This window comes from Leiobunum rupestre, chromosome 8 (assembly GCF_980474605.1).
Source record: "Leiobunum rupestre chromosome 8, qqLeiRupe1.1.hap1, whole genome shotgun sequence".
NCBI lineage: Eukaryota > Metazoa > Arthropoda > Arachnida > Opiliones > Sclerosomatidae > Leiobunum > Leiobunum rupestre.
The window spans coordinates 60,214,604-60,286,692 of NC_143391.1; the positions used below are offsets into that span (position 1 = coordinate 60,214,604).

The following is a 72,089-nucleotide window of genomic DNA, read 5'->3' on the forward strand; positions in this document are numbered from 1 at the left end:
TAATTAAATTTTAATTGGGGGGGGGCAACTTCATAACTAGCCCCCTAAATCTCACTAATTTCAAAAACTAATTAGTGCATTAGATTCGTCTTATTTTGCTCCATCATACAACCCTACAATTAAATTTTGCTCTAGAAATAGGTTTTGAAATAATTTAATTTTAATTGGGGGGCCAACTTCATAACTAGCCCCCCTAAATCTCACTAATTTCAAAAACTAATTAGTGCATTAGATTCGTCTCATTTTGCTCCATCATACAACCCTACAATTAAATTTTGCTCTACAATAGTTTTTGATGTAATTAAATTTTAATTGGGGGGGGCAACTTCATAACTAGCCCCCTAAATCTCACTAATTTCAAAAACTAATTAGTGCATTAGATTCGTCTTATTTTGCTCCGTCATACAACCCTACAATTAAATTTTGCTCTAGAAATAGGTTTTGAAATAATTTAATTTTAATTGGGGGGCCAACTTCATAACTAGCCCCCCTAAATCTCTCATTTCAAAAACTAATTAGTGCATTAGATTCGTCTCATTTTGCTCCATCATACAACCCTACAATTAAATTTTGCTCTAGAAATAGGTTTTGAAATAATTTAATTTTAATTTATGGGGCCAACTTCATAACTAGCCCCCTAAATCTCACTAATTTCAAAATCTAATTAGTGCATTAGATTCGTCTTATTTTGCTCCAATATGTTCCTTCAAAATGGGGCGTATCTTTCATTGGAAACAGTATGACGCGCCATCTATTAGGAAATATGGTATTGTATAGGCTATGATATTAGCCCATGAGAGGTGACTAATTTCAACACTGGAATTTGCTTAACCTTCTGTAATATGGGAGGAGCTTAAAAAGTATGTTCCTTTCTACGTCATTATTAGGTTTGGCCATGAAACGATCTCGAGCATTAACTTTTGATTTTCACGGGCAAGTGCAAATGGCACATACCAGAACTTTTCTAATTATGCTACGTCTCGTAACGTAAACAGAAAAATTTCAACAAGTGGGCTAAGACCACTTTTTTTATAAAATCTACTATTTTTTGTTATTTTTATGGGTTTTATTTCGAATATGGGAGCGGTTACGATAGGAGAACTTGATAACGGGCCGATGATGTAAACTTGTTCGTTTTCAGTAAAACGTAAATCAATTCTTATTTCCACCCAAAAGGCAAAAACATTAAAGCATGAAAGAATAGAAAACTTAGGAAACTGCTACACTTAAAAATATTTTCTTTAGGACCGCGGTCCTTCGTGAGCCGACACATCAAAGACTACTACTAAATATTTCTTAAATTTCACTTCACAAATTATTTATGAAATTTAGACAAATACTACCCTTGTGGTTTTTTATTCCTACTACACTTTAAAGATTTTTTAAATTATGTTTAAGCTCCCATTGTCTAAATTTATTTGCCCCTTATTTTAATATATACTGCTTCTTTGAAACACCGTTTATACCACGCTGTTTTTAGAGATTATAAAACTGCGATAGAGTAAAAGAGCATGTAAATAAAAACCTCTTTATTTTCCGAGCATTCGTACCCTTTATCTTTCTTGTCATTAAATGTGAACCACCGTTGTCCTGGTCGGACAGAATAACAAACGTAATTACCAGCTTCTATTCCCACAGCCCCACCGAAATAGAAGGTCTGATTGAAAGTTAAGGTTTGGGGTATAGATTTTAATTTCGTCATTTTTCTATGCTCATCATCTGCGGTAAGTTCGGTAACACCTTTAATTTTAATGAAAAATCCTATTTCGCAGTCATACGCATTCTGCGATATTTCCCTAGTACCAGAGCAATTTAATTCACTGCATGAAATCTTGCAATGTATTGATCCATGAAATTTTGTAATTGGGATATTTTGTCCGTTGGAAAATCCACTACGATGACAGAATGGTTTATTGTCATGTAAGGAGTCGGAAGGCAGGCAATGCTGCCAGATTTCGATAAACCGAAAACGGCCAACTCTCTCAAAGGTTTTCGTTTTCAAACCGAAAATTTTGCGGCGTAGCTATCGACTAAAGGCTGGTTTTCACTAAGGCAAAAACGCCACGACGGTGAATTTCGACGCGAAAAATTCCCGTTATGCCTAATTAAATATTTTAGTATTTTAATGTAAAATTTGATCGCGATCAGGAATTGAACTCGGGTCGCATTGTTACAATGCGAATAGTTCACCGCCGAGCCATTGACTTCCTTAGGGAAAATGTTCAAGTAAAGGAACAATTATGATAAGGCGGGTTTTTTTACTAAACGGATTAATACAATCACTGTATATATTGTTTCTTGAATGATAATTATTCAAAATTCCCGCGGAAACTATATATAGCGACACTATCAATCAAACGGGTAAAAAATATAATCTCTTCAATTTTTCGAACTTTAGTCAAATCTTGACGGGTCTAAAAAACGCCAAATAAACGTATATAAAGCCGTTGCCGTCAAAATGGAAGATTTAGTCTTTCTTAGTTCTTGGCTGTCAGACGAACTACTACAGGACGGGGTCCTGGTGTCGGTCAAAAGTTATGAGGTAACTTTGCGGTTTTAATTAGTATTTTCGGTCTTCGGTCAAGGAAAGAGTTAATTTGTGTTTCGCGTTTGGAACGTGAGCGAATGGACTTGAGTGTATGAACAGTGCGTGTTTAAGACTGAAAGTGTTAAAGTAAATGTGAACTAACTCAAGTCAGCTGTAAGATAAAATTGATTGTTTTTATTTTTTGAATTGGAATAACCTAATTATACCCTTGAAATTATCAACTCAACCTGTGAGGCTAATTAAGTAGATTGGAAGTAATTAGTAGCGAACAGCTCTCATCTGTTAATTAAGACAAGAGTTTATAGTAATGTAGTTTGAATTTAGTTAAAATTACTCAGTATAATTTATGATATTTACTTAAGTGTAAGTATGTTTTGGTTTATTTTTCAATCACGATGAACTAAGACAAATCTAGTCTTAGACACTTGAGTACCAGTTCTGTACAATTACGTAGGAGGGATATATATTGTTGGGTTATTGATGAAAGTTAAATCTAGAACGTTCCATAGACTGTTCTGAATAAAAATAAACATTTATAATTTTGCATAATTCTGGTTGCCATTTAATTTTCTAATCACTCGCCCACAACATTAAAGTTGTGGCAATCTCGAATCAACTAAATTGTCGATATAACGGCGACGGGAAATAATTCTCGTAAATTTATCGCGCGGCCTTATTGAATATTCTTTTAACAAAATTTCGATAAACTATCGTTTAATTAAAATCAGCCCGATTCCGTTAAAATCATAAACCAAAAAGCGAACGGTCGTTATAATACCCTCTGTAGATATATCTTTCATTAAAATTTGCTTTGTATTATATTCAACTGACAAACTTGTACCGTAAATAGGGTTAAATTCAATTGTGCATTGTTATAGTACGTCTAACTCACTGTTGTAACTACTTAACTTATGATATTCTGAATAAATTAAAATTGGTCGTTTCGTCTCCATTATTTTAATTATAATTAAAATTTTATACCGGGCGGGATAGAACTGGGATAACATTTTTAACAAGTAACTCTAAATTGCGGAGATATATCTTTGAGGGTTATCTCGAGAAATTAAAAGCACTAGGGACAATTCTTCCGAGGAGAGGTATATTTTGGCTTGCCAACTTGTCTTATTGTAAGATAAATATATAGATAGCTTTCTTATAGCAAGAATAAATTTTGTAACATTGCTAAAGGGCTGATTTTTAACATTGTATAACTCGTATTCCATATTTGTTAAATTAAAATTATCATTATATAATTTGGTTAAAAACATTTGGGTAAATTTACGAGTAAAAAACATGTGGTCTAACGTTCTGTTCTCACAAAAGGGGCAGGTCAATTTTGGAGTTATTACGTTGCTATACATTAGGCGCCATAAAATGTTATTTTCATGGTAATTAAACGAACTATTACAAATAACTTTGCAATTTTTATGGCCCCTTCGAAATTGACTATAGCATCATAGAACATTTTTACTGGTCTTAGTCTATAACTAGGGGACACTGGATTGAGGTATCCTTTTAATTCAAATTTTTCCGTCTTATTACTGTCCATTTTAAGTTCTAGGTGAAGATTTACTCTCAGATTTTCACTTTCTTCGTCTCCGTTGAATAAATTTAGCGGGAATTCCTTTTACAGGGCGGATTGTATCATTGTGAACTGACGTGTGATCGCCCTATTTGTTACCGTCCGCAGGATATATAAATCTTTGGTCTCTTTGGTCGAAAAAGTCACGAAAATAATTGAAACCTTCCGCTTTCCACTTCGGGTGGAAAAGTGTTAAGTCTAAAAATGGACATTTCCATATTGGAAAGGTCATCAAACTAGGGAGATTCGACGGTTTTTTTAATTGAATGAGTAACGATTTCCAAAAATAGAACAGGACCTTATAGAACTTCGGTAAAGATCCGACCGAAAGGACGAAATCGCGGTAACTCAGAATGACGAAATCGAAATTCATACTATTTATTAGTTTCAAGTAGTTCGATACTATGACCTTGACCCTCTATCGTTTTTTTTTTATTTGGCAAAAGCGAACTCTTGCCATTGAGTTAAAGGGTTTGAAGGCCGAGACCTCAGTCACTAGATTTTTGCGTCGTATCTTTAATTGAACACCAATGCTTATTGTCGCCAATCCAAATGACTTCTGTACATTTGTTAATAATTTCAGACGATATTTTTCCCGGCTAATCTCTATGTGGTAGCACGTACTAAATTCTGCCTACAATTGAGTTACATAATTGAGCACGACCTCTGTAAGATAGATTTAACGCTAAAGGTTTTGTATTTTCAAGAGACGTAAGTAATGTCCTGGGTAATTTTGGTTTTTGCTTGTTCCTCCCACTAGTTTTCGTTGGGAGTAAAGGTAACCCCTAGAATTTTAATTTCCTTTTAGTTCCAGAAGATACCCAAAGGGGCGTCTACTCTTTCCTTCCAGGGTCCAAGCCAGAGCCCGCTGCTTTTTTCAAGATTAAAGCAAGCGTTACTGGCCTTACCGTAACGGATACATTCGGTTTTTATAGCTGAAAAACCTTCGTTCAAGGTGACAAAACTATTCAAGTCGTCCGCAAACGACGAAACTGATAAAGGTCTAGAGAGGAATGGTAGGTTTATAGAATAGCTTTTCAATTTTTCTCTCTAGTGGCAGAGTAATGGCTCCGTGGACAAGTTGAAAAGGTATGATAACAACACTGTTAAAAACAATTGTTCTAATTTGAACAAATCGCCGTTCAGAAGGTTGTCCCTGTAACAGAACGCCATTTGGTTCTAATATGAACAAAACATATTCGTTCGATAAAGAACGATGGTTGATGATTCAATATTGAACTTAGATGTTCTATATTGAACAAACCTTCTTTGTTCAAATTAGAACGTTTTGTCGTTCGCCGTGGATCATTTTCTCGTTCGCCGCAGAACGCTTTGTCGTTCGCTGTGTATCATTTTCTCGTTCGACTTGGAATGCTTTATTGTTATCCAATACAAAGAGTACCTAAAGTTATTGCTTTCAAAATTATAGTAGCTCATGTCTCCTGCCGGCGGTTCATCTTGCTAAATTAATAAAAGTTACCTAACCTAACCAATTGCCCGCCGAAAAGGAAAACCAGGCCTAAATCTAGATTATTTGAATTTAGTTCCAACCTCAACTACAACCATCTTATTAAGCTTAAAATATCTACCACGAAAGTGATATGCGCAAAAGATATTATATTCTCTTCTCTTCTCTTCTCAACCGAGAGGCCGAGAACTAGTAACATACGATTTTATAATTTATTTCTATGCTGAAAACGTCAAACCAAATTGCAGTATATTACGAAATATTTTCTGTAAATTTTAATTCTGGAACTTGGGCAATTACATTTCCGAACGAATTTCGTTTACCTTGCCACTCAAATAAAATTATACTTAAAAACAAATGGTCCGTGTCCTATAAATTCGGACCTTTCACGACCCTTTTTCGTTTTCCCATTCGTTAGGACACGGAGGTTATTTATATCGTTATTAGTGTGAAGTTTCTTTTCAATAGGTGGGGTAGTTTCTGAGAAACAGCGTTACAGACCTAACGCCCTATGAGTCGCTAGTGAAGAACAATTAAATTGAATCTTCGTTATATTTCCAAATACACTGTACATACAACTACAAAAACAACTTCATTACAACATGTTCTAATTCACCCTGCAAATAAATTACTACGACTAATAGTTTAATCAACCAGTACACTAACTTAAACAACATATTAATGTACGAAAAAACTACCTATAACAAAGCGCACTCTAAACCACTCATTTATTACTTTATGGATGTTAATCTTGTTTGTTACTTTTGGCCATACGAAGTTTTCCCGCAAAATAGTGTCACACTTATTTGTTACTTTTGGTCATACGTTGAAAGTGTCACACTTATATGTTAGTACATGTACAACAAACCAATACAACGAAATCCATATAGGATTGTGTGTAAAACCTGTTCTAAGGGGAACGATCTCTTAGCTATTGGAACGAATCTATTCCATTGTGTAGTTTACAAGCCTTTCTCCAGAGGGCGAAAGAGTATTCGTTCTTTTTTGAACTAAATAAAATATCTTGAACACACCGTTGGCCTAAATTAAAGGGGGACATACAGAAGAAAACCTAGGCCTTTAAGATTTTTATCTTGGCTGTTTGTACGTTGTTCAGCTTCACTCTTGCTTCCGCTGATATGTAGATCATCTTTATAAAGCCCGCGACTGCATCTCCGTCCGACATGATTTAAGATCTTAAATAAATAATTATGGTTTACACGGTCGAAGGCCTTTGTTTGGTCCAACGAGACGATGGCCAATGGTAAATTGTGTTTCGTGATATATTGTATGGTGTCTCGAATTATGGCAATATTTGAGCTGAAAGTACGTCCAGGAATACCTGCCGTTTGGTCATAGCACTAAATAGGTTAGAGTGTGCAATACCTAGTGTCTTAACCAGGGAGTCGGGATCCAGCTCTTGTAACCCATAATGGCGGTCTCGCACTGGGAGATGTAAGCTCTGATTAAATGGCTAACGGAGAGGGTCCGTGCAAACTGGTCGCCTCGGCGGATTGGGTTTTTGAAATGAGTGAGATTTAGGGGGGCTAGTTATGAAGTTGGCCCGCCCCCCAATTAAAATTAAATTATTTCAAAAACTATTGTAGAGCAAAATTTAATTGTAGGGTTGTATGATGGAGCAAAATGAGACGAATCTAATGCACTAATTGGTTTTTGAAATTAGTGAGATTTAGGGGGGCTAGATATGAAGTTGCCCCCCCCAATTAAAATTAAATTATTTCAAAAACTATTGTAGAGCAAAATTTAATTGTAGGGTTGTATGATGGAGCAAAATAAGAAGAATCTAATGCACTAATTATTTTTTGAAATTAGTGAGATTTAGGGGGACTAGTTATGAAGTTGGCCCCCTAAATTAAAATTAATTTATTTCAAAACCTATTTCTAGAGCAAAATTTAATTGTAGGGTTGTATGATGGAGCAAAATAACACGAATCTAATGCACTAATTAGTTTTTGAAATTAGTGAGATTAAGGGGGGCTAGTTATGAAGTTGGCCCCCTAAATTAAAATTAAATTATTTCAAAACCTATTTCTAGAGCAAAATTTAATTGTAGGGTTGTATGATGGAGCAAAATGAGACGAATCTTATGCACTAATTAGTTTTTGAAATTAGTGAGATTTGGGGGGCTAGTTATGAAGTTGGCCCCCAATTAAAATTAAATTATTTCAAAACCTATTTCTAGAGCAAAATTTAATTGTAGGGTTGTATGACGGAGCAAAATAAGACGAATCTAATGCACTAATTAGTTTTTGAAATTAGTGAGATTTAGGGGGCTAGTTATGAAGTTGCCCCCCCCCCAATTAAAATCAAATTATATCAAAAACTATTGTCGAGCAAAATTTAATTGTAGGGTTGTATGATGGAGCAAAATGAGACGAATCTAATGCACTAATTAGTTTTTGAAATTAGTGAGATTTAGGGGGCTAGTTATGAAGTTGGCCCCCCCAATTAAAATTAAATTATTTCAAAACCTATTTCTAGAGCAAAATTTAATTGTAGGGTTGTATGATGGAGCAAAATGAGACGAATCTAATGCACTAATTAGTTTTTGAAATGAGTAAGATTTAGGGGGGCTAGTTATGAAGATGGCCCCCCCCCAATTAAAATTAAATTATTTCAAAACCTATTTCTAGAGCAAAATTTAATTGTAGGGTTGTACGTCTTTCATTTTTATTAATGTAATTGCTTGACTTAAATAAAGCGTGAACATTATTAGTTTCAAAATGATATTTGCAAATCTTATCCACACTAATTTTATTTTATTTTATTTTCATTTTTTGTTGTTTTTGTTTTTATAGTATCTTTCTGACTATATTTGTGTATAAGAATTGTATTTTACCATATTTTAAATATAGGCAAGTTGTTTTTGTCGTATTTTTATACTTATATTTACATATTGGAATTGTATTTTACCAATTAAAAGTAGAAAAAGTGATTTTTTTGCAATATGTTTCCATCTATTTACATATCGGAAATAGATTTGATTGGATTTAAAGTAGAGTAAAGATGTTTCTTGTGTGTAGGCTTAGGTTACTATTCTTGTTTGTACTTCAAAAAATATTTATGAATAAATTATATTTAAATAAACTTTGTCGTCCAAACACAATATTGTGCAATTTTGCGATGTATGTCTCTCTCTTTCTCTCTTTAACTATACGTTGAAAGTAACGTATCCAAAGTTAAGAGGCCTAGTTGGGTTACTGGGTTTCTTCAGGACATTTTGTAATTTTCTCCAATTTGCACGCGCTTCAATGATTGACATAAAGGAGAAAAGGTTGGGGAAGTGCGAGGAGAGTGGTTTCTACTACGGATTACCGCAAATATATTAAGAAAACCTTTCATTGTCCATGGAAAACTAGCGAATACCTGATGGTTTTTCCGCAACAGTAGTTTTACTCTAGGGTATTTAAGTTTCTCCCTATATTTAGTATCTATGGATCGTAAAACACGAAAAATACATAGTGTCATTAGGGTATTTCTTACTACTTAACCTTTGCGAACGTTATTTTTACACCTATAGGCAAAACCCGGCATATCCAATTGTTTTCTTTAAAAGGGGCTCCAGGATGGTCAAAAGTTCACTTTCCGTTCCAACCCCAATAGAAAAATGGTTGTTGGAAGGATTCCATTAACGAGCGAATACTTGGAGGAAGGTATTGATGAGTCGGAGGATTAAATTAAAGACGACGACGTAGACAGTGTCTCGTCAACGGAAACTTTTCCGATTTTACAGGAGGACGACATGTAAGTAATTTATTTATTTGTACTATTATGACATGGAAGTTTCTTGTAAATAACATATTCGTAATTTTAAATAATTAGGGTATTATTAAATGAACCTGAACCTGAACCATATCAACGCAGTTCGTTAATTGAGGAATTCCCCGCGAATATTCTAAATATTGATGGTTTTGGGTAAATATATAAATTATTTAAAATTTATGGGGGAAAAAATATATATATATACATTTTTTTAATTATCAATAATTATATCTAATTAGAATCATGCTGCTAATCAGATCCCTATTAACCCCAAGTCTCCAAGGAACCGAATGTTATGTTAGAGCGATCCTTGATTTAGTTGAGGAAATTATCGCCGTTAACATGATCCCTGTGTACGTATAATTAATATATACATATATTTATACATTTTCTTTAATATATATTACTTTCATATATTAGTCCTTCCCGAAACGCGGATGGCCTCTATGTCCCTCCTCCAGAGGGGTATTTAGAGCTAAACGCCGATGGATTTGCGTATGTATTTATTCTAATAATGTTTATATATATACTTAACTTAACTTAACTTCCCTTAACTAGCGTCCAAACATCTATAACGGCGTTCCTCATCCGGAGGCGGGATGTACGCCATCTTATGACGGAAGGGCGGAGGAACATGCTGGTCACTCTAGATGCATCCGTTTTGCAACATCTAGGTGCATTCATTACAAGGGCCACCTTGGAAAACTTTACAAACGCAATTAGAATTTGATTTTTTTAAATTCTTTAAAATGTTTTTTAATTCTTTTTTTTTAATTTTTAAAATGTTTTTAAAATAAAAAATCAAACTCTTGATCTAAATATAATTTCTTTTTATTCATCTGCTAATTGTTCAGTTACAAGATTGATATTTTTATATAGCCACTCGGAAAAAATTGTACTCTTTTCAAGAGCGCATGAATATTTCCTACTTAAAAAGTTCGTTTTGTGAGGAGTAAGACACGCAAACATGGGTCCGTCTTCGTCTAATTCAGTAACCTTCGGACACCCTACACCATTTAAGTCTATTACTTCGCGGTGTATTAGTTCTAATAAAAATACGCATTTCTCCTCGCCTTTACAAAATACGCGGTCATAGCCGTGAGTAGCCATTCGCATGCATTCTTCCAATTTGTTGTACGGGGTGAAACCATAGTCCCAAGCAAGGCCGTGCACGTTCTTCTCAACCCAGGTGTTCTGTCGTTGAGTGCGGGAATGGAGGTCAGCTCGGGGGTACGGCGGCAGGAAAGTCCACGATGCGACTCGGGGTGTAGTTTCGGCCGAGCAGGCTGACGCTTCTTTTACTATTTTCTCCGGCTTTTCATCTCTGGTCCGCCCGTCAAAAATTTCAAAATCAATGACTATTGATTTCTTATGCCTATAATTAAAAAGTAAATACATTACCCTCCGAGAAAGAGGACTAAATATATATATATATATATATATATATATATATATATAAAGGATTATACTTACATAGTTCTTGTCGGGTTATTCTTCTTGTCTTGAATTTTCGTGTTTGAATGCATATCCACTGATCACTCGAGTTTATATACTTAGCTATTGCGCCAATGTATATCACATCGCCACAGCGGAAAACCCATGGATTTCGCTCCACCGCTATAGCTTTCACCACTCATTCGCCACTTTAATATCGGGGAAATCAGTGGTTCAAATTTAAATCTAAGTTGCATAATAAAATGTTGTTTATTTCTCAATTCGTAGTTTACACGGTCTTCGTACGGTAGAACGTGTATAATAGTATCCGAGAAACGTACGCGTTTCATACAGGCGGTGAAAAAGCGGGGACTGTCAATCAGGATTTAAACCCTTCTTTTCTGTAGAACCTTATCTATACGGAGAAAGGCTGCTGCCTTTTATATGACTTCCATTTTATCGGGGTAAAGTCTGTACCTTTTCATATTCACCACTATCTATAGCTTTACACGTTCCCCGCCCAAGGAAAGCGTGGACTGTCAATCAGGATCATAACCCTTCTTTTCCGGAGGAGGGTAAAGAGATGACCGTCAACCATTAATACTCAAAAGGCTGCTGCCTTTACACGTTCACCACTCAACTGTAGCTTTGGCTGTTCACTGCCGACACCGCTCTGCCTTTGTACGTTCACCACCTAAGTATTGCGTCACTATTTCGTTAAACATAACTTTGCTAGTTCACCCTCCCTTTGGCTGTTCACCACCACTGTACTCGCGGGCGGGACGGGCGGGACGGGTGGCGGCCTTCCACTGTATGTTTTGGGACCGGCTCGAAGACCCTACTAGTACACCATCATATTAGTCAAATATAAAAATTTCAGCGCCGTAGGTATATTCGAACTGTATCCGCATACGAAATAGGACTGAAAAAACCCATTTCCAGCCATGTTCAGAGGGTTATTTCTAAAAAACGGGCAAGTGTCCATGAGAAATTTCGTCTACTAAAATTTTTTGATCTACACGCAAAATTAAAATAAAGCTATTTAAAAACAGTAAAATGACTCTTAAAAACTCCCGCAAAACTAACAAATTTTGGCCTAGAAGTAGTAGAACCGCACAGCTTTATTTTGGATGTACTAGCTGGCATTTATTGGAAAACTACCACACAGTGAGAAAACTCATTTATAGCCAGAAATATTACGAGATAAAGGTTATCGAGAAATAATGTAAATAGAGAGATTAATCAAACGCTCTAGAAGTTCCAACAAAACGTCTAGAGCCACGTTAAAAATTTGTGTCACTTTGATTTATAGTTGTTCTCAGCGGTTAGTTAATATTTAAACCTCAAATATGAACTATACGCTAAAAATAAACGTGAAAGATAAATGTCAAAAATTTTCATGTGGCTCTTGACGTTTGTATGGAATTTCTAGAGCGTTTGCTTAATCTCTCTATTATTAAAAATAAATAATATATTTTACAACCAATTCCGAAGAAAAATATTTTTTATCAAATTAATTTTGTTATATATGTACCTCGTTTAAGAAATCAGCCCGCTTTTGGATTCGCTTCGATTTTATCTTCGAACACCTATTAAATCGCTCTGATTATCACTTTTTAGTTCAATAATTTGATAGGTGTCAGGTTTTTCTTTCCTCGTTATTGTTGGCCTTTCTTCATTATACAGTGTTTTTATTACTTGTAAAGAGTTCTTTTGACAGATGAATAGCGTCAATGAAGGTAGACGATATGTTTCATTTAAAAAGTCTAAATTGCAAGTTATTTTTCAAGATAACAAGACTGTCGATGCCTGTCTCGTTGCAGTTAGGAATTTGTTTGGAAACCGAATATTATCAAAAATGTAATTATGTCCGTTGGTGGAAAGCCGCTGGTAGAAAGAAAGATAGATTTGAAAAACTTCACGGTGTTTGGCTAAAGTCGTCTTTTTTTCTTTCCGGTGATTTTTTGGCAACTTCCGAACCTCCGAACTATTAACTTCCAAACCTTTAACTTCGGAACCTTCATCCTCCAAATGGCCAACTTACAAACATTCAACGTCCAAATCGTCAACTTCCGAAACACCAACTTCTGAACTGACAACCTTCAAAAAAACTACTCCAATTGTCCTAGGAAGACTTCCGATGGAATTTTTTAACGCAAAAGAACGCTGTAAACGTAAACCAATAAATCGATTGGCCAATGATATAGATGGAGAACCTTTGACCACGGAAATGGTTGCAAAAAGACGTGGTCATATAAATTTGGCTGTTGTGTTGCCAGAATTAATTAAAAGTTTGAACCGACCTTCTCTGATTAGGTAAAATATTTCCAGGGAAAAACCAACCACTTGCTCCGAAGAAGAAGCCTTGGCACTAATTATTGATTGCAACTTATCCGTCAACGCGTATAAAATGATTAGACAAACTTCAATATCCCATGGCGCTTACACATATCCATCGTGCATAAGATCATTGAATCTAAAGAACTCTGTAGACCTTTGGCAATCAACGTAACAGAAAGTATGGCGTTCGTGCCATTAAAAAATCTGCTAGACCACACATTAGGAAGAATAGTGAAATGCAAAATGATTGCCTAATCACATACGCCAAGAAAGTAAATTTAAGTACGCTTCCAGTTATATTATCAGCTTCTTGGGGCTTCGATGGAAGCACAGGCCAGTCGCAATAAAAGCAACATTTTGATTATACTTGCGAAGCCATTGACGCAACATTGTTTGTAACAACCGTTATTCCTCTTAATTTGCAATCGGATATTGGCCACACACTTTGGAATAATCTAGCCCCACAGTCAGTTCGTTGCTGTAGGCCATTACGATTGCAATTAGTAAAAGAATCTAAGGAAATATTTTAGGTGAAAAGTCATGGGTGGACAATCAAATAAAAACATTGAAACCATTTACAATGGTTTTTTTCCGAAGTGACGATTTCCGTAACCTATCGTCTCCATTTGACGGTTATTGATGGCAAGGTTCTCAGTATAATTTCTGGAGCATCTTCTCAACAGTGTTGTCCTATACGCGGATCTACACCGACACAGTTTAATGATTTTGCACGACGAAACTTTCAACTAAAAGACGAAAGCACGTTGGAACACGGTGTAAGCCCCTTTTACGCCTGGATACGTTTCCTACCCTAGTAGCACAAAAAAGATGGGCCGACAGCTGTCGGAAGGCTGTTGGCCAACCGTGTTGGGGCGGCATTCCTTTTTTAAGTCTAAATGTCCTACCTGGCCAACACATGGTTTTACTGTTGGGGGGGAAGCGGCAAAAGCAATAAGCTGCGTAACGGCCACCATCAGACCATGCACCCCACCTACAGTATTTCGCTACTTATCCCGATACATACCCAGCATGAAATTAAATGCTTTACCAGCAATCCAGAACTATATGTTAGCCATTACCAGGCCGTATCCTACATTTACCCAGCAATATACTAGCCACTTTACCGGCCCTTATCCGAAATTAACCCAGCATAATATTAGCCACTTTACCGACATTTTGCAGATTACTACCCAGCAGTATATATTAGCTATACTTAATACTTTATTAGATATTTTCCACCAGAATTAAATATACAGGGTCTTTTTTTTTGCTCGGAAAAGTGTTTTTTTTTCAAAAACTATTTATAGTACCGATTTCAAATTTGGAAGGTCAATTCTCTATACCGGGGGACATCAGTTTGAGAAATTTGAGCGTTTTCGGTAATGTTTTTCACCAATTTTGAAAAATTATTTTTCGACCACTAGGTGCGAGATAAAAAATTTCTATTATAAAGTTGTAGGCCGTCATCGAAAACCCTTAAAAATTGTTCACTCGACGAAAAACAACTTATTTATCAGTGAAAATTCGAGCTTGAAAAATTTACAAGTTGGTGAAGCCAAATTACGATTGTTTGAAACGATAATTGAAAAGGGAACAAGTCTAATACAAACGTAGTAGAGTTTTCACACTTGAAAAAATGTACACGTTTGGTTTTTAAATGCAGATATTTTATTCACATAAATTTTTACAAAACATTTTCAATAATATCACCATTGGCTGCAACACAGGTTTGTGCGCGGACAATTAAGTTCTCAAACGCTTTATCTACCATTTCTGGTGTGACGTCTCGGCAAGCACTGATTATTCGTCTAATGAGTTCCTCCCTCATTTCAATGGGCGTGGCGTATACCTTTGCTTTAACGAATCCCCAGAGAAAATAATCCAGCGGTGTTAGGTCAGGTGACCTTGCTGGCCAATGCACTGGACCATTTCTCCCTATCCACCTTTCAGGAAACTCGTTGTTGAGGTGCTCAGTTACTTGCCGGGAAAAATGCGGAGGGGCGCCATCTTGCTGAAACCACAACTGACGTCTTTCAGCCAATGGAAGGTCGTCGATTGCGTCACTCAGTTTGTTCTGTAGAAAATGTAAATACCTTTGGCCGTTGAGGTTCGTCGGCAGGAAAAAGGGACCAATCAAACGGTTTCCAACAAGTCCAACCCAAACATTGACCCGTTCAAATTGAACCTGGTGATGATATTCAAAACCCCAATGTGGGTTGATGTCAGACCAAAGATGGCTGTTTTGATGATTAAAGGGCCCATCTCTAGAAAATGACGCTTCGTCGGAGAACAAAACATGGCGCAAAAATTGTCTATCTTCTTGGACAGCATTTAGTAACCAGTTGCTAAATTCATAACGTCTTTGATGGTCTCCGTCAATTAGTCCTTGGTGGAGCGTAGCTCTGTATGGGTGATAGCGATTCTTACGAAGAATTTTCCACACACGATTTGCAGAACAACCCAAATCAGCAGCGTCGTTAGCGCAACTGTTTGACGAGGATATGCCACAAAGTACGCGAGTACATTGTTCTCGAAGTCTAAATCCGGTTGACCCAATCCGCGAAACCTAGGTTGCAAGTTACCAAATTGATTGAAATCGTGAATTGCTCGTCATACTGTATTTACAGATGGTGCTCCATTTGGATGTCTTTCTGCGAAGATTTCAGTCACTCTTCTAAGGTTTTGCGCTGCTTCTCCATAGTAAATGGCAACTATCTCGGTACGCTCAGCTACTGAATAACGAGGCATTGTTCGAAATATTATCAAACACTGATAATAATCTCCCAAAGTTTACCTTTAAATACCCAATGCATGTTTAGGATTGACCTATAGCCTCGTGTTTTTTAAATCCGGTCGTTTTTTTAACCAAAGTTTCAACTGGATTAGGTAATTCGGTTTCAATTATCGTTTCAAACAATCGTAATTTGGCTTCACCAACTTGTAAATTTTTCAAGCTCGAATTTTCACTGATAAATAAATTGTTTTTCGTCGAGTGAACAATTTTTAAGGGTTTTCGATGACGGCCTACAACTTTATAATAGAAATTTTTTATCTCGCACCTAGTGGTCGAAAAATAATTTTTCAAAATTGGTGAAAAACATTACCGAAAACGCTCAAATTTATCAAACTGATGTCCCCCGGTATAGAGAATTGACCTTCCAAATTTGAAATCGGTACTATAAATAGTTTTTGAAAAAAAAACACTTTTCCGAGCAAAAAAAAAAGACCCTGTATAAAGAACATAAAAAAATTTGAATCAAATACTTAGAAGATTAAAATGATTTATTCAGTAGGTTTGTGCTTATTATTTATTAATTCAGTCAGATTCAGAGTCCGATGTTTGTTGAAAGTCAGTCGTTTGTTGTATGTTAACATTTTTCCCCCGCTTTGACCTTCCACCATTCCTATCCCCAGCACCCCGAATCCAATTTTTAATTGTCTTTTCAATTTCGTCTTCTGTGTTGGAGGAAAACTTCCTTTGTACTGCAGCTGGAATAATGTATTTAATATAATTAGCTACAATAGATAGTGCAATCTTAAGTTACGTAAGAAACATAAGGATGACAATTCCAAAACTCCTAATGCCTTTTTAATGGTAATTAAGTCTGTTTCGCCAATAAAAACGTTTATCACTGCTACTGACGACTTAAAATTTTAAACTATTATTTGACATAATTGCGTTTTTGGTTTGTAGCTAATGCGTAATAAGTAAACCTATCAGTTATTTTGCTAAACCAAAAGGGTAAATTCAGATTACGCATTCACGTCGCGACGAACCATCTTGAACAAAAGCATTTAGTGTCATATTTAAGTTTTTTATGTTAATAAACATTGAGTTATAAATTGAATTCAAAAAGTTCACCTATTATTGCGTCTTTTAATTTAAGCTTTCCAAATGCCTTTTTATCATGGGCCCCTATCCAATTATAGTGAAGGATCAGATCATTGCTCAAGACTTTACTCATAAGTTTTTGACAGCAGCCTTTCATAGATTTTCCGCCGTATAAAGAAACGTTTTTAACCTGAGAAAGCAAAAATTGTTAAGAAATTTCTTAGAGAAATCCATGTGAGAAACTAGTAACAATTGGTAATAACCATTTCAAAGCACTTTCTAGTTGTAGGTGTGTTATAATTAATTTAAAAAATAAACAATACAATTATTTTCCTGATATCTTTGTTTTGAAGAAGTTCTTCGACTATTTCCATATCCTCCATAGAGGTTAGTGGCAAATCAGGAAAACCCTCAACGTCCTCTCTTTCCTGTGAATGAGATCCTTTTGAATTTTCCATCAACCAGTTAATTTTTACATTTAAATCTGTTAGCATGAACAAGACTTGTTTTTGAAAATTATCTGGACTTTGATCTACACAAAAAAAGCGAAATTAGTTTCACGGAGGGAATTTGTAGTGGTAATTTCATATATTTGGAATAATTTATTCATAATTATTCCTGTGTCATAACTTAGGTTCTTTGGTTTTTAACTATTCACAATGAAGTCTCACCTATTCGAGATTGCACTGGGCTATTCCAAGAAGTGTAAATTGAGGTTTTACGAGGATTGAGCTTATTAATTGATCTTTCATCCCTTCCCTCAGACATTTGTGGTGTTTCTGCAAATTTAAATCAAACATTGTCTAAGTATTCTATGTATATAAAAATACCAGTTTATATTTGATTACCATGTGAAAGGCTTCTTCCATAAGACCCTGTTGGGAAGACTGATGAATAGACTGAGTTTGAAGATTCATTACGGCTTCTTCGGCTCTCCCTACTACGGTTGTTGTCAATAGATCGAATAGTTGTAGAACTTGGAAATTCTTCTGTTCTTGTTGAAATAGAAGTTCTCAAAGGTAGCAGGTCTGGTTGGTTTTTTAATTTTTCAAAAAAAGTCATATTCTCTGGAATGCTCTGGTTTTGTTTTTTATATATTTCTGGACCTTTACGTTTAATAAAGCTATTATTTATTTGTGTGTTTACGGATTTATTAGAGTGGTTTTTAACTTTGGAATTCTTTAATGATTTTTCAGACTGGTTATCTTTTTGATTCTTTGGTGTTTTGTCAGAGCTATTTTTATTTTTGTGATTCATTAATGTTTCGTCACGGTGGTTTTTCTCTAATGGATTGTTTACTGTTTCAAAATCACTATTTACGTTTACTATTGAAGAATCGTTAGTTTTATCTAATAGAATATTACTATGTACGTGTTTGTCTAACATTTGGAAACAACTATCATCAGACACCGTTGCAATCCTTTCGTGGCGAAGATCCAGTTCAGAAGAATTCGGTCTTTCGGTGAAACCACTAATTTCATCTGTAGAATTAATTTTTTTTAGTTTTCCTTCAAATTACACAAAAATTGTTCATACCTGCACTGTTCAATGAAACGATTGGTGGCATTGGCAATGCAATGGCTTTCCTTCCATTGAGTTTTTTTTGACTAGATTTTGAAAAATTTTCTTCTTCTAATTTTTGAAAATATAATATTATAGAAAATACTTAGCTATATTACGGTATAATTTACAAAAATTTACCACTATCACTGCAGGAATATTTTCTTTTTTTTGTTAAAGAAGCCGAGCCCCTCCACGACCAAGTTCAGCCTCGCTAGCTAAATCAGAAGTGAACTGTGATTTTTCAAGATGTGCATGAGCGTTGATATATAATTCTAAAACAAACAATTTTTTTAAACCAATTCCAAACTATATGCGAATTACTATAGACGTTTCAAGCCAGCCGAATATATCGATTTATAAAATAAAGGATAGCTTTTGAGACTACAACAAATTTTCTACATACATTACACCACATAAAACTGGCTTAAAATGTTGAACTATTAAACAATACTACTAACCAGTTCGATATATGATTTTTCCCTTGCATAGTGGCCAAGTTGATTGAGGACTGACATTTGTTTTAATCCATTTAGTTCTTTCCGAACTAGAACGGCATTTTGGCCAATAACAGCCTCGTTCTGTTGGGCACCAAGATAATGGCATGGCCTCAACCGAGTTGTCATTTTCAAAGTGAAAAATTACATACATCTAAAAAGAAAAAAAAGATTACAAAATTCATAAAAAATGCATGCACCCGAAATCAATTAAAAATAAATCTCACTAATATAAAAATATTAAAGAATTATTGAAATGCTTATGAAGTAAAATTAACAATTCACTATAGTTACAGATCTAAAATTTTTAAACTTTAAAGAGACCCACATGCATGCTCCGTGGTTGTCTAAACACAATTATCATTTTAAAAGCAGCCGAGTATCGTTTCTAAAATCAACTCTATACCTCCCCAGGCTTTCTTAAAAGTTAATTTTATTTTTCTAAATCCAAACAATACTTCAGGAATGATGAAGCATGGGTATAACCGTATAAAATGAACATTTTTTAACTGGATTAAGAAAACATTTGCGTTCAAAAGAACTCAATGGATAAGGTTTTACTGTTTTAGAAATTCTCGCCACGAACATACCTAATTGCGAAGAACGTAAGGGATAAGTAAAAATATCATCATGAAATTTACAGACACTCCCTGCCAACATTATCTCCTTTTCTTTGGTTTTATATATATGTCTTATCTTTATAACTTCAGTTGTATTTAACTTTATGCAACTATCCGCGAGGCTTGTAGTTAAGCTATATTGAGGGGTTTGTAACTTTTTGAAAGATGTGACATGTGGTGGTACATTAGGACTTCTATCAACAAATTGCTTTTTAAGAACTATAGCTCTATTAACTTTCCCCTTCATCGAAACCTTTCTATTTTCATTTACTCTTTTTAACAGCTGCTGCAAAGGCTTGTTTGGAGAACGAATTGTTTTTTTTAGTAGCTGCAAACGGTTTTCAAATGGGAAAGCGCTGAAGGAATCTAATGGTCCAAAATTCTGAACATCCCTAGCTAAATGTGTTAAAGCATGAACATTCATTGAAATAAATTCTTTCCCATAAAAGTTTGGGGAAGACGACACAAACAAATTCAGTAATTCTTCGGCGTAATCACGTAATGAAATACTTAAATCTGGTGATGCGAGGATGTATATACCACAGTGCAATAACCGTAGGTGATTTAATACATCATCAGCTACTATACCTTCAGCTAAAACTGGGCCAGTGTAAAGCAAAAACTGCCTGAATTCGGTGGCTTTCCATCGATCAACATGCTTGAGAGACCTTGGCTTTCTAGCAAAGTCATTTGGAATATACTGTACGCAGGTTTTTAGTTTATTTGAAAATTCTTGTATCTGTTGGGCACCAAGTCGAACAACATATGTTCCTTTTTTGACCCAACTTTTCAAAACTCTCTTAACAACACCGAGACAAACTACATGCATATAATCTAATGGGAATTGGGTCACTAAATTCATATTCAATCTCGTTAATGGAGATTGATTTCCAGCTAAATGATATTCTTCGTCATTTTGATTTCGAAAATCGGCATTAGTTCTGAGAATAATTTCCTCCTTTGAATCTTCTTTTAAAAAGGTCATCCGTTTATTGTAATAAAACCCTTCTATAATACATTTGTCGCAACTGCGATACCCAGTATGTCCTTTTGTGTTTTTAACATAAGATTTAGCAGGAGTGTCTAAAATAAATGGACCATCCAGTGCACACTTAATAATTTTACCAGCGTAATTAATTCCATTTTCATTAAGATCAGTTATTTCATTGACGAAGAGGTCTAGATATTCATCTAAACAACCTGGTTTTGACTCCCCACAAAAAACACCAACAGGGAATACATCACCAATTATTCCTTTTTTGAGACTGTAAACACCAACCAAAATTGGCCAAAAAGAGGAGAGAGAGCTCTTGAATAAAGGAATACCATCTATATTAGTAGCAAATCTTATAACCTCATTATAATCAGGATGAGAATCTAAAAATTCAGTTAACCCTGCTTCGAAACCCACGTGCCAATATTCACCACCAGCAACACTTTTAATATCATTAGTGTGTCTGGGTGTTCCCAAAAGTGTCCTCGAATCTTTAGGTAATTCATGATGACCATGTTTCCTTAGAATTTGTAACAGGGCGTTGACTTTAACTGTGTCTACGTTATGTTTGAGTATCCAGATTTGAAGATCCATAATTAAATCATTTACACTTTCAACACTAGAGACTTCAGATAAACTACTAGAAATCGTACTATCACTAGAAAAACTACTCTCTAATGAACTCTCAACTGATGATTGATAACTATCAGAAATGTCCGTACAATTAGCGGAATCAGAAACGCAAGAATTTGCTTTGCTGATATAAACATCAACATTTTCAGTGTCAGACGAGTCATCAACTTCAGTGTAAGCATTAGATAGAAATGAAACACTTTGTTCTACAGTTTTTCTATAACATGACCTTTTTCTACGTAAATGACGTTTACTTAACTTTTCTTTCGCGTAAGTAATTCCCAATCGTTTTGAAATTTTATCACCATTCATTTAAAAAAAGAAATTAGAACATCGTAGTTTTAGGAAAAACTTGCAAGAATTGAGTATTCAAAACAAATAATGGTAATTTTAGCCCACACACGTACATGTATAAAAAACAGTACCTTTGAAATTTAAGAATTTATTCTGAATGATAAATGTCTTGAGATCTGTAAATAAAATATTTAAGATAAGTAATTTGGTCACAAAATACCTAGTCTATAATTAATATGCTATTTTTTAAGTGAAATGGTTATGCGATTTGTATTAAATATAACGGAACCTTAGGTTTTTAAATAAAAATTAATTTCAATTTAATTTAATTAAATTAATATTTACTATAATATAATATTTAAAATTTAATTTAATGAATGAAGTGTATATTTGAAATTAATTTTTATACAATGAAACTTATTTCAATTTATTTTAATTTTAAACAATTTTAATAATGAAAAATAATTTTATTTAAAAGCTTTATTTAAAAATGATTCAAATCTAATGAAATTTTTATTTAAAAATAAAAATATAACGAAATTTTTGAATTTAAAATTAATTTATATTTGAAATGAAAATTTAATGAATTTCTTTTAATGGTACCAATCTATTTTTATAAAAATTTCAAATTAACTTTAATTTAACTAAATTTGGCTCTCAGTGCTACTATTGCTATTGAAATTCCACCTAAAACCATATATAAAACCTCACTCTTTATTATATGCTAAAGAAAACATTGCCGTTATTCTTTCAAAGCCAAGGCTTAAACATAGATTTTAGTGAGCAATTTTTCCTGTCTTTTACGTATTTTAATTTTTAAATATATTTTAGGAATTGGGTTAATACAACTTACCATTAGATATTGAAGTCTTCCGTCTTTTGAAAACCTTAATTGGTGGATAAAGTTGAATTTACAACCGTAAACCTTCTTACCACCAACAAAGAACACGCTGGCCGCGGCTGACTACGTCTTTTGTTTCTTTCTCGCTTTGCTGTGCAGGGTTACCGGCTTTTGAAAAGAATATCGCGCCGAAGTCAAGTGTAAAAACCGCCGAAATTTTGGAAATTCCGCGATTTCATTTCAATAGTTTAGTCTTTTTAAAAATTAAAAAAACATATTAATTAGTTGAGATTATAAATTTATAAAAACACTTCGTAAAAACAACAACTCGCGAGTGAAAATTTTCACAATACAATTGTATACCGCGGAATTCCGAAATAAAATAGCAAAAACACAATGGGGCAGACATACCTATCCCTCGACGATTTAGCAGCGAAATAATATATTTATTTAAAAGGAATTTAGCGCAAGTAAAAATATATTATAAGTTTATAGTGTAATTCAAAACCTTTAAATTTCAAAGTTAAAGAAAAGTAAATAGTAAATTTTAAACTGCAGGTTCAATGCAGTTATGTGGCATTTTGCCGACCTACAAAAAATGTGACGCTGCCCCAACACTAATCCCACAGTCATGTGTCGGCTTCGAGCCGGTATTCGACACTTTTCCAACTCTCGGCAGTTTGCCATATCTGCGCCTCTGACCCAGCTCCGAGCCAACAGGCCTGTGCTACTAGGGTAGAGTTCTGTCTCCATTTGGGTTATCGCAATATAGACGGACTAAGAACGTGGAGAATAAAAGGAGGGGTTAAAAATCCAATTTTTATTCAAGGTTTACTATGGGAGAAATTGGTTTTACGGGTTGATTTCCATAAACAAGTAACGATGGCAATACCGCGAGAAGATCGTTTTCGTTAAAAAATCAGTCTGGTGTTCGCTGAAATTCTTGGCATTGAGAAATGGATAATCGAAGGCCTACACATTATTTTGTGTCTAATTTCTTAAAGTCTGCCAATTGATTCCGAAAAGTTTGGGGTTTACTGCAAGAGTCTAGCCGAAAAATATATCGCTGAATACCATTGGTTTTACTTGCCGGTTACTGTTCATAAAATTATATTTCATGGCCATGAAATTATACGTAAGTCGACTTTACCCATGGGCATGCTGAGTCAGCAAGCGGGTGAGTCTCGGAAATAAAATCTATCGCCGAGATCGAGAAATGCACGCGATGAAATCTTCGAGGACTCACAATTTCACAGACATTTTCTGTAGAGCAATGGATTCCTCAGATCTGATTGTCTCTGACTTTTCGTTAAATAAGAGGTTGGAAAAAAGAAACACTCGTCCTTTACCGAAATCTGCCCTTGGCCTTCTTAACGAGCCGGAAGAACCAACATTTCCAAACAGTTTTGCCCTTTTACAGGAAAATGACGACAATTATAATGATCTTCAATACGACCGAAGAAACACCCGTGAACACCACGAAAACATATTCATATTAAATAATCTATGTTTAGAAGTTATTTCGGAACCAGAAAATTAATATTATTTAAACCAAACTACTTTTGTAACAGCATAACATTAAAATTAGAATTAATTCGAGTTATGATTATACAAAATAATTTTGCCATTTAGTGCAACCCGAATATTTTTCTTCAAGCTTTTAATTGTATTCTACCCCTTTTAGCTATTATTTTTAAATTGTTCATAAGTTTTAAAATCAACTTTTTAAGAATATGAGTGTAGATCAACAAATTTTAGTAATTGGAATTAAAATTAGGGGTTTTTTTCTATGGACTCTCGAAGAAATTGCGGGTTTTTTAGAAATACCCCTCTGAACATGGCCGAAAATGGGCTTTTCAGTCCTATTTCGAGAGAGTTTGAATATACCTACGACGCTGAAAGTTTTATATTTGACTAATTTGATGGTGTACTATCCATTTCCGTTGGCGGTTTTTCGATACTTCTTCACAGAAGCTAGTTCCGCCGCCAGGGGTCGCATTGCTTCGGTTCTTATATTTTATTAAATCGTATAGTGTACTGAACCAGTATATGTAAAAATATTTCCACATTATCTTTGCTGGAATTTATTCCAAAATTTGGGCCCTCTGGAACATTGTGAGTACTTGGAAGAACACTAATTTTATTTCCGACAAAATTATAAACTTTGCTGGTCGTAGAAAAGTTATTGGCGGTGATTTCTATTCTCATCGTACTCTCTGGCGCTCAAGGGACAATTGTCCTAGAGGTGTTACCGGTGTTGACTTTGTTGAGTCCCTGAATCTGGTCGTCTTGAATGATCCTGATTCAGATCCCACCTTTTCTAGCACCAATGGCAATAATTGGATTGATCTAACTATGAAAGTCTTTAATATGGTCACTGATTGGGAGGTGTCTGATGACATCACCAACAGTGACCATAATTGTATATACTTTAATTTATCCGTGCCGAAAGGTATATAAATTTAAAGGATCTGGATCGTTTTCGCGACCAGATTGCTTTGCCTTTGGAGGCTCTTTGTAAGGTAACACTTGGCTCTAGTGATCAGATTGATGATGTTACATCCTCTATTGAGGAAATTTTCAGAGATGCCGGTGAGGCTAGTAGAAAACGTAGTGCCAATGCCAAGTCATAAACCTCGGCTCCCTGGTGGAACGAGGGTCTTGGCAGGAAGCGAAGTTTGGTACGTAAATCGCGAAAACGTACGCAGGTTAATAGGGATCCCCTGGTGAGGGAACGCTACAAACATGAATTCTTGACTCTCCAAAGAGCGTACAACTGCCTCATCAGTTCCTCTAAGTTGGAGTCTTGGCAGGACCTTTGTTCTTCTGTGTCGAAGGAGGATCCTTACTATCTTCCTTAACCCCGATAGAAAACGTTGTAAGTGAGGAAGCAATCATCTTTAGGTCTTTTTACCAACAGATATGCGCTAAACACTGTGACTACAATGTTATAGGTGGAAATTTTCTTTACCCGGGCGACCCTTGGGCAAGGCACCCAGCCTCTCGTATAGAGATATCATGTGGAGACGCTCTTCCCACTAATGCCGGTTTAGATATCTTCTCCGATGGTTCGCTATCGGAGAATGCCGCTTCTGCAGCATTTGTGGTCTTCTTCAATGGTTTGGAACTGGTGTCAAAGACATTTCGTCTAGACATGAGTTATAATCCTAGTATTTTTTATTGAGCTTTACTGAATATTGGAGAGAATTAAGTGGTTCGCTGGGAAGCGTCCCCACGACGAAGAGGTATCTAACTTTAGTGATAGTTTACATGTATCTTCTCTACAAGCCATTGGAAATCCTTCTAACCTTAATGGAATGTGTGCTAACATTAGGGATTTGATTAATAATAATGGCGCTAGAATCACCCTCAACTGGGTTAAAGCACACAGTGGTATTCTAGGCAATGAGGGAGCGGATGCGCTGGCTGACGGCGCATTATTAAATTAGGTGATCCATTCTATAAAACCCGATAAGGGTAGTATTAAAAACATTTTGAGGGGCATTACCAAGAGGCATTGGCAGAGTAGTTGGAGCGACAGCAATAAAGGCAATGTTACGAGGAATTTTATTCCTAACGTGGGCGACAGTGCGATCCATCCTAACCACTTCTGAACTCAAGTTCTTAGTGGTCACGGCAAGTTTCCTAGCTACTTGCATAGTTTAGGACATGTGCTCAGTCCTGCCTGTGTTTGTGGGTCAGACACGGGCTATTCTGAGCATTACTTAGTTAGTTGTCCTCTCACTCTCCATCTGGTCCCTAGAGGCAACCTTGGAGATATGAAGCTTACAGAAAAGAAGGTTGTATTCGAAAGACTCATGCGTTTTATAACCCGCAACTTCGGGGTCATTTGTCCTGGCTGATTGCTGCCGTTTCAATTATTTTTAGACTAGTACAATTTGATAGGGTTTTTTTACATTTTATTTAAAAAATAAAATTGTGGGAAAGTATATATAAGACTTAGTTGTATACCCCCAGTAGTGCCTAGCGGGACTGGGGGTATATAAATATTATAACTACCAGGAGTGAGTGATACGTTCATAGAATGAGCAGGTCGGGCGAAAATTTTCCCAACTCTCTTATCGGCCGCTCTGTGGGTACGGCCTAGGTGTCTTCATTATCCGCCCCCTCTATGTAGGTCATGCTCGCGTTGGTCGTCGAGCTTTCACGACTAATCGAATTATCTATCCTTCTCTTCTCCGCATCAAGAGATAATGCCGCTATATGTTTACAAATACTTATTTGCGTTTTCTGAACGTTTTTTATGGTAATATTTTTAATAAGGTTTATTTTTTAATTACAACCCTTTTGGATAAAACTATTGGAATTGTATTGGAAATCTATTGTGTTTTGGGAAAAGTTACCAATCGTTAGAGGTCGGGGTTTTCTGATCGTTTAATACAGAAAATTTGGTTAACCATGAATAATCGAAAAAATTACAGTTAATTTATCGTAAATCTTATAAATGATTAATTATTTTTGGTTTAAATCGACTCGATGAAAGTTCAATTTTCAAAAGTTTTTTTCGAAAATGTATTTTTAAGAAAAATAATTTAAATTTCTTACCGTTAATAGTGTTCAATAAATTTTTAATTTCTTTTAAAAAATATCAATTAAAGTCAAAATATTAATGACCGGCCTAATGTTTACCAAAAAAACACATTGTGAAAGTGTAAAATATACAGTAACTTTTTGGTTTTAGTTTTATTTATTATACTAAAAAAAAACATCATTGGTTTATCCATAGTGAAAATCACTCGTTCTAAAAACAGACCGTATAATCGGTTAATTATAATTATTTTCTAATTTAAAAAATTAACGTTGCCAATGCAACGGATTTCATAATTACTACTGTGGTTTGAGGTTCCTGACACCCAACAATATTTAAAAATTGTACCATTGGTATGGTAGTTAAATACAGGATTTTCTTTAATAGGCACCGCCTTCGACCACATAAGCAATCTTGCTTGTGCGTGGTCAAGTAACAGGTGGCCGGGTTACAATGCGTAGGAGGGTGGTGGCAAGCCCTTAATGCCACACGAGTCAAGCGTCAGCTCCCTACACTTACTATTACCGTTAGCATCAGCAAGGTTTTATGAGAAGGGGAAACCAAAGAACTTGGGGGGAAAACCCTTATGTTCGGAAAAGTGATTTTTTTCCAAAACTATGTTATCTAGAAAGTTAAAACTTTTCGTGTACGTTATTCATACCGGGGGGGGGGGGGGGGGGCACTCGTGAGCGAATAATCATCGAAATCGTAAAATATTTTAACATTTTTTGAAAATTTAATTTTTCACCGCTAGGTGTTACATGCAAATTGTCAAGCTTAAAGGCCTAGGTTTTATTCTGCCTGTCCCCCTTTAAATTAGGCCAACATGTTCAGCGGTTGGCCTACCACCAGGGTAATTGTGCTTCACTAATTTAATTTAAAAGGGGACAGGCAGAAAAAACCTAGGCCTTTAATATCTTCTTTCGCCATTGTCCCCTCAAATTTCGAATTGAAGAAACGTTTGCGAACTTGCGGCGTTCATAAAGTTATCCTACTTTACTTATGGAAATTGATAGCACTTATTTTAGCTACATGTAGCTCAACTTTCCGCTTTTTCAAGTAGTTTTTTTTCCGTGAAAAATGTTTTTGTTTTCGCGCCAAAGATATTTCTATGTTTTCGATGACGCTCTACAAGTTTCTTGCCGACAATGAAATTTAAAAAAAAAGTTAAAACGTTTAAAGATTTCGTTGTAATTTCGCTAACGAGTGTCCCCAGGTATGGCTAACGTACACTATTATTTTCAACTTTCTGAAAAAAAAAACACTCTGTAACATCTGTTACTTCATGGAATGTAATATGACTTTAAGGCATTCCATGAAATAGCACTTCTTCATATGTACATATAATCACTTATTTTCACGTAAACCATAGAAAGACTCAATGAAGTCATATTTAATGAACATTCCTTTCTATCCAAAGAGTAGAAAATATTTCAAAGTACTCAGAATATAATTGATGTAATAATTTTTTACGACATATCTATATTTAAATCACCAATTTATTTTTTAATAGAACCTATTCAACACCATTAGAAATGTATTTTGAAGGTTTCCTGCGGTACAGGGCAAACGTTACTCGCGGGCTCCTACGATTTTCACCCCCCTTGAGCCCTGAAAACCTTTCCCAAGCTATCATGATTTGCACCTCCCCGCCCCCGATTTCAATGATCGTTCTGATTTCCCTCCCTCCCTTTTGAGTTTTGATGGGTCCCTACAGTCACGGGTCCCTATCAGTCTCTCGTGGGCCCCATTTCTACCCAACCCCAAGGATTTTGCCTCTCCCGCTCCCCTCTGCACGGCCCTGGCAAGATATGCAACAATTGTTAGGTTTTACTCAGAGGCCACGACCTTCACAGTTTACTTTTCGTAGAAGTGCGGAATTCATAGGTAGATTACGATTTTAAAAATAATGCAACACGCGGATCACTTCTGAATGACGATAAGTTATGGTAAAAATATTATATTTCTTGAAAAACCTAAAATAATAAGAAAAATTTACAACATTCAATGCAACTAAAGTAATATTTTTAATTAACTCAACACGTTAATAAACTGCGATTGATAAGTTACTTCCACCAATATTTTAAACACGTCATAGAAGATATTGTTTCAGAGCCTAGGCGTCCTCTTTTCGATGTTACGAGATGAGACCCAGAAGAAAAAATTTGTTCAGCTGGAACAGACGTGGCAGGAATTTCTAAATAATCTTTAGCCATTTTTGACACATTATTAGCCTAAAAACGCATTTTAAAATTTACTTTAAGACCAAAAACAAGTAACTTAGTAAAAGTAACAAACCTTCCACTAATATAAAATGTTCGTTTTTGGTGGTTGGAGGTCATCTTTAGATATTTAAGGAATTCCGATCCTTTAGCTTATTACCCTAAAAGGCCATCGAGATTAGCTAAAATACTATTTACGTCTTCAGTAGTGTTCATATTAGTGGAAGGTACGGTCGAACTATTTTCGTAGAAATTGTTGAATACCGAAAGTACTTTTGCCTTAATTGTTTTTGCATCTGCCTTTGGAAAATGTGCTCGAACGAAATCCATCTTCAATGTTGGGTCAACCACTAAAACATTTTGATAACATTATAAATTTATTTCTAAAAAACATTTAAAAAAAAGAAAACTAAAAGAAAAGATATTCGCAATCAAAAAATAAATTTCTTTACGAAAACAACTTAATAAAATGGCGGGTCCTTTTAAAATAGATCTATGCCTAGCAGCCGTGAGTCTACGGCGCTACGAGCAAGATTCCTTTAAAATGAGTATTTATGGGAAAACTCTCCATTTCCATTGTCCGGTTGAAACACAGGAGAATTGTTTTTACATAAAAAATTAAAGCTATCGATTTTTGAAGTAGGAATTACGTCGTCAAGCTAACCTAGTCATCAGCCTAGCGTTAAAATAACTTCGGTTTCTATATCAGGGGTTCATGTGATCCTCCAGTTGTACAAGCCTTTTCACATGTGCCACCTTTTCAAATCAAAATGCCGAGTCACCAGAAATGTATCAGTGAACCATTTTTTTCTCCTGTACTTTTTTGGTGAATTAAGTCAACGAATTTCTACACACGCGAACCAACTAGATGGGTCAAAGAGTTCACTCGTGTGAAAAGGCCTTTAGGGAAATACTATTGGCAAATTGTATTTATTTTTCCAACTCGGTTAATATTTCCAACTCGGTAAATATTTCCAACTCGGTTAATATTTGCTTACCTATGGCTACGCATACTGCTTCAATACGAGACATATCCATGTACTTAGAAAATAAAAACTTGTTGAGGTTAACGGTAATAGTTAGTGTAGGGAGCTGTTGGCTCGAACGCGTGGCATGCAGGGCTTGCCACCACCCTCCTACGCATTGTAACCCGGCCACCTGAATTAATGGCTTCAAAAGTCGCTTGACGACTTAGGCCTAAGGTGGTGCCTTGGGTATTAGCCTAGCCTAGCCTAGCATCATTTATGACGGTGTCAAGGTGGTCCTTCTCAAGTTTATCCATTAACCAGAAATAGGCTAGCATAACGGCAGAAATAGTAGGATAGTGACTATTTGAAAACATTTTCGTCAAAATCCTAGGTATAATGTTTTTGAGACGTTGCAACACAATTAGAGCCTTTTTTACAGTGGCGTAAATAGCGCCCCCGCAGACCCCTTGGCGCGGGGGGCAGAGAACTATGGAGCCCCCAAAAGTTTATTATTAAGGAAAAAAAGGCCATTGAGTCGTTTTTTGCGCGAGGCCCGGAGTTCTTAGTTACGCCACTGCCTTTTTAAATTAAGTGAGCAAATTGCTTACCTTTAAAAGTGTGAGGATTTTCTCGAGGTTCTCCCATTCACTGTCGGTTAAATATAATTTTCTTAAATTCCCGTCAGATTTCATTATCGACTGTAAAGACTTAGAAAATAGGAAAGGTTATTTTTATTTCCAATTGGTAATATCTCGGCGAGTTAAATTGGTGAACTTAAAAGGTATCAAAGAAAAACAAGTTTTTGATCGTGTTTTGTTTGAATCTGTGGTTAAAGCTATTGCATTTATACATTAAGGCAAACAGACGACGCAATAAAACTAATTTACGTTAGGTGGTCCGTGGATTAATTAACACGGTGATAGTTTTCTCATTTAGGAATTCTATTGCGAACATAAAATACGTTTGTTATAAACTCCACCTTGCAGGAAAAATCAGAACTAGACCTATGGAAGCGGGTAGAATACTACAATTAGCAGAGGAAATTGAATCGTTTTACCCAAAACCGATTCAAATTCGTCTGCTATAATTATAAACGTATTTTCAAAGAAAACTATCCCTTTGTTAATTAAACCATGGGTTGTCTCCCATGGATAGTAAAACTAATTTCATTTAAAAATCCATCAAATGGCAAACATACACGTATTGGTCCTTTTTTACGGTAGTATAGACTTTTGCTAAGTCTATTAGTGTATTACTTTGCGTATTTGACCAATTTATTAAAAAAAAAACACCAGACAGCGTACTTGTTTAAAATATACTGCACGGGACAACATAGCATACGTCGAATTCCATCTTGTCCTGACATCAAGTACAACTTTAAGATCCTCAAACTCAAATGAGTTATTGAGATTGGGCAGCTCTTTCTCTTTTTGATGCGAAAGTCTTATTTTCAATACTACAGCTCTAATCTACAGGAATTAAATAGTTGTTTATACAGAATCATACTATTCAATCTAAACAATAATGTAGAGTGGCAGTCATCTATTTCATTTAGAGAACTAAAAACCAAATCGATTCATTTGATAAATTACCCTTAGAAGTAAAAAATATATGGTTTTTAATCCTAATTTCGTAAATTAATATTAGGATGATTGTTCTTTACCCCAGGTGGATAGAAATTTAAACTCACGTTGGTGCAGACAAGCGGAGGGCGTTCGGTTTTAAACCCATCCCTTTGCCATATATCTTTGACTGTACTAAATTTTGGCCCCTTCACTTTGCCTGTATCATTGTGTTCAGTATAGTTCCTTCCATTCCCTTTAAGCATATCTAGTTACGCTACTAAAATTGTATGTACCTTAGCAACAGACTTTCCAATTGAAATTGTCGGATTTGAAATTTCCGCAGACTCTTCGTAGTCAGATTCATTGTCAAACTGAGGTTCCGATTTTAGATGTTTTAATATCTCTTGAACGGTTAGATTGAGAACATGAGCGAAGCATCGCACACGTGTTTCCGAGCTGAATCTAATTCCAAGTTCAGTACCCATAGTATCTAGTTCCTGGAAGGTGTCATTGTAATAGCCAGAACCTTTTTAAAAACAATTTTTATTTTCAAAATATTTAATTTTGTATTATGATAAGCTGAATCGGAAATTATAGCTTATGAATCAAGTTGACTCTAAGTAATAAGTTGTAAGCAGATATATCGGAAAACAAGACTCATTAAATGAGTATGAAAAAAAACGTCACCTACAATTAAGTAACGCAACCAATTTTGCCCAATTTCTCTCCCCCCTAGGCCAGTGGCCCTCAATTAAAATATACTTAATGGGGACGGGAGATTTAAAAGTCTGGACTGTCGAAATTAAGTCGAGACGCGCTGCTGTGTGGAGAGATTGAAGGAAAATAAAATCCGAGAAACTACACATTACCACTCACCCTACTTTCATTCAACCACCACTGGCCCAAGTCAGCTTGCGACTTTTACTGCCTTATTTTCCGGTGGCCGGGTTATAATGCATAGGAGGGTGGTGGCTAGCCCTTCATGCCACGCGAGCTAGCCGACAGCTCCCTAAACTAACTATTACCGTTAACCTCAGCAAGTTTTGATGGAAAGGGGAAACCGAAGATCTCGGGGGAAAACCCCTTTAACCAGCGGGGAGAGAGTTTGCAAACTCTACGCAGGAGTGGTTCCGAATTTTTATAAACGCTGGAGTACGCCGCCGGTATATTTTGGGTCAAACGCAGCCGCCTCTATATACAAATAATTTCAAAGATCTACGATACTCTAGCTGAAGCCGTTTACCGATACTTTACTAAGACTAGAACCCAACAGAAATTAATATATGGCAGTATATAACTTATCATTTCAATATTTCTTGTAAATATACCTTTGATGTAGTAGTCTGCACCAAGTTCATGAAAGTAGTATATATATTCTTTCCAGTGTGTCGATTAGAAAACGGTAAAAATCCCAAAAGTGTGTTACTTAGTTTCCAGTTATCGTCAATCCAGTGAATGGTAACACCGAGAAATGGAAGTCGATTATTTGAGGTCCAAGCATCTATGGTATATGAAACTTGAGTAAAAACAGCCTGAAATACCGATATCCGTAAACGGTAATTATTAACATGGTTGAAGTCTAATTTTTAATATACAGGGTCTTTTTTTTTGCTCGGAAAAGTGTTTTTTTTTTTCAAAAACTATTTATAGTACCGATTTCAAATTTGGAAGGTCAATTCTCTATACCGGGGGACATCAGTTTGAGAAATTTGAGCGTTTTCGGTAATGTTTTTCACCAATTTTGAAAAATTATTTTTCGACCACTAGGTGCGAGATAAAACATTTCTATTATAAAGTTGTAGGCCGTCATCGAAAACCCTTAAAAATTGTTCACTCGACGAAAAACAATTTATTTATCAGTGAAAATTCGAGCTTGAAAAATTTACAAGTTGGTGAAGCCAAATTACGATTGTTTGAAACGATAATTGAAACCGAATTACCTAATCCAGTTGAAACTTTGGTTAAAAAAACGACCGGATTTAAAAAACACGAGGCTATAGGTCAATCCTAAACATGCATTGGGTATTTAAAGGAAAACTTTGGGAGATTATTATCAGTGTTTGATAATATTTCGAACAATGCCTCGTTATTCAGTAGCTGAGCGTACCGAGATAGTTGCCATTTACTATGGAGAAGCAGCGCAAAACCTTAGAAGAGTGACTGAAATCTTCGCAGAAAGACATCCAAATGGAGCACCATCTGTAAATACAGTAAGACGAGCAATTCACGATTTCAATCAATTTGGTAACTTGCAACCTAGGTTTCGCGGATTGGGTCAACCGGATTTAGACTTCGAGAACAATGTACTCGCGTACTTTGTGGCATATCCTCGTCACAGTTGCGCTTACGCCGCTGCTGGTTTGGGTTGTTCTGCAAATCGTGTGTGGAAAATTCTTCGTAAGAATCGCTATCACCCATACAGAGCTACGCTCCACCAAGGACTAATTGACGGAGACCATCAAAGACGTTATGAATTTAGCAACTGGTTACTAAATGCTGTCCAAGAAGATAGACAATTTTTGCGCCATGTTTTGTTCTCCGACGAAGCGTCTTTTTCTAGAGATGGGCCCTTTAATCATCAAAACAGCCATCTTTGGTCTGACATCAACCCACATTGGGGTTTTGAATATCATCACCAGGTTCAATTTGAACGGGTCAATGTTTGGGTTGGACTTGTTGGAAACCGTTTGATTGGTCCCTTTTTCCTGCCGACGAACCTCAACGGCCAAAGGTATTTACATTTTCTACAGAACGAACTGAGTGACGCAATCGACGACCTTCCATTGGCTGAAAGACGTCAGTTGTGGTTTCAGCAAGATGGCGCCCCTCCGCATTTTTCCCGGCAAGTAACTGAGCACCTCAACAACGAGTTTCCTGAAAGGTGGATAGGGAGAAATGGTCCAGTGCATTGGCCAGCAAGGTCACCTGACCTAACACCGCTGGATTATTTTCTCTGGGGATTCGTTAAAGCAAAGGTATACGCCACGCCCATTGAAACTAGGGAGGAACTCATTAGACGAATAATCAGTGCTTGCCGAGACGTCACACCAGAAATGGTAGAGAAAGCGTTTGAGAACTTAATTGTCCGCGCACAAACCTGTGTTGCAGCCAATGGTGATATTATTGAAAATGTTTTGTAAAAATTTATGTGAATAAAATATCTGCATTTAAAAACCAAACGTGTACATTTTTTCAAGTGTGAAAACTCTACTATGTTTGTATTAGACTTGTTCCCTCTTCAATTATCGTTTCAAACAATCGTAATTTGGCTCCACCAACTTGTAAATTTTTCAAGCTCGAATTTTCACTGATAAATAAGTTGTTTTTCGTCGAGTGAACAATTTTTAAGGGTTTTCGATGACGGCCTACAACTTTATAATAGAAATTTTTTATCTCGCACCTAGTGGTCGAAAAATAATTTTTCAAAATTGGTGAAAAACATTACCGAAAACGCTCAAATTTCTCAAACTGATGTCCCCCAGTATAGAGAATTGACCTTCCAAATTTGAAATCAGTACTATAAATAGTTTTTGAAAAAAAACACTTTTCCGAGCAAAAAAAAAGACCCTGTATACTCGTTAAAGTTAAAACAATTAACGGAAAACATACTTTGCATAATTCAACGACTCTATGAAATTCAGAATCGTAAGACCCCAGTAATTCTTCTCTGATTGTTCTGGCACTTTGCGGAACGTTATTTACAATAGATAAATTTCTTGGGCTCATCGAAATTAACATTTGTCTAAATGAAGGGTGTTCGACTGCTTTAAAAGGTTGGTCGGTTGCTACCACCCATTTTTTAAACATTGCGTTGCGTAGTCAATTTCCAATTTGCTAGCCTGAAATTATTTAAACAGACTATTAAGTATGCTTATTAAATAATTTGATATAGCTTCAGAGAAATGTTGAAACAAGAGCTACGATACGATTGTTTAATTTAGCCCTTTTTAAATTCGGTTTACATAACGGCAAATTACGTTTTCTGCTTAATAATTATGGTCAAAACAACCACACAGCATTATAAATATTTAAGCACCTTTAACAGATTTCCACTGTAAGAAGCGTTGGAGTTGAAAGTTTATTAAGTTTAGACACGAAATTTTCTATATCTACCCTGACGCTAATACCGTAATTTACAAGAGTTGAAAAAAGTATTCTATCGCTTTACAATTGTTATTAGCTTCTATTTCCCCTCAAATGTTGGTTTCTTTTACTTTTTAAGATTATGTAGTATTTATAAATGTTTCGCCATCAATAATAGTATATTTTTAATGAATAAACAATACTATAAATATTTTCTGCTACTATTACTAAGCAGGTTCTAAGATAGGTTATTATTATTATTATTATGATTATAATATTGTTGTCGGTACAGTTTGTGTTACTGAAATATCAACTTGATGGGTTTAAAGCCTAGTGAAAGTGGCACAGAAGAATAAAAAATGTTTAAGGCGGTGCGTTATTTTTGAACATGCTCCGCCCAGTGGCGTAGCCAGAAATTCATCAAGGGGGGGGGGCGTCCAAGTACATGAATATTAAAAGGGGTCAAGAAGGGGACGGAAATTTAGTAGAGTCAAAGGTAGGCCCAGGGGGGGGGGGTGTCTGGACCCGGAAACCCCCCATTGTCTACGCCACTGGCTCCGCCTAAACAGCTGTGGATATAATTACAGCAATTACCGTTGATAAGACATTATCCTCTGAGATTATTTCCGAATGTTTCTTCTCAAGATGGTATCGTAGATGACTTGTCCCTGCGTTCGGTGGTATTGTGTATATCCTATAACAAACTCATATGTCTTTATCCATGCATACACGAAATTTTCAGCAGTAGACTTACTTATTGCAGTGTTTACAATTTGCTGATTCTCCGTTCAAAATGAAATGTTTCCATACAGGTCTCCTTAACTTTCGCACATTTTCAGTAGTTTCATTACAGACCTCCGTATCGTTGTTCCTATTTACACCCGCTTCAGCCATAGTTTACCACAATAGTTGACCGATAAATAATCAGTTTTGATTATTAGAATGGGTTGCGCGTCTTACGGTATTCCCGTTTTACCGTAATCATTTTATTCAGATAAAAATAATCGGGGAATTTTACCAGCCATCTTTCTGTAATAATTTTATTCGGCAAATTTTTTTCCTGCGTTTTCCATGGCTAAAAGTTATCCAATCCCCGATCCCTACCAATCGTATTTCCCATAGAATACCAATAGGTTCTATTCCAATTGTATACCATTAGGCCTAGCACCCAAAGGACACCAATGGGTTCTATTGCATTTGTATAACATTAGACCTATTGGTATAAAATTGGAATTAAACCAATTTAAGCCCTATGGGGAATAGGCCTACTAGTTTTCAATTGGAATAAAACCAATAGACTTATTTCTCAATATGACACTTCTTTATTTTACAACCTAATTTTTTTAATTTCAAATATTTTGTAAGAGGTAGCTTGAGGTGATGCATGAGCTAAATTGCTATGTTGCTTAAGAGAAAATTTACGTGGTGCGTGAGAGGTGGTTTGATATCATGCCAGAGAGGAAGTCGCTATCCCTTTAAGGCATCTCGCCGCTGCAGATATACATAGGCGATATCGCATTGTGCTTAAAGAAATATTTCAAACCATTCCAAATATTGACGATTTGGAAGTGAAATTTATTTAAGTCACTATCCCTTTAAAACCATCTCGCCGACATCATCTTCTCTTGGATAAATCTTACCAACCAAACTTCATAATAAAACTTTCGCAGATAAATTTATTGAAACCTTATCCCTTCAAGGCATCTCGTCGCAGCGCACTAAATATCGTTTTCACTTTGAAATTTTTTATGTGTGCCTCAAGGAATTGTTTCATCGCATATTGTACTTGATTTTACGTTGTTCGGCAGTAAAAGGGGGAAATAGAAAAGTGAAGTGGTTTCGTAACTGATTAAGCGTGTTGCAAGTTTCGTTTAACCATTCGCGACCAAATTTATGATTAAACGTTTCAACTAATTGTTTGTTGAAACAATTTTTTTGCATAATAGAAGTACATCCAACGCGTAGGGGAGCTGATAAGCCAAACTCTCAGTAAAAATTTTCGTCGCCTGAGCCCGATTGTTTTAAAATTTATTAAGACTAGACGCGGTGTTCACGATGGAATTCATTTCGATAATTGTGGTCGTATCAATCCGAAGCACCTTCTAGAGGATTGTTTATAAATAAGCTCTGTTAAATTATTGCATTTACTTCACTATGGGTCGGTGTATTTAATGTGAATGAAGTGGATGAAAGTGACTGGGAATATTTTCGTATTATGTTTTGCTCTAACCAAAAACCCTTGAAGCAGTAAAAAAGTATTTGGTTTGTCTATTGAAACTTGCGTATTATCGGTTGTTGCGGTGGTAGAGTTGGAGTCTCCAAAGACAAACTCAGGAGACGTGCAAGAATTTGGAACTAGGCCGAAATTTCAGAAAATAATCTTTAATAACCTTATAAAATTGTCTGATAAAAATTTTTAAAACACGAATGATATTTTGAGCTTCCTCGAGAGAATTAAAGGGAATATAACCTGCAAAGCAATCTTTATGGAAGACCCCTTCGATTTTTCAAATTTCCCTGTACAGTGGCGCCAAACATTTCTAAAGTCAAAAGCAAAAGAGGCCATAGCTGCAAACGTTGGTGTTCCACACCAAATACCCGAGGTTATATTCCCTTTAATATGGCCGAATTCCTAACTAGGAAGAAGCAGCTCGAAGATTTATTTCGTAAAAAGTACGCGAATCCTGATGCTGGCCACTATCACCTTAGTGACTTTTCATGGAACGCTATACCTAAAAGCATTTTAACGAAGAAGGTGCAAGTTTTTGTAGGGCTATCCGGTATAAGGAAAACTGAGTTTGCATAAGCTCACGGGTCGCATACCTTTACCATAAGACACAAAGACGATTGGAAGAAGCTGAGAGCTGGAGTAGCAGCCACTAAAAATTGGGTCGCTCATGATTTCCTAAAAATCTTAAATTTGGATAGGCCCCAGTAGCATTGTGTTTCCGTTTTTCAGTCGGTATAAATTTGTTTTCTGTTTTTTAATCTTACCTGCTAGACACCCAGTTATTTTTATATATTAATTAAATATCAGGTATAATTAATAATTAAAAATCTGGTATAATTTTGGAATAATTTGTAAGAAGTTATGGAAGGATTTATTAACATTGAAACAGAGGTAAAAGTAAGTCATTTCAAATAGTCCGTCGGACACCAAAATTTTAAATTTTCCAAGATTCAGTCTACTTTATCATACCACAATCAAATTTTAAGGCAAAACTTTTATATTTCTGGGCTGATATATCAGTCTGTTACAGAGAAAGCTAGTATCAAACATATTTTAATGTAAAAACTCCATTTATTTAAATTCTAAATGAAAAAATGGCAAATTTAGATGGTTAAGAATTGTGTATTCAAACAAGTCGAAATATAATTTTGAGGCTAAGTTGATATTTCTGGTATGATTATAACAAAAACATACTAAATACATTAAGATTATTCTAGTTTAAAATAGAGGGAACAATATTTAATTTAATCATTCTAATTCACCCATAAAGTATCGTTTATTTTTAACTTTTATCGCCTTGAAAGAAAATTAGCAATCCTACACAGATTTGAAACTTTATTTGTAGACGCTGTACGTTCTAACCACAAATGTCTTCGTGCAACCGGCAAAGAAATAGAGCAACTGATTAAGGATTGGGTAAAGCACTCTAAGGACAGAAATGGCGGAAGGAAGAAGCGCGCAATGGTCGGCTAATCTCAAATTCGCTGGAAATAAATAAAGAAATTTGTTTTAAATTTGTCAATTTTAAACTTCTATTACAATTTAAAAGTTGGCTTGCGTTTTTCAAAACTTTTTACACACCTTTTAAAGAGTAGTGGGTGAATGTTTCTAGAGTCAGATAGAATATGGTAGGCTTTTAAGCCGCTTTTAGGCAGATAAATAAATGAAAATACTTTTTAAGTAGGCTCGAAGTCTGAAAGTCATTAATAGTCACTAAAGCGTCCGTTTAATCAGTATCCGTTTAAACGTCGGGTCAAAGTCGACCAGACTTCTGAACACTATCTCAACTGACCGCCTTATCAGTGTCCGTTTTAGAGTCGGCCAACAGTCCACCAGTCTTCCTTACCGACTGTCCATCGGCTAGCCGTTTCTTTGGACATCGAGTAAGGCGGGCCGACTTTGCAAAAAAGCAGGCCAGCCGACTCGTTTTTTATCAGTCGGCCCGACTGTTTTTGCTACTAGGGGGGATGCTACCTGTGATGCCAAATTTACAAGTGTTGAATTCTGTGAGGATATTCCTCGATTTATCTGTTGTAAATCGGAGTGAGTCCTTTGGCCCATAGAGATGAAGACCAAAGCTGCGTGTCGCGCCACATACATATTCATCTTCTCACCGAACCCCTTTTTAATGGTGTGAAAGTTAACGCAAGCTCATCTTCTTTGGAAATAAACTAAACTTAAATTAAATAATTTTGGGCGATGATGTACTAAATAACCCTGTTTATCTTTCTAATTCCCGTTATCAAAAATTAAAACTACTATGAATACTTACTGTGCTAGAGTATAAACAGTCCTTTTTCTCAAACGTTTATCAACAATGAAGTTCTTCTGCTTGAACTCGGGCTTGATCAAAATTTACCAAGTCGGCCTTTTCAATAATAAATCGCACTCTCTCAACGGTCACGTCCTGTATTTCTATGAGTCAGTGGTATTTATTAATTATTGGAGCAGCAATACGATAGAAATCGCCTATATTTAGCGCGTGTGCCATCAGTGTTGTAGCAGAAACCAGTTTAAACTTACTTTTGATATGACCATTACGGGCCTTAATTATCTATCTTGTAATTGTAATCAAGCGCGACGCGTTAGCTTCTTCAGTTTCCAGCTGTTTTTCGTGCGGACGCAATAGCGACGGCATTTTGCTTGCGATTCCAAACTCTTCAAGCAAGGCACTCTCATCACGATAGCCTCTATACACAATGAAAAGGTCTTCTTCTTCAAACCAATCTCTAATTGCGGATAGATCCTTTTCAAACTCGTAACGGAGGATCTTCGTGTCATGGTTTTTCGAATTTAAAAAGTACGGCCCTATGATGTCCCAAATGTACCCATCAGGGGCTACAATTAAAACCGGCTTCAGCTAATTACGACCCTTATGAACGCAATAAGATTGCCGTAGAACCCTAAAATTGCTGCTTCTTGGTATATCGCAATACGTCCAATCAATGTAAGCAATGGCTCTAGGAATATCAGGCTGCGGATTGTATAGTTCATTTGTGAAAGGCGTTATGTCTCTGAATATAATCTTCTCTAATGAATGTCCCAAAACCCAGATTATCTGGTACAAATCGTTGCATTAACGACTTCCGTACGTTAGCTACGGCCAAACTGGTATTTTGCATACTAGAATATCTAAATAGATTTCTTAACAATTTCGTTGGAGAGTACTTGCTGCATTTTTCATCTACTACGGCGCCGCAATACTGGAACACATCGCGGAAATCGTTTTTGGATATAGAAAACACAGTCTTAAATTCTTCGTAAGTAAAGGTGTTTTCGTCATCATAGTGCGACGCTGCAGCGTAGTTGGTCGCAGCTCGCAATTTCGTTAACAAAGTTGTAATTGGTCTCCTTTAATCACGTACGGTTTTTAAAAAAATCGCAAACCAGGGAGCAATAGAGGTAAAATATTCCCCTTCTCGTCATGATGGATTGGGCAGCATCTAGTTTTTTCTGGAACGTAGATATATCTTGCAAGGTAAACGTGAATTCTGCTATCAATGGAAAGCTTGGAAATTTTATAAGGCGCATTGCATATTACGCTAGTCTGACGGGCGCTTTGCGTTAAGACATTCATTTTTAAACAGGAAGGTTTTACTTAAACTGCTCTTATTTCTTCAATTATTTATCTATTGCAATTGATGCAAAGACGCGTATGCTCGCTAACTTCAACCTGTGGCAGACCTGCCGCATGACACCTTTCAACCGCAATTTCACGTTTATGATTATTGCCTTCCCCATCAATCCTTGCCATTTGCTACCTCGCCATCATTGATTGACACGTAAAGCACGTGCCTCTATTTTTATTCGGCATTTCTCTCTAGTTTCTCAAAAAGGTTGAGTAAAAAGGTAATTAAGTCCGCCAAGAATGTCCACAATCAATTTCATGTATCAGGTCAGGTAATCAAGTCAGTAAATCACGTCCTTTAATCAGTATCGTTATGCAGTTGCGTTATAAAATTAGGCGGAGAGAGCAGTAAGTTTTAAATTTAGAGTCAGATTGGATAGAGATATAAAACACTAAAGGTCGGCATTATTTGGCCATTATCCACGATATTTAAAATTATTTATAGAAAACCGAAAAATAATTTAACTTAGTATGATTAAATAATACAGTAGAATTTAAAAAATAAACCTATCTTTTAATAGCCAAATTAATAATAAATTTATTCATATAAGTTTGTGTCGTTTATCGTCCGAAATTGGGTCGCTACTGTTAATTAAATTATTAATTGCACTAATATCCCACCCCCATAACTTTAAGGACATCATGGCCTCTTTTAGAAGTAACAAGATCAGTTCCTGCAGAACATTTGTTCAGATGGTAATGAGGTGGCTGGTATGGCTAGGTAATCTTGCGCCATTTTAGCTACTGAAGGATAGTTAATTTCGTTTTCCTGCAATGAGATGGCATACAATTATATTAGTACATTTTTATTGGAGACAAACAATATTTGGTTAGCAATCTCATTAAGTGAATGACATAAGAAAGCATCAAGTACTAACCCTCCACCACTTTTGTACGTCGGTTTTTGGTGGCTGAAGATCGTCCTTGAAATACTTTGAAAGTTCAGATCCACGCGCCATTTTCACTGCGCGCTTTGGGGAAAACGCATAGATTCCTGTACGATCTAAATTGGTGGTATTTAAAGTAGATGTCGCAGGGACTCCAACTCCAGAACAAGAATTATTATCATAAAAGGTGTTGAACATATTTAATACCATGGCCTTTCGTAGTTGGTCCATCTTTAAATAAGGGTCTAAAGCTAGTAAAAATAGTAATTTTAAGTTTTATGAAAAGACAAGGAAGTATAAAACAAAACGGTTAATCGAATATGTACCCCGTGCATATTACGTAACAAAGCAATTAAAAACACCAATGTTACGGAATTTGGACATTATAGGTGAGATTTCCACCGAATGTTATACGTCGATTAACCAAGGAATAAAATTGATATTCCCACTATATTTACCCACTAGCCCAGGATATTCCTAAATAAAATTCGATTATTGATTAATTTTAATGACAGAGCAGTGCTTGAAAGCTCACCAATATATATCAAAAATGATTCGATGAATCTTGGTACGTTTTGAGTTTGTTTCTAGCAATAACGCATGCTTCTTCCAAAAACGGACCCATCGTTGGATTGTTCAAATTATCCAATGATAGGCTGGCATCACCATAGAGAGTGTGATACAGCCCAGAGGAAAAAAGGTTTGTAGCAATATCAAAGTCCTAAAATAATATAAATTTTACGTATATGCGGTTACGAGCTCAATTTCATTTGAAGGTAGTTAAAATAATTTGTATTGAAATTTAAGCCAGTAAGCACGTTCAGTGTCACCAAGGTACTCTGTAAGAAAATAATAACATTGGTATCGTCGTCTCGAGTCGTTATAGCAGTTAGATATTCTACTATCAGATAATTTATGCCGCACACGCAGCAGCCCTTTATAGTGACGTAAAAGTGTGCGAAAGTAGAATTTCGCGCGTTTTTTTTAAGAAATCGAGTATTTGAACGAGTGATGAATATTTAATATATTTAACACGAAGTCAATTTCAAAGTTTTAACATACATTCCCGTATAAATGTACTTTACTACTTCTTAGCTCAACCTCAGGTAAAACAAACTTTTCGGTTCTAGAAAAAAGGTATCCCAGAATTCGGTTTTCCCGCTAACTTATAAATGAAGGAAGCTTGAACAAGCTTGCCACAGTATTGCTAATAACACCTATGAGGACTAAGAGAGTTGAAAACCTACGGTTTCAATTACCCTATTTACATAATATCTTATTGTTGTTACTAACCTTCAGCATATTTAAAAGTGCTTCTAATGCATTCCATTCGGCTTCCGTTAAAACAAATTTTCTTAACTCCTTATCTGTTTGCATCATGTTTTGTAGAGACTAAATGGAAGGAATCAAATATGAATCGTTTTTATTTCAAGTCCTCACCCGATACCGATTATGTCATCTAAAACACCTGTTTTAAATATGAAGCTCGGGAAAGCATTGCGAAAGTGTTATTCCAGCGGGTTTTCACATCCAGAACTAGATCGTTGATTCCAAAAGACAGATTAAGGTTCGATAGATGCTCTTCGCGTAGACCAGATAATCTTATTTAAGTGACAATATTCCGTATCTTAAAATAACCCATATTAGAAGCTGAATCAATTTAAATTACCAGATTGTAGAGTTCAACTCCAAAAAAGTACCAACGATTTTTTAGCATAACAAGTTAACGACTAAAAAGTTAGCTATCACATATATCTTATTTCTAAGAAACTCGTATAATAGTAAAACAACGCTTTTCTGCTGGATACCCTAAGAAAATGAGTGAAAGGAAACTTTGAATAAGAAGTTAAGGCTGGCACGAACCACCGATGGTTTCGCGTCTCGAAGGCCTATCTGGTTTTAACATTTGTTTAATTGTCTTAAAACTCCCGTCTTTCTAAGTATGAACCTCAAAAAACACTATTTTCTAGTCGGAATATCACTGAAAATATGAAGAGTCATGGTTAAAAGGCAGCTAAATGGTTCTTATAACGTCCCTATGAAATTGATTGTTTAATTTAAAGGGCAACAAAAGTGGTGTGTGGAAATGGGCGTGTACTAATTGGGAGAATCTTTCTCTGCCTTTGTATTATATACTTCTACCGTTGTACGGTGGCGTCCCCGGTGGAAGCTATTGAAATAAATCACGCCTCATTTTCTACACGCCACTTTGGTTGCCCTTTAAGTAAAGGGTTGAAAACTCTACAAGAAAATGATATTTTAATTACGACTGAATTCATAGATTTCGAGGTATTTTTTTTTTCATCCAAAAAATATATTTGTGTTTACATTAACCCAAAGGCAAGAATTATCATAAATAATAACCGAAAAGCCAAAAAGGAACATGAAACCTTACATTTATTTAGTAAAAGATCAGATTCACGTTTGAAACTAGTCATAAGGTTTTTTTTTCCAAAACCCTGGCCGATTGAGGCCAATATTAAGCAATGTAATTGTTTCTCAGATTAATAGATTGTAAAGCAAACCGACGCTCTAAGCAATCATTCGCGTGGTCCATGACTTATTTTTGGCTAGGCTAAACATTGATCAAAAACCATTAGATTTAAATAATAAATTTTTTTCCTATTTAATCTTACCTTTTCAGTTTTCAACACGCCTACGATTTCCGGTTGCTTTTTCTCGGTATGATACCTGAGGTGATTTGTTCCTGGACATTTTGATGAATCCTGCATTTTATACTTCTTACTTTGTTTTTATAAATTTAATTTATCCGTGTATTTTGGCAGAACATCATACACTTCATAACGGCGGATTGCTAATCTCCGAATTTTTTTGCAGTTTTAACTATGTTATCATACAAATCGTATAACAAAGGTAAAAAATGTAGTTTGTTCACAATAAAGACAAATTTAAGTTTTTCCCTGATGTATTCTGAAATAAAATATATCGTAGAAATAATTTAGACTTGTCAATAAATTCAATAGCGACATCGTGTGTCTAAGAATTTCACCCCGGTCTGTCTCAATCTTCAGTGCACACGTGCTATTAAAACGAGCCATGAAATTTCAAAAGCAACTTTACACTCTGTCCTATTTTCTGAAATACCCGCGCTTAGATTCAATAACTACAATATACGTCAAAATAATATAGAACAGAGTTCTTACTTCTTGCAGTACTTGCAATGTTAAGTGTTTCCAATTATAGCGTAATGAGCCCTAACTTCACTCCGGAGATAATTTTTCTTCGCGTCGGTTTCACTTCTAATAAAGAATCTCAAATACCGGTATTATCTGTCATTGTCTCTTTAAATATTTTGCAGACCTCAGAGACATGCAATTTGTAACTTTTTTAACCTTAGTTTCAGCTTGAAATATTCGACACGTTAAACTTGCTATCGCACAGCCTGTCAGCTTATGAAAAATAATGTTCTTGGAACTAAAACGTTTAACGATGAAACCACATCTAATGCATTAAAAAAAACCTAGCGTGTTATTCATTATCTATAGCTTTTTTAACGAAATAATAGATTAAAAATGTCTGCAACTAAAAAGAACTTTTAGTTAAATTAAACAGTAAATTAAAATACGTTGTGTTTTAAATAAAACGTCACATCATCGGTTCGTAGAAATTTTTTTTTCGTAATGAAAAGATATCAGAACTGATCAAACAATTTATTTAGTACCTTATGGAATTCTAGTAGTTTTGTTTATTTTTAGTATAATCAAGGGATATACGATTTCACAACGAAACATTATCTATATATGAAGCCTGAAATTCTTCAATCGTGTTTAAAAGTTGACCGAAAGCCGACCTCTAGTTAGGTCGAAAATAATTAATGATAAGTTCAAGTTCGTTTTTCTGTTACACTAGTGGTTTTTGTTAATATAAAATATAATTGTTCGTCGTAATTTTGGTTTTATTTTAAGTTGAACTTAATTGCGTTTCAAAAGCAATAAGCCATTGCTTTAAATTTATATTTTTTATTAAGAAGTCCCAAGAATATAAAGTCTCTAGAAGCTCAACTTATTGAAAAGCAACAAGAACTGGAACAAAATTAATGTAAGCGAATGAAATGCTGAAACAGGCCCTTAAGAATCAGAATTTATCAGAAATAAGCGTAGCCTAATTGATGAAAGAGACTATAACAAAAATTGAGCAGCATGTTCAGCGCAAACAAGTGAAATATCTCACTTAATCAAAACTACCAATAAAAGAAAAACTGACAGACGAAAAAATGCTTATTATTAAGTGTGATAGAATTATTACAGAAGTGTAATAAATTAAAACAAAGTCAGTTAAGAAATACTCCTACTGCGAATTGTTTTTTAAAAATTAAAGATTAAATAAAGATCTAATTTTCATTAAAATGGTCCTCATTTGTTTATTACTTTTAAAAATTTGTTTCCTATTTTACCGTATTTCTAGCCAGAAAAATCCCCCATTTCCCTATTTTTTTAATTTTGGTTGGAGCCCTCCGTTGATATATACAAAACCATTCACAGTAAGTATGAACCAAGCTTCTTAAATTGCTAAAAGAATGTTTTATACTAACCTGGGAAATAGATTGATGACAGCCATGTCAGGGAAAATTAATTTTTGTAGTAAATATTAGGGAAGTCAAGATTCGACTTATTTACTTCCTTTAAAATGTGGGAAGATTCCTTAGGAGTCAGAAGAGCTTAAAAGTAGGATTTGATTGGGGTAGGTGCTTTATCTCATCGCTTCGACATTTAAATGCTATTCGTAATCCAAATTTTTAACCCGGTCATAAGGCGGATGAAGACGAGATTACGTGAGGCACTCTGAAATTTAAGCGGTAAAGAAGAATTCGTAAATAGTGATATAAATGGGATTTCTTAATTTCCACGATAACTAAACATCTTGTTCGCTGTTCGCCTATGGAGTTGGACCAGCAGTTGTGGTTTTCATGGTGTCCATATGTGTCAGTAAACCACCAAATGAACAGTCGAAATGTCCTATTTGACCAGCATCTGGTTTTTGAGTGGTGGTTGAATCTATTATCAAGGGAACTAGCCAATGGTAAAGTACTGGTTTCAGTATCAAACAAACATTTTAAAGAACCAATACTAAAATCTTTATTATCCCAACTTATAAATTATAAAGGTTTCGTTTATAGTGCGTATGAGTTTTATTTCTTTCCAAACTACTGTCAAAGCGGTTGTTCTAATTCCATGTAGAGGCTCTGTCATGAATTGGCAAAAGCTTAAAACGATTTAAACGTTAACTGAAAATTTCTCGGAAACGATCATTTTCCCACACTTGATCCACAACTCTATAAACCCTTTCTTTGAATAACAAGATTACGATATCCACACAGTAATAAAAAAATTAATCAGTCATGGTACTAGAACGGGGGAAAAACTAGGCTTAGGATATTGCACCTAAGTAAGAAGTAGATTAAAGGACAAATAAAGGTTGGAAAATATTGATTAACCTTCGCAATGAAGCTTGAAACTCATTTGATGTTATATAGAAAATTCAGGTATAAAAACCCACGAAAAATATAAAAATACTAGCGAAAAAGGGCCCATATCTACAGAGTTTGCTATAGAGAAGCAATGGCGACCAAAATGGTAGGAATATCATTTCGACTAGTAGAATTTTTTTTCAACTATACACAGAAAAAACAACGCTTAGCTTTTAATCACAATTCTCACATCTAAACATGTGCTTTTCCTAAACGGGAAAAAATTATGTTGAAATCCTAAACGTCTTTGTGTTGTTAAAAGAAACGCCAAAATTCTAAAATCTTCGTACGCGTTGAGGCGTCTTAGGAAGTGTTTATTTCGGAAACGTTTTTCTAAACACACTGCTTAGGTTTTAAACAAAACGTTTAGGCGGAACCGTTTCGTATTTACGCGCCAGCTAAGTCTCGTTAGGCTCCATTTTACTTCAGCCGAGCTTGGCAGTTATAGAAGGGACTGTTGGTGTGGCGAGGCCTTCTTCATTCTGAATGTCTACTTTATAGTAAGTATATTTTTAGTTATTTAATCATATTATAAGATGGTTAATTAACAATTTCCACGAACGTCATAAGTTAAATGTGTAATGAAAGCCAACTCTCCTATAATTGAGAATAAATTCGTAAGCCTTGTCCTTCTGTCATTGTGAGTGAATTTAGTGAAATTAGTACAATATAAAATAATAGAAATTTTAGCTTTCTATTTCTCTCACATGATAATGTTTGAGAGGAGTACAGAGACTGAGTTACTTTTAAATTATATTAAATGGCAACTTCTCATGCATTTGCATATCAGCTGCATAATGCAACTTATTACGTAAAGACATTTAATACCTGGATTACATTACACTGTTATTAAGAAAATTTACTCTTATCAGAGTGTCTAAGATCTTTTAAAATTGACCTAAGAAAACCCTTCCTTATTATTACATTTTGGAGTAGTTTATAAAAAGTCGGGTAAATATTTTAAATTATGTCACAGTAAGGTTTCTCTATGACAGTGGAATATAATCAAGATTGAATATTACAAATTTTTAATAGTCAATATACAAATTTGTCTTCATGAAACAAGTTACATTATGCAGCTGATATGTATATGGATGAGAAGTTAGCAATAAATTTAGTTTAAAAGTAACTCAATCAGTCTATGTACACCTCTCAAACATTATCATGTGAGTGAAATTAGTACAAAATAAGAAAAATGAAAATTTGAGCTTTCAATTTCTCTCACATGGCAAAATTTCACTTTCTGACACATTAAAATATTTATTATAAAATGAAACTAGCTGTTGTACATTACCTTAGCCTTGACCGTCAAATTAATTTATTTAAATCTTAGTTTTAGAGATAAAATAGGGTCGACGGAGATATATAAACTCCTTTCCTTTTCCATTGTCGTTAAAAACCAACTTTCTTGAAAGTATAAGCTGTATTTATACTGAAACAGAAGAACACTAACAAATGTAATACAGGTGCTCCATAAACGTGCCATAGATCTTCCAGGAACATTAAAATTACACCTAGAAACACAGAGTACACATAGGACATCTGTATAATATTTCATATTTAGCGAAGAACACCTAAGTTACGTATAGGGCACATCATTACAACATCCGTAGAAGGTTTATGTGTTCAACAGATATGCTTAGGTGTTCTTAAGATAAACCGTGATATGTCTTAGTTTGTTGTTGGGGGTTTGTTATTGAAATGTAATTTTCTGATTTATATATTTGATTAACACATTTAATTATTTTAAATTTATCATGGGCTTAAGACCGAAATATTATTATTAAAAAATTGCGCTTATTTATCATACTCAATGAAATTAAAAGTTCTATAATAAATATTTATGATCTGAAATATCATTTGGATTTTGTTAAATGAAGTTGGCTAATTGCATTATCTTCTAATTGGAGATACTTATTTTCAGTTTGTTTCAGGGCTTATACAGTTTTCATTGTCCGCTTTAGCGACTAATGTATATAAATATCTGTTTATATTTCAAGTTATTTTCAAGTCCTTGATAGTAATACTCGTACTTTTATTTTATTTTAAAATATTACAAATTTGTAAAACCATTAAGGTGCAAAATTTTCTTCCCTTTCCCATCTCTCATTCCAGTTAAATAAACCAAGCACTCATTAATATTATTTTAGACATGGATCGAGACACTGTGAAAGTTTGCCAGTATTGTGCTTTTTATAGCATATCAGATGATGAGCTATTGAAACATACTGTACGTTACCACAAACATGCTGCCACTATTAACTTTCAAAATTTGTGGGTCAGTATTTAAAAAAGCTGGGTGTTTTCGTAGTCACAAAGTGAGGAAACACCCAGGTTGTGATTTAGCCCCCCTCAATGAACCACATATCCAAATTGAAGCCGTTGACCAAGGTTTTGTTTTAGAAGGTAGTGATGGTGACGATGCTGTAGCAAAACCCTCAAAACAACAATTCATTGAAGCTTCTTATGTTTAGCAATGATGTTATGTCCACTACATCCGATCTCATTCAAATATACAAAGCCAATAATTTAATTAATCAAGAACAAATTCATTTTAAAGGATTAGAGAGTGCCTACATAAGAGATAATTTTTCAAGACTGAAATGAATTACGTATCACCTGTAAAGGTCAAAATGGGGGGGGGGGGGTACGATAAGCCAGCGCTTTCTCAACCTTCAGCAAACAAGAAAAAAAATAAAATGGCTTTTGGTTATTATATTCCATTTCTAACGTCTCTGAAAAATCTACTAGCAATGCCCGAGGTAGAAGAAATTATTGCAGATGGGGGGTTTGAATGTGTAGATTCTGAAAACATGCGTGATATTTTTGATGGTGTTGTTATGAAAAAAAAGTGTCCAGTGAAAGAACAAAATCTCGTTTTAAATTTGCTCTTTGCGTTATATTTAGATGATCTTGAACTTGCAAACCCAATTGGTGCCCATGCTAAAAAGCATAAGTTAACAGTTTTCTACTGGCAGCTTTTAAACATTTCACCTTGTAAACGTTCAAAGTTAACTTCTATCTAACTACTTGCGGTTGCAAAACATGAAGATGTGAAGTCATTTGAATTGTATGCATTGCTTGGGAATATTATTACTGAATTTAAAGAATTAGCTACTGGTTTTAACTATAATATAAATGGAGTAGTAAGAAATATTAAGGGAAAGTTGGCATTTGTCTTAGGAGATACCCAGGCTGCCCAAGAAATAGGAGGGTTTAAAGAAGGCGTTGGATCCGCTTTTAGATTTTGTAGAACATGTGAGATCACAAAACCAGAAATTAATTTGTCGTTAGTAGCGGAAACCTTTCCTTTAAGAGACAATGAGGAACATTCTGATAGATTAGACGCTTTAGAAAGCTGTTCGAAAAAACCAGAGTTTATTAGTGTAAGCAAAATGCTATAAATAAACAAAGTCCTCTGTCAGAAATACCAAACTTATAGTGACGCAAGACCTTTTACATGATCCGATGCATGTGCTAATGGAATGAGTAGTAAAATATGAAACCAAACTTATGCTCTAGCATTTTATATATGAGATGAAACTGTTTAGCCTTGATGACCTAAATAATTCCATTCAATCATTTAAATATAATAAATCAGAAAAAGATGTGATACCCTCTTTGATAGAAAAAGAACATCTTGAGAAAAAAGGGGACCTGAAACAGACTGCCTCGGCAATGAAAACTATGCTTTTTCTGATGCCTTTATATATTAAATAAAAAATGCTTTAATCAAAGCAGTTGGAAGGTTGATTTAAGGGGTAGTTGGGATCTATGAAGGCACAGATATTGGAAATGTTTTAGAATTAAAAAGAGTTATTTTTTGGAATTATTTTAAAAAGCAAAATATATTTCTAAAATAATTTCCATCGATTTTCCTCACTTTTTATAGATTTTAAAACCCATTCCTTAAATTTGAGCCTTGAAACTGTAACAGTAAACTGAGAAAATTTTAAATTGTAAAGGAGTACGCGTGTTTAGTTCAGAATTAAGTATAAGTGGTCGGGATACTTCCAACACGCGTGTCCCCGCCCCTATCGCCACGTATCCCGCCGTGGCGTGGCCGTTACACATATCTCACCCTGATTAATCAGTTACTGTGTGTGTGCTGGTGTCTAAGGCCTATGGTCGACACCGATGTGTTTGAGTCTCAAACAGTGTGAGAATTAAGGCACTATCACAGGCCAATCGCCATTTTAAAAATTAGCGGGGCCAGTTTAAACATTACATGCTTGGGGTGTTAGTAGCCCTGGTGACCACTTATTTAATTCAAAGTTTTTTCCCTTCAAGATTTTAGTTCATTAAATTATGAAAGCCTTATTTTGAAGGTTGAAAATGGTAAGGGGCCAGTGGCCGGTTTTTTAATTAAACTATCTATGCTCTACTGGCCACAGGTCCAGTTTTAAAAAAAATCCTTATTTATCACCCTGGTCTCAAACAAAAAAGCCCTGTATAGACGTCTGCTATGCTGTCGTAACTGGATTCTACTACTCGGAAAATATTATAACTTTAATTAACATGCTGTTTTATATGTTAAATTAAAATTTTGTAAAAATACATAAGAAATTAAACGGTTAAAGGAGTTTGCAACTTTCTATGTAAGCTAATTCTCTTAATGAATTTATAAAACAGCCATGTACTAAATTATATCTATCCAAGTCAGCACTTATTATTTTAAACTTCTGGTTGAAAGTAGAATTATATATCAGTGTATAAATTTGGCATGCATCATGAAAATCTGAAGATCCTCACAAGTCAAGTACCCGCTGGTAGTAAAAAAGAGTAACATTTAGAGTTACATTAAAATGACCACATTTATTTCTAGAAAGGACTGATAAAATGTGTGCAGTTACACTGCAGTAGCCTGTTTGAAATGTTAAAGGGACTTTCAAGAAACACCTAATCGAATTGCAATAAGTCATTCAGTCGTAACTTTGGGTTTACAATGTACGGAAACTGAATTACGAATTTTAAATTGACTAGAGGGTCTCTTGGAAGTCTTTTTAATAAAAGAAAATTCATGACTTATCTTTTCTAAGCTAAAGGACAAGACACATGGCTCTCCTTGCACTTGCATGCTCTCTATAGGAAGAGACTATCATCTGTTGTTCGTGAAAATAGAAGCTATAATTACATCCAAATTTCCTCTGTTAACTTGAACAGTCTTGATTAAATTTATTGCAAATCCCTTTTATCGATGACTTTTTTACTAGTTTAGTTTCTATAATGAGTTTCAGCAATTTAAATGTTGTAATTTTACACGTAATCGTTTACAATTTCAAATTTTCTTAGTTTACTGTTACAGTTTCATGGCTCAAATTTGAGGAAAGGGTTTTAAAATTTATAAAAGGTGAGGAAAATCGATGGAAATTAATTTAGAAATATATTTTGCTTTTTAAAATAATTCCAAAAAATAACTCTTTAATTCTAAAACATTTCCAATATCTGTGCCTTCATAGATCCCAAGTATCCCTTAAATCAACCTTCCAACTGCTTTGATTAAAGCATTTTTTATTTAATATCTGTCTCTTTGCTCTGCCTCAGGGCATATTTTTCCTAAAATTAATAATTTAAAATAAAAGCCATAAGTTTAATTTTGAACAGAAATTTTAATATTATTGAATTTAATTTAATATATTGAATATTATTTTCAATATTTTACTTAACATTGGGAAATAATGATTATAATTGGTTATGTTAAATTGAGTTTTAATTTCCCATTAAGACTTAGATAACAAGATAATAGGTGTATAACTGGTTCTAGTAAGCAAGTGAAATATGCTAATTTTGGTAAAACTTTCAATAAAAAACAGACCTTTGATGAGATAGTGTTTATGGGTAGCAAAGCATGATTTGTGAAGAGCTTTTAATCGTTTATTTTTATCTCAACCATGTATCAAGAGTTTCCAATTCTGCTGGGCTTTCAAATTAAAAACCAACCATGTGTAATTTATATTCACCGAGGCAAAGTGTAATTTATATTCACAAAGGCAAACATTTATCAACAGTACTTGAATGGTGAGTCTCCAGCCCTGTTCTGGCTGTACTTCCTTACAACGGTATGGCTCGTACACTATTGATGATAACTGATCCTCAAATAACAATAATTTCAGTCTACTCACTTGTTAAGCTTCTGAATAATTAAGACGCCTTTACATAGAGGATTAAGTTTGAATGCCCAGAATGCTCATTGTTATGAAAAATTATTCAAATATTTACCATACTTCATTACTGTAATTAAAATTCCCAAAATTATTTACACAATGCTAGATGGATACACCTAAATTAAAATTTAATTATTCATTTTTTTATCAGGTTGTTAAAAAAACTTATGGAAGAGATAAAACAAAATTAACTTTAAACTAAATTTTACTTTCCACAAAATTCTTTCTGGTACTACTAAATTAACTAAATACGTTATTTTTTACCTAGAATATATGATTGGGTAATTCGGGTTCTACGGGCTAATTTTCCCTACGAAGCAAAGGCTTAACGGTTGAATGTTAATTACTATTGCACTGCAATTAAATTAATTACGATAATGATAATTTTAAGTTAAAAAATACTTAATTACGTATAAATAATGAGATTAAAATAAAGTTCCCATAAGAAATGGTTTATTATTTCTTGAGTAAATTGCGATAAACAACGTTAACTCGAAGACGGCCAAAATTAGATTTTTGCATTTTTCGGGGAAACTGGATACGAGTTGATCAGTTGGCCTTCCATGTCAAAAATGATAAATTAACTCATTACAGTACGAAGGTTCTTATCTACAGTCGACTAACTTTCGTTAAATCAACCTTCCAACTGCTTTGATTAAAGCATTTTTTATTTAATATCTGTCTCTTTGCTCTGCCTCAGGGCATATTTTTCCTAAAATTAATAATTTAAAATAAAAGCCATAAGTTTAATTTTGAACAGAAATTTTAATATTATTGAATTTAATTTAATATATTGAATATTATTTTCAATATTTTACTTAACATTGGGAAATAATGATTATAATTGGTTATGTTAAATTGAGTTTTAATTTCCCATTAAGACTTAGATAACAAGATAATAGGTGTATAACTGGTTCTAGTAAGCAAGTGAAATATGCTAATTTTGGTAAAACTTTCAATAAAAAACAGACCTTTGATGAGATAGTGTTTATGGGTAGCAAAGCATGATTTGTGAAGAGCTTTTAATCGTTTATTTTTATCTCAACCATGTATCAAGAGTTTCCAATTCTGCTGGGCTTTCAAATTAAAAACCAACCATGTGTAATTTATATTCACCGAGGCAAAGTGTAATTTATATTCACAAAGGCAAACATTTATCAACAGTACTTGAATGGTGAGTCTCCAGCCCTGTTCTGGCTGTACTTCCTTACAACGGTATGGCTCGTACACTATTGATGATAACTGATCCTCAAATAACAATAATTTCAGTCTACTCACTTGTTAAGCTTCTGAATAATTAAGACGCCTTTACATAGAGGATTAAGTTTGAATGCCCAGAATGCTCATTGTTATGAAAAATTATTCAAATATTTACCATACTTCATTACTGTAATTAAAATTCCCAAAATTATTTACACAATGCTAGATGGATACACCTAAATTAAAATTTAATTATTCATTTTTTTATCAGGTTGTTAAAAAAACTTATGGAAGAGATAAAACAAAATTAACTTTAAACTAAATTTTACTTTCCACAAAATTCTTTCTGGTACTACTAAATTAACTAAATACGTTATTTTTTACCTAGAATATATGATTGGGTAATTCGGGTTCTACGGGCTAATTTTCCCTACGAAGCAAAGGCTTAACGGTTGAATGTTAATTACTATTGCACTGCAATTAAATTAATTACGATAATGATAATTTTAAGTTAAAAAATACTTAATTACGTATAAATAATGAGATTAAAATAAAGTTCCCATAAGAAATGGTTTATTATTTCTTGAGTAAATTGCGATAAACAACGTTAACTCGAAGACGGCCAAAATTAGATTTTTGCATTTTTCGGGGAAACTGGATACGAGTTGATCAGTTGGCCTTCCATGTCAAAAATGATAAATTAACTCATTACAGTACGAAGGTTCTTATCTACAGTCGACTAACTTTCGTTAAATGACGGGATTCTAATACGTTTCTCGCTGATACATTAAAATTAATTGTAGTACTGCCAGACAATAATTGTTGACAGTAAGTATAATCCCGCTAGGGATCCACAATACTGAATCTTGGGCATGAAAATCGCTTAAAATGAAGTCTTAAAATTTTTAGTGACCAGACTATTGATTCTCCTGCGCTTAGCTGTATTAATTTTAGCCAAAGGAAATCGCGCTGACCCCTTAAATAAGAATGGCCTACCGGCCATTCTTTATTGGGTTTGAATTACCAAAAGACAATCCAAATTACACAAATAACGCAGTTGTGCCTATCTTTCTTGACAAACAACAATTACATATTAACCCTTAAACACTTAGTTGCAGAACACAATGAAAACTTCCAACTTCTCTATCCCAACTCTAACGTTACTCCAAAAATGCACTATTTAGTACATTTTCCAGACCAAATAAATAATTTTGGCCCTTTACGATACCACTCATGTATGACATTTGAGAGAAAACATTCGTATTTCAAAAATAAAAGATGGCGCTGTTTTAAAGCCGTCCCTAAAACAAGGGCACTTATGCATCAACGGTGGCTTTGTCTTCAACAAACTGATGGAAGTGGTGGGAAAAATAAATATATTCTTGGTGGTGTTGAGGAAGTTTAAGAAGGCTATGATACTGAGATAGACGTTGAATTAAAACCCTCTTTGAGAATGTTTGATGAAAATGCAGCAGAAACGAATCGCATGCACGTTAGCCAAGCAATAACTGTTTATGGTCATTTGTACGAGAGAGACACAATTTTGGTTAAAGAATTTCCGGAACTTGGTGGCCCGATCTTTATGATCGTTATCCATCCAGTTTGCAATAACCTCGTTTGTTATGTTGTATGCCAGAACACTGAAATTGAGTATTTTGATAACCATTTGAATCGCTACATATTTAAAAGACCCATGTGTGGATCAAGCTTTTTGGTTCCAATTAATAATCTTGTCTATATGTGGCCTCAAGTTAGCCATTTTATCAATGGCAAATTTTATGTAATGTTGTACCATATGCAAAATGTGGAACTTTGTTAATTAATCATAACTACTTGTCATTTAGGTCTATATATACATAAAGGCCGCTATTTATTTTAACTCTTATCCTATTAATGTTTTAACCTGTTCTGTAAATATGTATATAAAATTTTGACTAGTGGGCCTAATCCCTGAAAGTCCATGACAATTGGAAAAATAGTAGAAATTGTTTTGGAAAAAATAATACCGCATTTCTTTAAATATAGCTGTATATAAAAAAGTCATTGTTTTCTCATATTATAAATATTTTCCTGGTTTGCCAATCACCATAAAGAAATTACACTGTCCTTTCAGAATTTTGGCTAGCCGTTTTTTTATAGAAAATGCCTTTCTTCAAGATAATAAATCACACCTGTGAAATTAAGAAAGCTGTACTAGCAGAAAACTATGAAGATTTCATTATACAAGGTACTCCATTTGATTAATATCTTAAAATAATATGCAGTAAAAAATAAATTTTTTACTCAGGGTGTGCCAAATTAAATATTTTTCAAAGCCTCACAGTTAAAGCTGTGTTAGCAGAAGATGGAACTGAAATAGATGAAAGGAGTTTACTTATAATATGTGCTGCTAAGCAAATTATGATATTAGGAGAAAGAGAGTGTTACTCAATCCGTAATACACCGTCCACAAACTTATCAAGTTTACTTGACTGTCAGGTAATTATTTAGTATCTATATTCAGTTTCCCTTTTTGGTTAGAAGTATCTGTAAATAACCTGCATTTTTATTAGGATGGTGAGACTTTATGCAACTAGTTCACGATATTCCAACGAAGAAAATATGTCTTCTGCTTTTAAGCTCATTCACCAAGAGAACTAACGGTATAATTACTTCTTAATTTTTACGAAGAGTATATAAACTATGTAATCTAGAGAAATAATGACAGGCAAATGAAAAGTCCCCTATTTACCGTTAGGACGTCATCTGCGCCACGTCGTTACCTATATAAATGTATCTTATTCAGCGTTGACGAGTGGCACAGATGGAAAAAATTTCGTATTTTGCGCCTTTTCGGCGATATTTGTACCATCTGTGCCACTCGTCAACGCTGAATAAGAAACTTTTATATATAAACGGCGTGGTGCAGATGACGACCTAACCTAAATTAGGGATTAAGATGATTATAAGAGACAACATTTTTGAACCGTAACATGTAATCAATGTTTTAAATGTCGGAGTTGCACATTCGTATCTAATATTTGTTCACCACAAAGAAAAATCTATCACTATAAATGCATGTCCACTGGATAATGTTAAATGTACTGTATCACTAAGTTTAATCATAGTCCTTTATAATTCACCATCTGACATAGACATAGATTGATGTTTTAGGTAGTGGAAGATTTGAGAATCTGCTTCAGCTTTGATTAACTTAAGTACTTAAGTTTAAAAAAATTCATTAAGTAATGGCAAATTTTATAACATGATATTGTGATATTTAAGCTGAACACTTACAAGTTGATAAAATGTTAAAAAAGTTAAAATTAGCCCAAGCAAACTTCTGCTTCAGCTTTGTTTAAGTAATGGCAAAATTTTTGATATGATATTGTGATATTTCGTTACTTTAACACTAAACTTTTTAAAATTAAAAAATATATATTCATGATTCTTTCTAGTCGTGAAAAAAAAATTATTTTTCGAAAAATTAGTTTTAATATATTATATTATCGTGCATTAATGAAAGGGCCACACAGGTGTTTGGTTTTTAGTGGATTCCCGGGCAAGCGAAACGGCAGGGAAAATAGAGTGGAAAATTGCTTTTGAAAAAGGGGAAAATTAAATTTTTGGCTACCAAAAAAGGGAAAAATAACGTCGTCCGAGTGGAAACACTGTTTGAGATCCTATGTTTTCCTCAGTTGCTGTTTGACATAGACTTATTTGAGGAGTCTGCTTTGCAAAAAATCGCACATTGTTGATTTGAAACTCTCTCTTTGGGGCAAGTCTGGATTATCATTCCAGCCCTCAGGGATTCGTTTTGTGTCTATTTGGTTAATAATCTCTTCTACACTCGCATGCTCTTCTTCTTAATATTGAATCATAACCCTTTTAGTTTTCCGTTCTCGTCCTTTAAAGAAGTATCCATTACGAGTCCTATGTCACTGTCTATCAAACTCAAATACCCACTGGTCATATTCGTTGATAAAAGACTTATCATTGAGTAAATTCATCACAAAAAGATGTGGTTGAATCCTCTAGAATCCCAAGGTGCAGAATCTGATTCTAGCCACTTATTCTAGAGAATACTGTCCTCTATCTCTTTTGGGACTGGTAGGAGGCCAATTTTTTCCGTGTAGTACGTGCGAGCAAAAGTAAGCCTAAGTTGTTCAGCTATTATATCTCCTTGCTCCTCTATTCCTTCTTTAAGTACTGTAGTTTTTTGAACGAAAGATTCACTACTAGCATCCATATCTATATTAGGATGTCCAAATATCTTCCACATTCCAGATATCTCTAATCTAAGATGACATTGAGCCCTTGTGTAGACTCTCGACGTCATAAACATCACCACCTGTGAATGTTTTAGGGGACCTAGGGCCTCTAGCATGGTATTCAAGAACTTCTTGATAGTGTAAGATATAACTTATAGCTAAAGAAGGGCACGACTTCATAATAGCATAAAAATATTTTTTGGTACTGTCTTATATCCGATAAAGCGTATCCTTTAAATTGAGAAACCTCTGTCATAAGTCTGTCCATATTATTTTTTATCCCAATTCTAAGCATAAAGCATTAAGGAAAACCAGCCATCTATACAATCTGCGTAAGCTGCTAAGTGAGAGTGCAGTATAAGATTACCGTTTGGTTTTCCCATAAATAAGGAAGCTGTGTAATCTTGCATAATTTTAGAGCTATACAAAATTGAGGGGAATAAATCCGCTAAAGTATTTTTATGCAAATAGTTCATACAACAGCTTGGAAGGGTTTTTAACAGATTTTCTGGTTATGTGTGGGTTCCAATTCAATGAACCCCATTCTCCAGTCTTATTTGCAATACTTAGGAGAGAATTAAATTCCTCAGTGGTTGGTTTGGAGTCAGTAGGTATTAGAGATCTTCATTGGGGGAGGTATTCTGGCAGAAATTTCTCTGGTGCCTTTGGGGTGAGTTTTTTTTGTTTCTATATCATTTAGGATTTCTCTATGTTTGACTTTAAGACCTAAATGATTTTCTTTATTCTGCCGGAGGTAATCGATCTCTGTGACAACCAGTGGACTCGAAAAATGCCCATCTTTTTTAATACAAGGTGAGATAATTTATCTTTGGCATCCTTTAATGTAGGCTTAGGTTTGATAGGCCCTCATCCTCTTTCCACATAAGTCTCTCCTCATCGGAGTCCATAGTACTGGTTGTCGGCGCGAGGTGTCAGTGCTCTTGGAGTCAAATGACGCTTTCCGTGCTCTCCCGTAATACTTAGTTAACGGTCCTAACCAAAGTAAGGGGGTGGGGGCACCTGACCCGGTGCTCGAGCGAAGTGAGTGCGCGTCGCCTTTAGGCGACAATACCCAGCCCACTTTATTTATCGCGGATGCGTTGTATATAAGGAACGAACGCGCATCGTTTACAAAGAATTACTCTGTGAAGAGACTAACGGTATTAACGTTTGAAAGCGCGATGCAAAAATATTCGAACGCGTTTCGGTAATATTATACGTAAAAGGGCGATTTATTAATCATCCATGCCATGAACTCTTATATCTCCGAAAGGATCTCGATTTTTTTATCAATATTTTTCGTATCAAGCTCAACCGGGTTTTCTTTAACTTAATTGTTTTTGTATTTTATCACTCTTTTTTCGTTATTGTTTTTTAGTTTTTCATGTATTTTGTAATTTATCTACTCATCGATTGCCCAGTCTTCTTCCGTCATCTCTAGGCTAAATTTAGCGTATGTAACGCGTTTGGAGGAAGACTTGGTCGACTCCGCGCTCTCCGTGATGGGCGCTTGGAAAGATTCCCAATCGTCCGCTTCGTCTAATATTAGATCCAACGAGTCTTCATCTTCGAACTCCAAATTGATGGGCGCATGGCAAATCTTTGCATCATTCGCCGTGTCCACCTCCAATTCAAAGTTAGCTAAAGGTGGACGGGGGACGATAGGCGGTTGATGGACTTTTTCCGCGACGTCGGGCCAGAAACTACACCCCGGCTCGTCCGACCCATTACAACTTAGAGACGACGTTGTCTCCAATGTCATTGATGTATATGATGCAGAGGAGAGGTCCCAGGATCTAGCCTTACGGGACCCCAGACGATGCTGGGAGCCAGTCGGAAGTGGCACCGGGTAGAACAACCCGAAACTCCCTATTTTATGGTAAGCAGAGAGCCAGTTTAGCGTGCGACCGCGGGCCACATAAGAGTGGAGCTTGGACTTGAGAAGCTCGTAGGGGGACCGAATTAAATGCGTTGCGGAAGTCAAGGAAGTCAGCCTGCTCAATGCCAGAGGTCCAATCCTCGACGCAGTAAGGAGCTGGGTTTCAGTGCTGAAGCCGTGCTGGAACGGATTCATCAGATTGCGCTGGATGAAATGCGTAGAATTGGCAGACGCACAGACATGCTCATCGACTTACAGTACTAGGGACAGGAGAGCAATTGGGCGGTACTCAGTAGGATCGGAATAATCTCCACCCTTCGGTATTGGCGTGATGTTTGCCCGACTCCAATCACACGGAATAACACTGGCGTCATAAGACAGCTGGAAGATGGTCGCAATCGGAGCCGCTAACGCATCGGCGCACTGGCGTAATACAATTGACTGGATGCAATCAGGGCCAGGGGCTTTATGTGGTTTGACTTTGGTCAACAGCTGGTGTATTCCTTTGACTGAGAATATGATGTCCGGCATGGGCGGCGCAAGTGGCGCCAAGAGTGGAACTACGGCTACATCATACGTCGGAAAAGTACACCGGAAGGTAAATGGCAGGAGATGGGCTTTGTCTATTGCTGTAGTGTACGTCGTTCCAGAGCTGGAGAGATCGGGAACTCCCGCTGACTAATAATAAATAATAATAAAATTTAAATTCTAAAAATTTAAATTAACGGCACTTGTACATTAAAATAGAATAAGAAAAAGAAAAAGCCACTATGTACAAAAATTATAGTTTATTTAAACTAGACGACTAGTTTCGCTACCCATTCGGGAGCTTCCTCAGGTCTGACCGCTGGGCCGCGTTATACATCCATTTATAACTTTCACAATTCGAGGTTAAATTTTTTTCAAGAGATTAAAGATTGGAAAATTAAAAAATTAAAAAAAAACACTCGACAATTTATACAAGAGATAGTTGTTTACTAAACGTATACAAAAAATTATTTAAACACTGTCATGGCTTAATCAATCCACATTGCCGCAACGAGGCTACCGGGGCCGTCATCTCTATTTAAAATTAACGAATTCGATTTTCGTTTTTTAACTATTTCCAACGATTCTCTTATATTTAATTTTATGTAATGGTCAGTTTTATATATTATTTTTATTTTGTCAAAATATGGTTGGTGTCCAGTTTTGGCAACGTGTTCAGCAAGTGCTGACGTTAAAACCTTTTGGTTGCGAACGGCTAATCTGTGTTCATTAATTCTGAATTTAAGGTTACGTTTAGTTTGACCAATGTAAATGTTATCGCAACTACACGAAATTTGATAGATGCCATAACATTCAGACTGGTCAATTTTATCTTTAATAGCTGTGAGGTTAGAAACTAATTTGTTAATTGGTTTGTAAATAGGTTTCATGTCAGCTTTACTGAACGCGTTGCCGATGGCGTTAGATATATTCGAATAAGGTACAATTACACAGTTCTTAGTTTTAAACTCTTTTTTCAGTCTAGTGTTTATATCAATTAAGTTTGTGTAAAATGCGATCTATACCTCTATTTAAAATGGACACGTCATAACCTCTGTTATTGGCAATCGATTTAATTAAAGCAATTTCCTGATTACGAGTATTTGTGGTAGAGCATATTTTTGCTGCGCGGTCAATAAAAAAGTAAAAAGAACTAAGTTTTTGATTATTTGGATGGTTCGATCGAGCGTGTGGCGGCATGCAGACTGAAAAAGGTTTACGATATACATTTGTTTTTATGGTAGCATTAGATTTAGTAATAATTATATCTAAAAACGGAATAGAGTTGTTTATTTCAGTTTCAAGTGTAAATTGTAGGGCGGGGTCTAGTGAATTTAAATAATTTGAGAAAATTTGCAGGTTAGATTTTCCGTGTCGCCACAATGCTAAGATGTCATCAACATACCGTTTCCAAAAGTCAATTAAAATGGGGAATTAAGTAGCGCGATAGATTCTAGTTTATTTACATAGATGTCACATAAGAGGGGGCTAAGTGACGAGCCCATTGCCAGACCCGATATTTGGATGTACATTCTTTTATTCGCTTTGAAGAAGGGATTATTCACGCACAGTTCAACGAGAGTTAAAGTATCTTCAATTTCAAGGGGGTTAATGTTGTCATCTACAAGTCTTTGTCTGAAGACTTCTAACGCGTTAGGTACAGGTACGCTAGTAAACAACGAGACGACATCGAATGACACGAATATGTCATCTTCTTTAAGTTCTAATTTTCTGAGTTCAGAGATTAATTCACTTGAATTGTTAAGTGAATATTTATGCTCGATTGATAAATAACTAAATTTTTTAACAATAAATTTTCCGATAGGTTGTGCTGATGAGTTAACGTTTTCAACGATTGGTCTGAATTTTAATGTAGGTTTGTGGATCTTGGGTAGAAAATACATTCTGGGGGCTGAATAATGTGATTTAATTAAGCGTTTGCATTCATCTTCCGTTAATGAATGGCATTGCTTAATAGTTTTTTCGACTTTATCGTGAAAGCTATTAGTAGGGTCTTTCTTTATTTCATTGTAGGTTTTTTGTCACTAAGAAGTTCATTGAGTCCAGCTTCGTAATGAAACCTATTTAAAAACCAATTAACAAATTAGTTTCTAACCTCACAGCTATTAAAGATAAAATTAACCAGTCTGAATGTTATGGCATCTATCAAATTTCGTGTAGTTGCGATAACATTTACATTGGTCAAACGTAACCTTAAATTCAGAATTAATGAACACAGATTAGCCGTTCGCAACCAAAAGGTTTTAACGTCAGCACTTGCTGAACACGTTGCCAAAACTGGACACCAACCATATTTTGACAAAATAAAAATAATATATAAAACTGACCATTACATAAAATTAAATATAAGAGAATCGTTGGAAATAGTTAAAAAACGAAAATCGAATTCGTTAATTTTAAATAGAGGCGACGGCCCCAGTAGCCTCATTGCGGCAATGTGGATTGATTAAGCCATGACAGTGTTTAAATAATTTTTTGTATACGTTTAGTACACAACTATTTCTTGTATAAATTGTCGAGTGTTTTTTTAATTTTTTTAATTTTTTAATTTTCCAATCTTTAATCTCTTGAAAAAAATTTTTAACCTTGAATTGTGAAAGTTATAAATGGATGTATAACGCGGCCCAGCGATCAGACCTGAGGAAGCTCCCGAATGGGTAGCGAAACTAGTCGTCTAGTTTAAATAAACTATAATTTTTGTACATATAGTGGCTTTTTCTTTTTCTTATTCTATTCTTGGAGACTACCTGGTAGAACTTTTTCCTGTGGGTTGAGATATCCGATGCTACTGTGTCAATATGATGGATGCGCACAGCCCGGAGTACAAATTTGACCATAGCACGATGCCGACTGAAGGCTTGTACAATGGTAGCAGAAGGGTAGTTACGGGAGAGGTTGTACCTACGCTTTGTGATGCGCATCAGACGTCTGAGGGAAGAGCCTACCCACGGGAGATAATGCCTGGAGGATAGATGCTTAATGGGAACATGATCCGTTACCGATTGCCTGACGGCCGAGGTGAAAGCGCTCCACGTCTCTTCAATAGAAGTGGCATCGGGGAGGTGGATATCACAGAGCGAGCGTGTCATGGACGCAAAGTCGGCCTTGTTGAAATCAGGGACAGACCGTGAAGATATTGAGCAGGATAAAATCATAGTTACTGATGTGCGGAAGATGGGCGACAGTTTCAAGAATGTTGTCATCGGAAACCAGAACGAGGTGAATGATGTGGGCAGCAGAATCACGTACTCTGGTGGCCTCAGTGACACGCTCGCTGAGATGAGAAGCCAGGAGATTATGTAGAAAGCTCGTTGCCACTGACGAGGAACTTGTCTGCATAACCCAGTCAATACTGGGAAAGTTGAAGTCGCCGGTAATGATGAGATCAGACTTCCCCCCCCCCGGCCAGAGACCAAAGGAGGTAATTAAGTCTCTTGGTCTACGTGACGGTGGCCGATAAATGCAGCAGAGACGGAGACATGAGGCGCCGATGGTCACCCGGGCGGCAACCGCTTCGACTTAATCAGTCTTCAGGTCCAATGGGTAGGACTTGAGGTACTTGTGGACGGCCAGGCAAACACCACCTCCGTGTAAATTCCTGACCAAAAAGCTCGAAAGATGATATGGTAACTAGCTTGGTTTTCGTGAGCGCTATGAAGGGAGGACGATGTGTATCAATGTAGGCACGGAGTGCATAGTGTTTCGTCTTAAGCGAGTCGATGTTGGTGTACAGGAGGGACAGCTGGTTTCGACCGAGTCATTGCGACGATGGTATAGTATCCCGCTGCTCTGTCGCACAGAACGAGTGAGGTTGTTGAGCAGGGGAACGATAGCAGTCAACTGTGATAAGAAGTTTCAAAGTATTAGCTTCATGTGAAAGGAAACATTTTTACTCATTTACTTGTTTTGTTTCACACCAAATCTTTATGACATCTAAAGAGCGCCTAAAAACATCGGTTAAACACATAAAATGCCTTCATATGTCTTACAGGTGTTCCTTATGTATGACTAAGGTGCTATTTACTTATTTACAAATGCAATACAGATGTTCAACGTGTACTCTTAGTGGTCTAATCCGTACTCTATATGTCCATAGGACATCTCTTTAACATGGAACATTTATGTTGCATCTAAAGGGTCGTTTAAGGAGCGCCTGTGTTACATATTAATACAAAATGTCCTATGTCTTGCCCTCTTGTTAAGTAATGGTTAGGTCGTGGTTCACTCATAATATTGGACTTTGCCAGAAATTGCCATGCAGATAAATTTATCATCACAACAAATAAGTAAGGAGAATTTCATAATAATTAAGAAATACTTAAGTAAATAATGAAGTCATTAAAGATGAGTAAATATATGCATTGTATTTTTCATATCAACAAATGGCCTAGGCTTAGCTAAATACGGGACACGTTCAAAAAATTAGCACACCTAATAGTATTTTCATCCTCACTTATAAACAACCTTACCCAATACTGACTATAACTAAATATACTTACGACGTTAGAGCAATAAGGGTGGTTAAATAATTTTGGATTAGATAGTTTTATTTCTGTGTGAAAAATTTGAATGAATTAAAGTAATCGCGTTGAAAATAGGCATTGTTAAATGGTTTTCACTCATTGATTAATTATGGTAGAGGATGGAAATTTTCATTAGGTAGTTTTTTGAAATTTGAGTTTTAAATTTTAATACTCTGCGCAATATATTATCATTTATTTAAATCTCAAATTTGAAAAAGTGGTCTAATTGAAAATTTTCCATTTTTTACTATAACCAATTGGTGAACACAGTCTAACAATTCCTATTGTCAACTATATTTAAAGGCAACTTCCCTTACATTTAATTCTCAAAACACTGAAGCTCCGTTCAACACGATACCTTTTAATAAATGCAAATTTTGGCCAAGACATACAACTATTGAAGCCAAAAATAGTTTGCCACTTTATTTTTAACCTTCACAGACTTGGGGACGGTTGTTTTTAGTGAGGGTTCAATCACAGTTGAAAAAAAATTGCTCGAGCTTAAAACAAATGGTATAACTAGGTGCAGGGTATTAAAAGTTCAAACTCAAATTTAAAAAGAACTACATAAATGAAAATTTCCCATCCCCTACCATTATCAATGAGTTAACACAGACTGATAATGATTAATTTGAAATATATTTTAAGCAAATTTACATTAGGTTTAATTCTGAAAACACTGAAGATTGTTCAAGGCATAACTGTTAATTTATGCAAATTTTTCACACCGAAGCAGAATTATTGAACTCAAAAACAATTTCACTATTTTCATTTTAACATACACAGCGATTCAGACTTGGGGAAGGTTGTTTTTAGTGAGGGTTCAATCACATTGAAAAAAAAAATTACTTGAGATTTTAAATAAGTGATATAGGGTGCAGAGTGTTAAAATCTCAACAAAGCTCAAGCTTTTTTTCAAATGTAATTGAACCCGAGTGGTTAACCACTTTTGAAATCAGGTGTACAAATCAGTAGCTTTCATAACGTTAAATCAAAAGTGAAATCACGTTAAATCTGAAATCAGGTGTACAAAATTTTGCAACAGTGAATAAACTATCAATTGAACCCTCATTAAAAACAACCTTATCCAAGTCTGACTAGCTGTGTAGGTTAAAAAATGAAGTGGTAACATATATTTGGTGAAAAATGTGCATTAAATAAAGTTTTGTGCTGAACTTGCAGATTCATAGTTTCCAGAATTAAATGAAAAGGTAGTTGTTATTAAATATAGTTGAAATTAGGCATTTTTAATCTGTGTTCACCCATTGATTATGGTAGGAGATGAAAAATTTTCATTTAAACAACTTTTTGAAATTTGAATTGTGAAATTTTGATACTCTGAACCATTATCATTTATTTAAAACACAAATTTGAAAAAGTTGTCTTAATGGAAATTCTCATTTTTTACCTGAATCGATGGGTGAACACAGACTAACAATGCCATTAAATATAGTTGAAAATAGGCAACTACCCTTACTTTGAATTCTGTTTTACCTAGAAATACAACTATTGTAGCCAAAAATATTTAGTTACTTTATTTTTAACCTACACAGCATGTCAGAGTTGGGGAAGGTTGTTTTAAGTAATGGTTTAAATAGAATGGGGGAAAGTAGCTTAAGCTTGAGCTTTTAGATAAGTGATATAGGTACTTTGCTACCAAAATATCAAATTCAAATATTAAAAAGTTGTCTATATCAATATTTTCACTCCTCTAACAGAATCAATAAGTGAACACCGACTGTTATGATTATTTTTAACTATACTTAAAGGCAATTTCCATTACGTTTAATTCTGAAAACACTGAAGATTGTTCTACGCATTAACGTTAATTTATGCAAATTTTTCACACCAAAGCAGAATTATTGAACTCAAAAACAATTGAACCATTTTCATTTTAACCTACATAGCTATTCAGACTTGGGGAAGTTTGTTTTTAGTGAGGGTTCAATCACATTTGAAAAAAATCTTGAGCTTTTAAATAAATGATATAGGGTGCAGAGTATTAAAATCTCAACAAAGCTCAAGCTTTTTTGCCAATTGTAATTGAACCCTCATTAAAAACAACCTTACCCAAGTCTGACTAGCTGTGTAGGTTAAAAAATAATACGGTAACATATTTTTGGTTAAAAATTTGCATTAATTAATGTTTTGTGTTGAACGCAGATTCAGTGTTTCCAGAAATAAATGTAAGGGATGTTGCCTTTAAATGTAGTTGAAAATAGGCATTATTATTCTGTGTTCACCCATAGATTATGGTAGGATATAGGAAATTTTCATTTAGGCAGCTTTTTGAAATTTGAGTTTTAAATTTTGATATTCTTGCACAATATATTATCATTTATTTAAATATCAAATTTGAAAAAGTGGTCGAAATGAAAATTTTCCATTTTTTACTATAACCAATTGGTGAACACAGTCTAACAATTCCTATTGTCAACTATATTTAAAGGCAACTTCCCTTACATTTAATTCTCAAAACACTGAAGCTCCGTTGAACACGATACCTTTTAATAAATGCAAATTTTGGCCAAGACATACAACTATTGAAGCCAAAAATATTTTGCCACTTTATTTTTAACCTTCACAGACTTGGGGACGGTTGTTTTTAGTGAGGGTTCAATCACAGTTGAAAAAAAATTGCTCGAGCTTAAAATAAATGGTATAACTAGGTGCAGGGTATTAAAAGTTCAAACTCAAATTTAAAAAGAACTACATAAATGAAAATTTCCCATCCCCTACCATTATCAATGAGTTAACACAGACTGATAATGATTAATTTGAAATATATTTTAAGCAAATTTACATTAGGTTTAATTCTGAAAACACTGAAGATTGTTCAAGGCATAACTGTTAATTTATGCAAATGTTTCACACCGAAGCAGAATTATTGAACTCAAAAACAATTTCACTATTTTCATTTTAACATACACAGCGATTCAGACTTGGGGAAGGTTGTTTTTAGTGAGGGTTCAATCACATTGAAAAAAAAAATTACTTGAGATTTTCAATAAGTGATATAGGGTGCAGAGTGTTAAAATCTCAACAAAGCTCAAGCTTTTTTTCAAATGTAATTGAACCCGAGTGGTTAACCACTTTTGAAATCAGGTGTACAAATCAGTAGCTTTCATAACGTTAAATCAAAAGTGAAATCACGTTAAATCTGAAATCAGGTGTACAAAATTTTGCAACAGTGAATAAACTATCAATTGAACCCTCATTAAAAACAACCATCTCCAAGTCTGACAAGCTGTGTAGGTTAAAAAATAAAGTGGTAACATATATTTGGTGAAAAATGTGCATTAAAGTTTTGTGTTGAGCTTGCAGATTCATAGTTTCCAGAATTAAATGAAAAGGTAGTTGTTATTAAATATAGTTGAAAATAGGCATTGTTATTCTGTGTTCACCCATTGTTTATTGTAGAAGATGGAAAATTTTCATTGAAGCTTTCTTTTATGTGATAACCTTTATATATGCAAATTTGAACCCAGAATCGCAAATATTGAACCCAAAAAGTTATTTATTAGTCTGTTATCACCTATTGTGTAAGGCAATATTTAAAAAAAAAATTTTTTATTTTTTTTTATTTTGAAATTTTAGCAGTTATTTAAATCTTTTCTCTATTTTTTGCAATTGCATTTAATCATAACTGTTGGAAGACAAAAACCCGCCTTAAACCCTAATGCTTAAGATTCATTTATTAAAATTATTTTATTGTTTAGCTGCAGTACACTCAAAGATGACATAGAAGAGTTTCAATTATAAAACATTTTGGCAGTAGTTATTAAAATCGAGATTGAAAAATGTTAGACTATTAGAATTTGTGTAATGTTATATGTACTACTTAATTTTAAATAGCAAGAAAATTACATTATGTTGAAATTAAAAAAAGTAAATGTGATTGATGTTAACCAATGTGGGCAGCATTGTTATTTAGCTACTGTAAAAATTGTGAATCTATTTTTAGGAAATTTTGTTAACTTAAGCTGTTTTAATTCTATATAGCTGTACCACGTCTTTGAAATAAATTAGTTCATTCAATAATTTACTTTTATATATTTATATACTGTGCAATTTACAACTTGCTTACTGTAATTAACACAGATTCAATGTTTAGAATAAAAAAGTTGTGTAACATTTACAACTTCTAGGTTTGCATTTCTGCAACCTATGCTTCTGTAAAATTTACAGAAAAGGTGTAAAGTTTTTGGACAAACCAAGTTAATTTTTTAGATAGATAAAGGTGTGGTAATAATTACATATTTTTTCTGTAATTTTTACATAATCAAATCTGTTCGATAAATCAAGTTGTTGTAAAAGTTACAAAAATTTACTGCACATGTTCTGTGAAATGTACTTTTAGTTTTTATTGTAAAAAATACAACCCTTTTACTGTTATAAAAAAAAATCCAAAATAAATGGTAAAATTTACAGAAATATTCTGGCAGAACAGAACTTTTTTCTCTGTGAATTTTTGTTTACTACTATCTGTGAGCCCTTTGTCGTTAAATATCTGGACGACTATAGATAAGTTTGAGCAAGTGTTTTCTATATGTTCATTTGATGTGTCTTCAATTTTTTCGGTCGATGCCAGATGTTATTTAGGCGTAACATATGCTCTAATTTTGTTACGATCTCGTTCCATAGATGTTACAATAGAACATCTGCAGAAGCACGTAAATTTCACTTAGAGTGCATCTGGAGTTCATGTATGTTACACATAATTGCATCTTCTGAACACTAAAAGTTCATATGTTCATGTGTTCAACAGGTGTCAGGTGATCTAATTTTGTTACGGTATCGTTCTATAGATGTTACAATATGACACCGGCAGAGCACCTAAAATGCATTTAGAGCACATCAGGAGTACATCTACCGTGCACATAATTGCATCTGATGAACACTAAAAGTCCATATATGCAAGTGTTTAACATGTGTCAGGTGCTCTAATTTTGTTACGCTCTTTAGGTGTTTTTTAAACGTGCTGTAGGCGTCATAAAGATTTGCAGTGCAGTCAATGAACGCGAATATCGCCATTTACTGCCTTGTGTAACTAGCGGGCCGAATGATTTTATGGGACCTGGAAGACCTCGGTGTGGTAGAAACAGTCGCGCAAGGAGAACATTGTACGGCCATTTTTGGAAAATGGTGTACAACCTTGAAGCGTGGACCGATCCAAGATACTTAGCTATGAAAAGTAGAGAATTGACCCGGAACAATTTGAACACTCTTTAATCGGAGGCGAATTATGCCAAAATGTGTTTTAAATTGTGTAAGAAATAGGTTTCCTAATCCGGACGGGGTGGACTATATGGCTCACAAATGGCAGTCATTTTTAACATGTTTTTATTGAATAATTGTAGTAAACCCATTGCACCAATTAAATAAAATTTAGCTGCTACTCAAATTGTGTTTCTTTCAATATCTTAATACGACATTTTATTAATTTTAATTACAATAATAAAATATAAATCTTTTCGT

General features: G+C 34.9%; 1 protein-coding gene across 1 annotated transcript; it reads right to left on the minus strand.

Moving 5' to 3' along the window:
- Positions 1-17,292: 17,292 nt before the first annotated feature.
- LOC149933817 (uncharacterized) lies at positions 17,293-18,718 on the minus strand. The gene is made up of 5 exons (XM_090157446.1): positions 18,689-18,718; positions 18,524-18,619; positions 17,836-18,468; positions 17,659-17,766; positions 17,293-17,519 (listed from the first exon to the last, which is right to left on the minus strand). Exons 2-5 carry the CDS (start codon positions 18,552-18,554, stop codon positions 17,293-17,295), a joined length of 999 nt encoding a protein of 332 aa, XP_090013572.1. The 5' UTR covers positions 18,555-18,619; positions 18,689-18,718.
- Between the last annotated feature and the right edge of the window lie 53,371 nt (positions 18,719-72,089).

Coding starts and splice junctions, on each gene's coding strand:
- LOC149933817 (XM_090157446.1), bottom strand. CDS start 18,554: ATGCCACCAATCGTTTCATTGAACAGTGCAG. Junction 18,469..18,523: donor CGTTTCATTGAACAGTGCAG/GTATGAACAATT, acceptor TTAATTCTACAG/ATGAAATTAGTGGTTTCACC. Junction 17,767..17,835: donor TGGAAGAAGCCTTTCACATG/GTAATCAAATAT, acceptor TTAAATTTGCAG/AAACACCACAAATGTCTGAG.